The 68,937-nt window shown below is 36.6% G+C and overlaps 3 protein-coding genes across 6 annotated transcripts in view; 2 read left to right on the top strand and 1 right to left on the bottom strand.

Annotated features, from left to right (window-relative positions):
• The window catches only part of LOC306867148 (E3 ubiquitin-protein ligase RNF13-like), a 25,901-nt gene extending 1,926 nt beyond the window's left edge, over positions 1-23,975 (top strand). For both annotated transcript variants that reach the window (XM_079412699.1, XM_079412698.1), the window contains exons 3-11: positions 340-476; positions 574-654; positions 7,725-7,850; positions 12,850-12,937; positions 16,019-16,109; positions 16,421-16,526; positions 16,643-16,736; positions 22,145-22,225; positions 23,070-23,975. In XM_079412699.1, the coding sequence (XP_079268825.1) occupies positions 363-476; positions 574-654; positions 7,725-7,850; positions 12,850-12,937; positions 16,019-16,109; positions 16,421-16,526; positions 16,643-16,736; positions 22,145-22,225; positions 23,070-23,422 (1,134 nt within the window). In that variant the 5' untranslated portion in view covers positions 340-362 and the 3' untranslated portion in view covers positions 23,423-23,975. The remainder of the gene's footprint in view (positions 1-339; positions 477-573; positions 655-7,724; positions 7,851-12,849; positions 12,938-16,018; positions 16,110-16,420; positions 16,527-16,642; positions 16,737-22,144; positions 22,226-23,069) is intronic.
• Positions 23,976-25,230: 1,255 nt separating this feature from the next.
• On the bottom strand, positions 25,231-35,842 carry LOC306867149 (profilin-2-like). Of its 2 annotated transcripts, none has more exons than XM_079412700.1 (3): positions 35,557-35,842; positions 29,499-29,691; positions 25,231-26,545 (listed from the first exon to the last, which is right to left on the bottom strand). In XM_079412700.1, exons 1-3 carry the CDS (start codon positions 35,686-35,688, stop codon positions 26,448-26,450), a joined length of 423 nt encoding a protein of 140 aa, XP_079268826.1. In that variant the 5' UTR covers positions 35,689-35,842; the 3' UTR covers positions 25,231-26,447. The 2 variants fall into 2 exon arrangements, with proteins under 2 accessions (XP_079268826.1, XP_079268827.1); XM_079412701.1 differs by having other exon boundaries at positions 25,232-26,899.
• Positions 35,843-40,532: 4,690 nt separating this feature from the next.
• LOC306867570 (TSC22 domain family protein 2-like) lies at positions 40,533-68,178 on the top strand. 2 transcript variants are annotated; one of them, XM_079413314.1, is made up of 4 exons: positions 40,535-42,579; positions 50,651-50,713; positions 65,644-65,695; positions 66,483-68,177. In XM_079413314.1, exons 1-4 carry the CDS (start codon positions 41,084-41,086, stop codon positions 66,753-66,755), a joined length of 1,884 nt encoding a protein of 627 aa, XP_079269440.1. In that variant the 5' UTR covers positions 40,535-41,083; the 3' UTR covers positions 66,756-68,177. The 2 variants fall into 2 exon arrangements, with proteins under 2 accessions (XP_079269441.1, XP_079269440.1); XM_079413315.1 differs by lacking the exon at positions 50,651-50,713 and having other exon boundaries at positions 40,533-42,579; positions 66,483-68,178.
• Positions 68,179-68,937: the final 759 nt, after the last annotated feature.

Here is a 68,937-nt window from a genome sequence, read left to right as displayed (position 1 = left end):
ATGCAAAAATTTTCAAAAGAAATAAAGAAAAGGTTTTTAGTACATTGCTGTCTTGTAAATGAACTCACACCGTTGTTGAGCAAGACATTGATGAGGGTGAAGTTTTGGCTGGTTATCATGGTCCTCTTAGCATCATCATCAGGGCAAATAGCATCTGTTTGCGGTCAATTCTATTTTTGCATACTGTTTGCATTGTTATAACTCGTTTTTCACTAGTGCTCAGTTTTTGAGAAGCGTTCAGTATATCTGATCATCTGCTTCCTTTGAACGGACAAACAGGAAATGTTTTTTTGGGGACTTTCTGCTGATGCCTAACGTATCATTTCCTTTAATTTGCAGGTGTAATTGAAGCAGATCTTAAGATGCTGCTCTCTTTGGGGATGCTGATGCTCTCGGCCACACAGATTTACACCATTTTCACGGTTCAGATATTTGCCTTCCTCAGTCTGCTGCCCGTGGAGGCCGATATATCAGCTGTACGGTTCTGACACGTGTGCAGCAACAGTAAATTGATATGCAACATTTAAACACATGGTTGTCGGGCTGTAATTCATGGTTGCGTTTGTTTTTCAGTATTCTTTCGACAATAAAACAGAGAACTTTGATGACTTGCCAGCTCGATTTGGCTACAGGCTGCCCAGTGAAGGACTAAAGGTGAGTTAGCTATATGATATTGATGAAAGACACAGTATCTTAAAAATATATATATATACAGTTGAAGTCAAAACTTTACATACACCTTTCAGAATCTGCAAAATGTTCATTAATTTACCAAAATAAGAGGGATCATACAAAATGCATGTTATTGTTTATTTAGTACTGACCTGAATAAGATATTTCACATAAAAGATGTTTACATATAGTCCACAAGAGAAAATAATAGCTGAATTTATACAAATGACCCCGTTCAAAAGTTTACATACCCTTGATTCTTAATACTGTGTTGTTACCTGAACGATCCAAAGAAAAATCTTTCAGGTCCCACAAATTATTTGGGTTTCCAGTATATTTGTGTATTTGTACCCTTTCCAATAATGACTGTATGATTTTGAGATCCTCACACTGAGGGACTAATATGCAACTATTACAGAAGGTTTAAAAGCTCACTGATGCTCCAGAAGGAAAAGCCATGCATTAAGGGCGTGAAAACTTTTGAACAGAATGAAGAATGAAGTACATTTTTCTTGTTTTGCCTAAATATCATATTTTTTCATTTAGCACTGCCCTTCAGAAGCTACAGAAGATACTTACATGTTTTCCAGAAGACAAATTAAGTTAAATTGACCTTGATCTTCAAATTCAAAAAGTTTTCACACCCCGGTCTCTTAATGCTATGTTTATATTACATAGCCTAAATAATCATGAAGATTATATGAACTGCAATTATTTTTATAGTTTAAGTTTGTTACAAATGGTTGTCATCCAAAAAAGTATATTTGAATTAAATATAGAAATGCATGTTTCTCTTTTTTTCTTTATTTTAACATTTACATATTATAATGAAATATTCTAGCCCATCATTGGTCAGATCGCCTTGATAACAACAATAAATATTATTTTACTGTGTATAATACAATATTCAGGTTGGCTGGATTAAAAAATATCTGTGTTTATGTAAAGTATAAAAAAACAGATATAGAAAGGTTTTGATTACTTGGAAATATTTAAATAATTGTGCAATTTAAATAATAAATACAACTTATTTTACTTGCAAATATTAAATACATCTTTAAATATGTGTTTTTATGTACTGGTAATATATAATATATAAGTAATTCACTACAGCTTAAAAGTTTGTTAAATATGTTTTATTTATTTTCTTTTTTGAAAAATATTAATACTTTTATTTATCAAAGATAAATAATTATATTGCTCAAAAGTGACAGTAAGGGCATTTTATAATGTTGCAAAAAATGTCTAGTTCAAATAAATGCTGCTCTTTTGAACATTTTATTGATTAAAAAAAAAAATATTGCTGTTTACTGTAATTCTGATCAAATAAAAACAGCTCTGGTGAGCAGAAGAAACTTTCAGTTTAAAAAACATTAAAAACCGAGCCCAAACTTTTGAAGGGTAGTTTAAGTTACATTAAACTTAGTGTGCAATTACCAACAAAACAATTCTGTGAGTTTAAGGAGTGTTTCATATGAATGAATGACCTCTTGTGGTATAAATATGTTATTTTTACACTATTAGTGTTCATGACAGCTCTAGCCAGATGTGCATGTGAGGAGAGTTTATGCAAACATCAGCTGTTCGAGATTGTTTACCAGCACCCTGACGGTGTGAAAGGGGTTTGAAGTTAAAAATAGATGGTTTGACCCAACCCCCAGTCCTCAAACGTGGTGAATAAGTCTAGTTTAGTGAGTCTGGCACTGACCCTGTTCCATGTGACGAGTGGAGATGATTGACCCGAAACTGCTGCACTCACGCTCCACGTCTCCGCTAATGTGAGACCTTGCTCTCATCTGCAGAGCTCATGACCTCAAAGCAGAAACGTCATCAGAGAAGATGTGCAAAATCACAGATTTACACAATCAGCTGGCCGAACAACGGCTCGAGCTTAAGGAGACATTGTGTAATAAGTTGGTGTAGGATCCATCAGAAGCCAGTGAGATGTGTTTTTAACAGACGTTTGGATGATAACCAATGGCCTTTAATAGCGTAACTGGCTGATATTCAACTAAATATATGGGCGAAATGACTAAAATCCTTTAATGAAGCAATCTGTCTTAGTCCTCACTAAAAACATGAGCATTTGTTACAGCAGGTACAACATTGAATGTCCTGTAATTTATTGTCGAAGGTGGTGAGTTTGTTCCGGGTGTGACGTCTATAACAGTGCTGATTTAAAGGTGTTTAACTGCTGACAGTCTAAAGACCCTAAAAGGCAAGAGAAAGCTCTGACAGAGCATTTTACGAAGAGTAATGCGTAAGATGCTTTGGCGGGGCTGTGGAGGTATCCGACTCCGATTAAAATCAAGCAGGAATACACTGAATTGAATATCCAAAGGCACAATTGGTTGCTTAACAGGTGGCTGCAATGCAAGTTAACTAAGGCCGGTTTGGCCACACCCTCCCTTGGCAAAACGGGCCTTCCCTGGGACGGGCCCGTGGGGGTGTGACTTTCCGAGTTTTAAGGCAGCTCGTCTTCCATACTAACACACATATAGACGCTTGAGAGTCTCAAGCGCCTAAATGCTATGACTACAACTAAGTAGTATTTCAGGTCCGATACCTTTTCCGCACTATAGCGCCATCGATAGTATATTGCGCATGATGAGTGGCCAGCGTGGTGGCATCATCTCTCCCTTTTGAGGTGCCATCTGGTGAGCGGCGGGAATTTAATCACTACAAGTTCCTGCACCATCCTTTCCTGCCATCCTTCAAGGACGCCGGCCCTGGGTTGTTCCTAAACCCACCACAGCAACCTGCCTGAACTTATCGTTGGGGAACCGGGAACCGGGCGAGGCCAATCAGCTTAGGGGATCTTCGTATCTTCCAGGTCTTCTTTCTTGAACTTGGTTGTGGGAATTTCCGTCGTTGACTTCTTCCAATCAGACTGACTACAGCAGCCTTTCCATCGATATCTTGCTCCGATCGCCACAATCCATCAAAGCACATCCCAATCCAACCTTATATATATTGATCTTCACACCATCAGGTCCATCCCCCTCCAACCATGCCTTCAACAGCTGAGGACAGAGGCAGCAAAAAGCCGCATAAATAACAGCAAATAACCTTTAACAAGTTAAAGGTTTCTCTTTTGGTCACATGACAAAGCATTAATCTCGCAAAACCTTGCGTTTTCTATCTACATGCTAAATCTTTATGTCAAGAACATAACTATAACAATTGCTATATTAGCGTCCACACCAACGGACAATAACGTTCTTATTATAAGTGTGCACTGTGATTAAAGGGATGGTTCACGCAAAAATGAAAATCAACTCAAACCGTTGCAGTCTGGCAGTCATATAATGGCAGTCAATGGGACTCACGGCTTTGAGAGAAAAAAAACATACACAGACAAAACCAAATTAAACCCTGTGGCTCGTGATGATACATTGAGGTCTAAAGACACGAAACGATCGGTCTGTGCAAGAAACTGAACAGTATTTATATAGTTTTTTTTTTTTACCTCTCATCCATCGCACGGTCCAACTGTCCTGAGCACATTCACAACATCCGGCGCGTGGCGCGCCATCTATCTCTCAAATGGACCATTGACTCTATTTATAATCTCAATAAGGAGTGTCAATGGTCCACTTGAGAGATAGGTGGCGGTAATGCACTTATAAATCTACAATCTGCTGTAAAGCAAGAAAAAGATGCGTCACGCGCCGGATGTTGTGAACACGCTCAGGACAGTTGGACCATGCGGTGGATCAGAGGTAAACATTTATATAAATACTGTTCAGTTTCTCGCACAGACCCATCGTTTCGTGTCTTTAGACCTCAATGTATCACCACGAGCCACAGGGTTTAATTTGGTTTTGTCTGTGTGTGTTTTTTTTCTCTCAAAGCCGTGAGTCCCATTGACTGCCATTATATGACTGCAACGGTTTGAGTTAAAAAATTTATAATTGGATCTTTTATTGACTAGAAAACAATTGTTCAGAAAGTTATTCCAATGACATTGTTTCCTCAGTGTCGTTATCGTTACTTTTGCAGTGCAGACTGCGCTATTCTCCTAGAATTAGAACAGTTGTTAAAACTGTATAGTTACTGTTATAGTCATCGTCCTTGGTATGAATGTGATAAGTGAAATTTTGCAATTTTTTTTTTTTTTTGTTAACAACTGTTTATTGATTTTTTCCAGGAATAGTAGCCCAAAACAAAAAGCAGCTGTACAAATCCAGAATCCACCCCACCCCCCGGTAGACCCCCAAAATATAATAAAACAAATAAATAAGCAAAATAAACTAATAATAAAAATAAAAATTAATTAATATTAATAGATAAATAAATAACAATAAAATAATTTTAGAAAAGATGACACAACATCAAAAGCTGAATGCCACAAATCCACAGCCTTCACACTAGATGCATGAATACGAGAAGTAGAGAGCTCCATCAAGATAATGTCCAAACGATACACCGTCCAGGTTCATCTGTCCATCGTGTGAGGAGGACTCCAACGGTTGACTTTGCAGACGAATGTTATTAAATGCGACAATGAAATAAAGATCCAAAGCTATTCTGCAAATTAACCAACCCTAAATGACTGATTTCCGAACAGATATGTTACAGAAAACTCAAATGAGCACGTCACCCGTTGTGGATATTCAGTTTTGCTTTGTGGCTAAGTTACAAATCTCTGCCCACACCAACATTACTGCTTAACCAAGAGGCTTGTTATTAGTCAGTGCTGCGCATTTGAGTGTCAAAATTGACCAAATTTGAACCCAATGCGAAATTCGCATTTGGAAATTACTTCATCACCAGAAGTCCATTGGGTGAAATTCTTCATTGCGCCAATTGCCACGAAAACGACGGGACTGTGGATATTAATTTTTGTTTTGTTGGCTTGCTATTGGTCGGCACTGCAAATTTGAGTTTCAAAATTCACCAAATTGGAGCTCAAATCGAAATTTGCATTGGGAAATTTCTTCACCACTGAAAATTCATGCCAGTTCCCATTGAAATGACCAGTTTTCACTCGTAAAATTGCATAGAGCGACAATAAAAGATTTATGCTACTTTGATTTTAAGTGTGATATTATTTGGACAACAGAATTGAATAATAGTTCCTAAAATTAATTGGCTTTCCACAGCAGTTCTACATTGCACTAATTGTTATGCCCGAACCGTGCTGATTTTCTGATCCTGATTCACTGACCTAATCACACAAGCCTTATGACATGTTGGTGAAAACTGTGAAAATGACTTAACATCTGTGACTTCTCCATTTCACTTTGATTTCCCCTTCTTTGTCAGCTCAAACCAAAGTGATGTGTTTAGAGGTCATCCAACAAGTTTTTCATATTTTCTCTAAGCAACAGCGTTCACCTTTGTCCTGCTAAGATGGACACGACGTAATATGCTTATCGCCATCTATTTTTGCTAAATATTGTGTTGGGAGTTAATCCCTGCCGGAAAATCCAGCTTAATCTGCTCTCTGTTTTGGAGCATGGCGGCCGATCTAATCTAGTCATGAGCTGGTAAATCATCTTGGACCAGCAATCTACCTGCTGCGTTATGTCACCAAAGTGAAAATGTAAAGAACCGCAAGGGCTGAGGGCATCAGTCAGAACAGGAAGTAGCGTTAGACCACTTCCTGAAATGCAGGGTCTGTGGTTGCATTTGCTTTCTTGTGCCATTTTGAAAAAATATATATTCTCTCCGAACCCCGATGTTCAATAGTCCTGGTTACTAAAATTAAAATGAAAACTGAAAATACGAAAATAAAAGTTAATATTAACAATTATGGTATAGCTGATACCAGTAAATGTCTGATATTAAAGTTATATAATATTTTCTTCTAAATAAATTTCTTCTACTTAAAATTAAAATCTAAAACGAAAATAAAAAAAACTAAATTAAATCAAGTTTTAAACAAGTGCATTTAGGCTTCACAAGCCTGCTTTATTTAATCAGTCAGTATTTAATATAATCATTTAATAATAACAATGCAATTTTTTTTTTTTTTTTTTTTTCAATTTAAGTATTTAATATAATAATTTAATAGTAACAGTTATGCTATGGTATATTATACTGGCCTCACAACATTATAATGTAAAGTTTGTGAAATAGTACATTTTTAGTGAACATTTTTAATATATATTCATTTAATAATAACTTAGTTTATAGCTGCTTATATATTTTTCGTTTCTGAATAAACTAAAAACTACTATTAGTTGTTTTAAATGCCACAAGAGCATCACAACATTATAATAACGAAGAAATATAGATGTTAATTTTGACAGAATGTTTTATTGTGTTGTTTTTAACACATATTTTGAAGTCAGCGTTAGATAACAGGTGGCCTAAATGTAAAAACAGAGGAAGTTAGATCTAAAAGCTGACCTAATGTCATAACATGCATCTGTAACGCTCAGTAATGCAGTGCGTCTTGTGTTTGTGTGGCCTACTTTGACTCCTCCTCATGTGGTCATGTGCTGGCCTCATGCCTGCCTGCTTTCATGGCCCAAGAATAACCCATCCTTAAAAAACAGGAAGTGTCCCTCCTGATGAGGCGACACTCGCCTTCAAGCGTTTCTTCATTGTTCAACTGCCTTCTTGATGATTATGGGACAAAAATGAACCTCACAACATGTCTCAAAATAAAAGTGTCCGATTGGGGTTACATTAGCTGTGTTTCCATCCAAAGATTCGAATTTAATTTATGCGCAAAACTGGAATATCGCATGAAACATTTGTGAATAAAGCAGCGTTTCAGTGCACTAGGTGGAATTTGTTTCCATTGTAGTTTATGCACATTTTTTCTTATCGGATAAAAAGTTTAAGCGCATTTTTAGAATTTTTTCACATCTTGGCGTTTCCATCCAGCGTTTTATTTTTTTAATGCGATATTCCAAAATGCGCATAAAAATAGGTGGAAGGAAACACAGCTAGTGTTAAGAAGTGAAGATAAGAGCTGTCTTGTTCTTTTTCCTCTGGAGTTTCCCCAAGACTGTGTTGTTGTAGTTGTGTGTTCGGTCCAGCAGTAGGAGCTGTTGGGAGTCTTGTGCTCTGCTGATAATGTTTGTTCCTGTGCGCAGGGTTTCCTGATCGGCGCCCGGCCCGAGAACGCCTGCGTGCCGATTGACCCCCCTCCCCTGCAGGACAGCCTCAGCAGCGCCTTCATCCTGCTGATCAAGCGCTTCGACTGTAACTTTGACATCAAGGTAGATCTGACAGCAGACCCAGGGAAGTTTGTTTCCCGCACAGATTCCCGTTCTCCAGAGTGTCACAGAGAACGTGGCTTGTTTATACACGCAGCGTAACGGGTCAGAACGCCCTCCACGATACCTGACCCTGTGCCAACACATGAAATCATCAGGCAACTGACTGCATGTTTTCTGCAGCATCACACTGAAACTAGCAGTTTAACAAAGCCTACTGAATGCTGGTGGTGGAAATAACTGTGTTTCCATAGGATTATGTATGTATGAATATTTTAAATGAGTTTTTTTTTTCATTATTTTTCTTTAATTATATATTTCTATTTAGCTTTTAATTTATTGTAATATATTTAAATTATTTACTTTTTTCAGGCACCACTCCTCTTTTTTTTATTTCTTTTAGGTCATAGTTGTTCATCTAATATTTATATAATATTTTATTTAACCTTTATTTCAATTAATTACATTTTTTAATAGTTTTAATTTTAGTCAGGGTTATTAAAGTTAACTAAACTATAGTTATAGTTAATTATAATTGTTATAGTTAACTAAAACTGAACATTTGTATGAAAATGTTGTTAGTTCAAATAAGTGTTAATTTTAATTCAAATAAAAAACTTATTTTTATTAAACTTAAGCTTTTTTAAAACTCCTTTTATTTCAACATTTTTAATAATACTAATAAATAAAAAAATGAAAAAAATATATAGACAAAATAACATTAAAAACACAACAAAATTAAAACTTTACTGAAAGAGTAAAGAATAGAAAAATAAAATATAATTCTAAAATCTATATCAGTTATACTAAAATAACACTGATCTTAGAATCAAACTGATTTCATGATTTTATATATATAACAATAACAAGAATAAAAGCTACATTTTAAATAATCAAGTCATTTTTTTATCCAAATAAGAGGTACACTATTATTTTATGACATTCTAGTCTCCTAGCAATGCTCGATAAAGCACTTTGTCCCATCATGCTTTTGCTCAGGTTCATTGACTGTGTGTGTGTGTGTGTGTGTGTGTTTGGTCAAGAGTGTGTGTGTGTGTGTTTGGTCAAGAGTGTGTGTGTGTGTGTGTTTGGTCAAGAGTGTGTGTGTGTGTGTGTGTGTGTGTGTTTGGTCAAGAGTGTGTGTGTGTGTGTGTGTGTGTGTGTTTGGTCAAGAGTGTGTGTGTGTGTGTTTGTGTGTTTGGTCAAGAGTGTGTGTGTGTTTGGTCAAGAGTGTGTGTGTGTGTGTGTGTGTGTGTGTGTGGTCAAGAGTGTGTGTGTGTGTGTGTTTGGTCAGGAGTGTGTGTGTGTGTGTGTGTGTGTGTGGGTGGTCAAGAGTGTGTGTGTGTTTGGTCAAGAGTGTGTGTGTGTGTTTGGTCAAGAGTATGTGTGTGTGTGTGTGTGTGTGTGTGTGGGTGGTCAAGAGTGTGTGTGTGTTTGGTCAAGAGTGTGTGTGTGTGTTTGGTCAAGAGTGTGTGTGTGTGTGGTCAAGAGTGTGTGTGTGTGTGTGTGTGTGTGTGGTCAAGAGTGTGTGTGTGTGTGTGTTTGGTCAAGAGTGTGTGTGTGTGTGTGTGTGGGTGGTCAAGAGTGTGTGTGTGTTTGGTCAAGAGTGTGTGTGTGTGTTTGGTCAAGAGTGTGTGTGTGTGTGTGTGTGTGTGGTCAAGAGTGTGTGTGGTCAAGAGCGTGTGTGTGTGTGTGTGTGTGGTCATCCACTCACACCTGATGTTGCTCATCATCTCTTCAGTGCTTTCAGTGGGGCTCCAGAGTGCTCGATTTCTGTCTGTCTCCATTGTCCAGTGAGTTTTTTTTTTTTCTTTAAAAAAAATTTAAAGAAATTTATTCATTAATAATTCATGCTCTTTAAAATAAAAAATTATATACAATTTTACCTTGACAGATGTTTTTAAAAAACGTTTTTGAAAATAAAGATAATGTTTGTATAGTCACATGCATTCAAAATATACAAAAAATATGAACTTTTCAATGGTTGCACCACATGACATTTTATTTTTGACATTGAAAACTTTTTTTTTTTTTTTTTGTGGTTGTTTTTTGAAAATATCTCAAATCCATATGAAACGGACACATTTCTAATATTTCTAAATTAAAAAACTATATAAATTCATAAAACTTATTTTATAAAGGACACACTTAAATTATACAATGCATTTTTTTTAAACTGTTCTAATAATATATATATATATATATATATATATATATATATATATATATATATATATATATATATATATATATATATATATAAAATAACAATTCAATAATAATAATTATAATACCAATAATAAATAATTTTAAAATGTATTTGTACAAGTTGTATAAATTATTATTTTCCAAATATTACAAATTTATAATACAAAATAAATAATTATTGTTTTTTTAAAATGTTATAATTTGTTAGTTATATAGTTTCATTTTATCAATTAAAAACAATTTTTACAAATTTTTAAAAATATATTAAATTATATAATTCATAATACTTATAAAAAATATAAAATTTTAAAATGCTATAATGTTGGTTATAAATATATATATATATATATATATATATATATATATATATATATATATATATATATATATATATATATATATATATCTTTTATATATATATTAAATCCATAATTTATATTAAAAATGTCCTGCTATTACTCCTAAAACTACAAACACGGGTAACATAGAAACGCCTCCGTCCAAGTACGCAAATGCGCTCCTAAATGCAAAACCAGCCCCCGCTCTCCAAGATGCGCTTCACTGTGAACATGTTTAATGCTGTTGGCAAATAATATGCAAAAGACTTGAAGAGGTCTGCCTGCAGTGTCTGTTGACCTGCGGGACTTTGGATGACTTCCAAACACAGTCTCGTAACGCCTGTCGAACTGTTCGAAATATTTTTCCTATACCACAATAAACCGTTAATCTTCGACAGCGCTGTGGAATTTGTGCACCTTTGTAAGGTGTGTAGAGATAGAGTATGGTAATAAAACATAAGCTAAAAACAAAAGCATAGCAGTTTGGCGCATCTTTCGCAATATTTTCTAATGACGTGATGATATTATATCTACAGCTGATATTTTATCTGTGAGCTTCACGTGCCGTGAATGCGATTGATGTCTGAGGAATGTCTTGAATGTTTTTATCTCACTGCTTGCTCAAACATTCACTAATCACTAGGAATCTCACTCTAGACCACATTACCAAGAGCACACGTTAATATATACAACAATACAGCACTAGAATGTATTTAAAATAGTTTTATGTATCTTGGTTGTGTTGCATGTGATTCTCAGTTCTGTCATTAGTGGCCGCTGTTAAAAATGCAGGCTTTTAAAATGAATGATACCGAAAACAAGACAAAACTGAGCTGAAATGACAAATACTCAAGTTTTGTCCTCTCTACTGTGCACATGTCTTCACTGATCAAGTCTGAAAATTACTTATGATGTGAACATTCATTAAAGAAACCTTTATGGCTTAAAGGTTATATTTTTCAAGATTTTTATTCGTCACATACACAATTATACAGAGTATAACCAGCAGTGAAATGTAAGTCAGGTCCGCTCCAAGGACAGTGCAATTGTATAGAATACAAATATTAAGAAAAATAAAAGTAGAAAAAAATAAAATATAAAAAAATATAAATATAAATGGGCAGGTCAGTATGTTGTTGACTTAAATAGTAATAAGAGGAATGTGCAAAAAAGTTGTACAGGGTATTTAAATAGCAGCAATATGAGGTAGAAAAGATTATGAATAGCTATTGATATGGTGATATTTACATGGAGTCATGTGATGTTATGACACAGAGTTAGAGTTTAGGAGCCTGATGGCCTGGGGGAAGAAGCTCCTCCTAAGTCTCTCAGTTTTTGCCATCAGGCTACGGAAGCGCTTACCAGATGGAAGCAAAGTGAATAGACGGTTACCAGGGTGATTAGAGTCCTTGATAATTTTGACAGCTCTATTTTTGCAGCGTTTGAGGTAGATGTCCTGCAGAGAGGGGAGAGCAGACCCTGAGATGCGCTCAGCTTAAGCGCACAACTCTCTTGTGTCTCTTGCTGTCTCTTCCTAAAGTCCATGATCAGCTCTTTAGTTTTGCTCACATTCAGAGAGAGACAGTTGTCCTGGCACCATGATGTGAGTCTCTCTACCTCATCCAAGTATGCGGTCTCATCGTTGTTGGAGATGAGGCCCAGAACCACAGTATCATCAGTGAATTTGACAATAGATGTGGAGCTGTGAGAGGACACGCAGTCATGCGTGTAGAGAGAGTAGAGCAGGGGACTCAGGACACAGCCCTGTGGGGCTCCTACTTTTAAAATATATTTTTACTGGTTGATACACTGATAAATCAGCTAGGGATGTTAAATGATTAGCTTTATGTGTATTTATATATACATCATAAATATACACAGTATACACGCATATATTATGTAAACAAAAACTTTTATTTTGGATGCGATTAATCGCGAATAGTCATTTGACAGCACTAGTATGTATAAATACTTGACAGTATTTTTAACTCTCTAATTTATATATTTTTATTCTTAACAATTTGCTTTTATGCAGAATTTTACTTTAAGATGATTACATTCGTAACAATGATATTCTGTAAAGTACTCATTACCATGTGTTAAAATTTCTTACTTTTGAATATTAAATATATTTATACATTTTTATACGACAACTATTGTATATACATTTTAAAATAAAGCTTTATCCAAAATATTAATTTTATCAGATTTTTTTCCGTTACAGTAATGAAAATGATTAAGGTCACATTTAAAAAAGCAAATCTTTCTTATTTCTTTAGATTTCAAGGGGAACTCTGATCCAGACATGTTCTTGAACACACTAAACCTGTGTGTACATGTGAATAGACAATACTTGTGTCACACAAGACGTGTGTGTGGGGGTTGGAGGAGTGCACGTATGACGCCTGTGTTTATCTGAACACAATGCTTCTGTCTCTGTCCTCGTCCTTCTTCAGGTCCTCCATGCTCAGAAGGCTGGCTACAAGGCGGCGATTGTCCACAATGTGGACTCTGATGACTTAATCAGCATGGGATCCAATGATCGTAAGTTCCTGCACACGAATGCATAAAACATGCAGCGGAGACACACGCTCATGTGTTCTGCTGCGGGACAATGCTGTGATTCACAAACCTCTGCCCCTGTGCTGCTAATAACCAACGCTGTATTTATGAAGTCTGAGCCGTGATGTTGTTTGACTTGGGATGTCAGGATGAAGGCCAAAGTAGAGGAACCTACCCTTCAGCATTCTTAAGTCAAGTCAAGCTTTATGCAATGTGTTTGTGTGGTTTAAGGTTCAAAAAACTCATTATGTTCCACATACTGTACATTATTGTTGCTCCTTTATGCTCCGCCTTTCTGAAACGTGTTGATTTTTACAAAGCTCATCGTTCTGAGAAGCGAGGCGTGCTCTGATTGGCCAGCTATCCAGTGTGTTGTGATTGGCCGAATACCTCAAGCGTGAGACGGAAATGTTACACTCCTTACGGTATTGTGATGCTGTGTCCCGCCACGACGACACAAAAACAATAAAAGCCATTATAAATTAGGCATTTGTTGCATCCAGTGGGGACATAATTACTGATTATAATGACTCATACTGTCTTTTTACGCGGCGTGATGCAAAGCGACATTACTATGTCTGCATTTGTGATCGGAGAAATGCCAAACAAGCGCTACTCTACACAGCTCAAAACTCACGTTTGAATAGTCAGTGGCAAATTCTTTAAATAAGAAATCATACTTACAGGCTGTGAGTCAGAAGCACCAGACTGTTCTTGTAAAGTTGGAATTGCCCCATTTTATAGAAACAGCCTTTGTGCAGCCAGCATTGTAGACTGCTCTTCCAGGTTCAGGAAATAGTCCTCCGTAAAATGCGCTGCACACACTCTAATATTTGGGTTGAACTGTTCTGAAACAGTGTTGTAAATATAACTTAACCACTGATTTCTAGTTGTGTCCTCTTTTGGAAGCCCAAAGAAAGTAGTTTCGTGGCAGAGTCTTAACTTTTATAAAGAATATCTCTTTGGTTTTGAGACTTTAGTCTTTGCAACTTCAGGGATCTTATCTATGCATGAACAGCTTGTAACACTCCAAAGAGAAAGCAAAACTTGAAATCGCATCATATGACCCCTTTAAACTTAAATATAAACATACAACAGTAGAAGTAGGGGTGTGCGATATGACGATGTTTGATCGTGGATGATAAAAATGTCTCCACGATCTGCTTTTGAAGAAATATCGTAGTATCGTGCTACAGCGCACATTATATCAAATACAGTTCTGGTGCCTCCGTCTCTATATACTGTACAACAGGACATATAGCAGTAGAGTTACTCTGACAGGACACTGCACTTATTCGCGATCGCAAAAGTACATTATTTGCACACAAGCCTTGCTGGTTAAATGTTTAATTCGCGCGCTGCTCTGACGTGTGCTTTCCTGAAGCACGCACACTAAAAAGCCTGTCTAACAGCGCCTGATTACTCAACTAACTTATCTTTTGCGCTAATACTGTCAAAACACACAAGGTTTACATACAGACTGAGTTGGTTATCTCTAAAATGAAAGTAAATAGTTAAGAGAGAAACGGATGCGTGCCTGTATATTAGATGCGTGCAGCTCTTAAAGGGACAGGACACTAAACGTGCTGTTGACTGTCATTAAAGGGATAGTTCACCCTAAAATTTAATTTCTGTCATTATTTACTCACTCACATGTTGTCCCAAACCTCTATTAATTTCTTGTGCTGAACCCAAAATAAGATATTTTGAAGAATGAGGGTAACCAAACAGTTGCTGGTCCACATTGACTTTGATAGCAGGAAAGAACAATCCTATGGAAGTCACTGAGGACCAGCAACTGTTTGGTTTTCCACCTTCTTCAAAATAGCATTTATGTTCAGCAGAAGAAAGAAACTCATTCAGGTTTAAAACAACTTTTGAGTAAATGATGGTATAAAAATAAAACATTATGACAGAATTGACAGAATATTTATTTTTGGGGGAACTATTCATTTAACGTTAACAAAACGCAAAGAGAAAAATCACTCCCTATTCTTGACTGAAAAACTTTAATACAGTTGCTTTAGGAATCAGTCTATCTAGTGTTTTATTTTTATATTTGTTCATTCAATCTCATTGAATGCTCTGCTAAATACACCTATTGTACCTGGAAATAAAGCAGTTTGTTTTATTTGTATATTATGCGTATTTGTAATGTGTATCTTTGTTCTTATTTTTTAATAAGAAAGATAAAATGATGACAAAGATTTTTATCTTCGCCCACTTTGGCCTAAATATCTGCCATGTCTTTTTTTTTGTTCCCTTGAAAGGCTTTGTCTTTCTAGTTTGGCTGTAACGCTAAGACAACTTATAAAACCAACATAGTAAAACCAACATGACAAAAAATCGTGATAAAATCGTGAATTGTGATATTTCTAAAAGAAATTGTGATATGATATTTTTTCCATATCGCCCAGTAGAAAAACAATCATAGACCTATACAACAGTTAATCATCTGACTATACATATACCTTACATAGTTGACCATACATACACAAACCGAGACGGTACAAAAACTTTACGTAAATAATATACATGAAATTGGGCAAAAGAGATATTTTGAAAGGAATAGGTTACTCAAAAATGAAAGTTTTCTAAAAATTTACTCATCCTCAGGTCATCCGAGATGTAGATGAGTTTGTTTCTTCATCAGTTTGGAGAAATGTAGCATTACATCACTTGCTCAGCAATGGATGCTCTGCAGTGAATGGGTGCCGTCAGAATGAGAGTCCAAACAGCTGAGAAAAACATCACAATAATCCACAACATATTTCAATCAACTCTCATATAGATTTAACAGCATTTGACTATAATGGAGTGTAGGATTGATATTGAGTGATATAGACAGGTGGTGCTGGGGAGGGGGAGGGTTAAATTAAACTTTCAGTTTTCATTTGTTTATTTATTTGAAGTAAACTATTCCTTTAAAGTGGACAAAATAAATATTATTTAACATTTTAAAATACACTCGATTATTTAACATTCATTTGTTTGAGGAATCAAAGTGAATCGCAATCAAATCTGGTGGCATTTAGTGTCTTAATGTACGCATTTTGTTTGCAGTGGATATTCTGAAGCAGATAGACATTCCTTCAGTGTTTATTGGTGAAGAAGCGGCCAACTCTCTCAAAGAGGATTACATCTATGAGAAAGGGTGAGGGCTCTATTTCACTGCTGAATACTTCACTGTTCAAATGGTTACTTAACAGAAACATCTGATGAATTCAGCTTCGTTGGCTGTCCAAGAGTCATATGACACTGTAGAAAGTCTGCTGTTCACACAAAGCCTGAAAATGTGACCAGGTTTTCCACACCAAAATTACTGACTTGGTTCATATATTTAATAAAATATATATCTATTTAATACAAATATTACATTACATGCATAGACAATAATACGTACTGTTTATGAGACCTGTCGTAAAAAAGCAGTATCACACTCACAGTCTTGCTTTGTGTTTTCAGTGGTCATGTGATTCTCATGCCGGACTTCAGTCTGCCTCTGGAATATTATCTGATCCCATTCCTCATCATTGTTGGAATCTGCCTCATCCTCATTGTAGTTTTCATGGTGAGTCACGAGTGTGTGTCATTTAAAATAAGTAAATAAATACACTTATATAACATGCAAGTAAACAATCAAATATCATAGTCTTGACTGACATGTTTACATCTTTTCAATCTCAGATCACAAAGTTTGTTCAGGACAGACATAGAGCCAGGAGAAGTCGCTTGCGCAAGGACCAGCTGAAGAAACTCCCGATTCACAAGTATAAGAAAGGTAAAAATAAGAAAAAAAGAGATATCTGAAATAAATGCAGTTCTATTCAACAAATTATCCTGGAAAAATATCACAGTTTCCACAAAAATATGAAGTAGCTCAACTGTTTTCAACATTAATAATAATCAGCAATGTTTGTTGGGCAGTAAATCAGTATATTATTATGATTTCTGAAGATCATGTGACACTGAAGACTGCAGTAATGATGCTGAAAATACAGCTGCAGATCACAGAAATAAATTACAGTTTAACACATATTCACATAGAAAAGGTGTTTTAAAATTATAATAATCATAATATTGCTGATTTTTCTGTATTTATGATCAATTAAATGCAGCCTTGATGAGCAAAAGAGACTTCTTTCAAAAACATAAAAAGCCCTCCAGACTTTTGCCAGAAGTGTAAAATTATCACCAAGGTTTCTATTCGTTATGTGTTTGACCATTAAATTGTGTAAAGATTCGAATAGTTCTAGAATCTGATTCAAACGTCAGTTAAAAAGATGTAACATGTTTGATTCATGCCATCAAATCAGTTCTTTTAAACGGTTTAAATTCAGTTAAATACATAGTTCCTCTGGAAACTATAAAAAGCCATTTCAAAGCAAATACGTAAATACTGAAATATATATTATTTAAAAAAACAAATCAACTTTGTAAAAAACAAACAAAAAAGTTGTAAAGAGTTAACGTCAGTTGTAAAATGTTAATGTTTACTGAACTTAAGTTTCACTTAAAACGGCGGTCTAATTTGTGTTTGAGGGAAAATCCAGTGTTTTGTAGGCTCTTCCACTTATTACTTATTTCCTGTATGTACCAAAAATATTGCAGCACTTCTGTTGTAAGCAGAACACTGTATACTTTGGATATACACTCTATACTTCGTTAGAATGGGCTTTTAGCCTCTTTATTTTGATGTTGTGAAGCTGTCGTGTTGCTGGTTCATCAGTATTCGGTATTATCCGGACAGCACAACAGGATGTGGGAGAAATGTGGAATTCCCCTCCCGCGCCGTTTCCACCTCCTCAGTGAATCATCAAGCCATTTTACAACCAAATCAACACCGTGACCATTCACTGTGTGCTTGCAGGAATGAGCATCCTGTTCAGCTCGCTCATAGTGCATTAGAAATGCGTTTGCTTGTAAACATGAACGGAGACGTTCCTCCTGAAGGTGTCAGATGTCACTTTCACTGAGTATAAGGAAAGACTGCGGTCTGGTTACAGACACACCTGTCTTCACGTATCCTCTTTCAAACATTAAACAGATGAAAGGTGTGCGAGATTTCCTAAAGCCAGCGGGCCGGCGGCAGCAGAACGTCTCCGAGTCATCTCTTGTGCTTCAGATATTCAGAGCCAGATAGCACACGTACGTCTGCAAGATGTCTGTTAAAGATCTCTTGATCTGGAAAGCATCTGCTGTCTACAAACGTCTGGCAGACGTCAGTTTTACATGCATTCTAAATCATAAACATCTTAAAGACATCTAATAGACGTCTATTTGACATCTAAAAGGAAACGTCCTGTAGACGTCTTGCAGATGAGCAAACACCCTAAAATATACGTCTTGCAGACATCAAATAGACGTCTCGGAGATGTACGTGTGCTATCAGGGGAGCAAATGAGAGTCATATCAGCGTGAAGGTCATTTGTAATATTTACCAGGTGTCATGTGGATAATTTACCTGCAAGTGAATGCAACCAGGGCGCGTACTTAAAATTGGTTCAGAATTAAGCTTTATTTTCTTTATGCAAAACATATAGACATGGGTGAGGCAGCTTGCCTATTTGAATGATGTTTAAATGACTAGAGTGAAGAATAGGACTGTCACGAAACCAGATTTTCACTACAGAATGATCCTGGCCAGTAGAAGTCATGATAACTATATTATTGTGACCGCTATAGAAAAAACGGTTCAAAAACGTGTGAAAAAACAACAACCTGTTAATCTGTGCTAACTATAACTAGCTAACTATAATGAAAGGTATATTAGCATCTACACCAGCGGACGATAATGTTCTTGTTATAAGTGTGCGATGGATTTTTGTCGTCTGCTGCTTTAAAGCGCCATCCACACCAAAAACGATAACTGTTAAGATAAGCTTAATGACAACTATAATGTTATATTAGCATCCACACCAGCGGACGATAACTTATTTCTTATCTTAAGTGTGTGCTGCAGTTTTGTCTGCTGCTTCAAAGCCTCGTTCACATAAGAACGATAACTGTAAAGATAACGATAACTGTATTAGTGTCCACACCAATGCACCATTTATTAATTATAAGCATGCTCTACGTTTTTGACGTCTGCCACTTTAAATGCTTATGCTCTTTAAAGCAGGATGGATTCTGATTGGCTGTTTTAATTGGAAGAATCGCTCTGAAAGTGATTCCAACGATATTGTTCCACTGTATCGTTAATGTCTCACTTCTCATAGAATTAGAACAATTAAAAAAAATGTATAGCTATCATTATAGTTATTATCCTTGGTGTGAACAGACACCCTTCTTTTTTACGTCTCGCTTTCATGTTTTGAGATATTGCATCATCTTCTGTTTTCGTTATGACGGGTGGCATCAATAATAAATGTGCAGTAATTTGAGTGTCAACCAGACACTGGTGCTGGATTTTTTCTGAAATTATTGTGTGTAGTATCAACACAGCATCTGTATTTCATTTTTTATATATATATATACGGTTATCGTCAATACCTGTATATTGTGACACCTCTAGTGGATATTACGTTTTTGTCTTAATAGCATATTTTATTATTATCATTTACACAATATATAACATATTTATTAATTGTGCTAGTTGGAGACCTAGGGAAAGCTAAACCACAGAATGTTTTTAAGAGTTTAATAATATTTAGTTCGCTGCATAAGAAGTGATCATATTAATGAGATTTACATTTGAATACTAGCGGTTTACTAAATACTGTGCAGTGTACACTACATACTGCCTACTATTCTTCAGTATTCACTTTGCAATGATACATTTTTCAGTGGTTGTCACATGACCTTAACACTGAAGTGCATTGCATTGTGGGATACACTATTCTGTCTAAAAGGCTTTGTTGTATATTGCACATTTTCACAAATAAGCAGTTAGCCTACGTCCGAAATTGCATATTCACTTTAGAATAATTACTTTGTGACCGTTATATTCTATATAGTATGCCGTATTGAAAATAATCTAAACTTACATTATTCACATTTTCATACACCACCCAGAAAAATATTTATTATTGAGAATATGAACCATTTTTAGCATTTGGAGGAAAACATTTTTTTTTGAGATGGCACGACTTACCCTAAAGCATGTATATGATATTTAGTGATATATATATATATATATATATAGCATGTAAATGATATATGCGACCCTGGACCACAAAACCAGTCATAAGGGTCAATTTATTTAAATTGAGCTGAATAAATAAGCTTTCCATTGATGTCTGGTTTGTTAGGATAGGAAAATATTTGAAAATCTGGAATCGTGAGGGTGAAAAAAAATCGAAATATTGAGAAAATCGCTTTTTAAAGTTGTTCAAATGAAGTTCTTAGCAATGCATATTACTAATCAAAAATTAAGTTTTGACATATTTACGGTAGGAAATGTACAAAATATCTTCATGGAACACTATCTTTACTTAATATCCTAATGATTTTTGACGAAAAGAAGAAAAAGAAAAATGGATAATTTTGACCCATACAATGTATTTTTGGCTATTGCGACAAATATACCTGTGCTACTCATGACTGCTTTTGTGGTCCAGGGTCACATTTATAGAGTTCTTCCTAAATATATGATTACAAAAATAAATAGAAGTGCTAGATTAACTGACACATCTTACCCTATGTCATTTTTACACAAGCAGTTATTTCATCCGTATGGACATTACTGAGGCTTTTGAATCCCGTCACACAGATAAAGGCCTGCAAGCGTGTGTTTCACCCTGACGTTCACCTTCCTCTGGTTCCCACTCGTGGCGTCTCTGCTGACTCGTTGGTTTTCTTCATCCGGCCGCTGTGCTGATTCATCTCTTCTGCCAGCCGCTGCAGTCTGCCTCACTGAGAGAGCGAGCGGGTTTTTCCTGTCATATGACCGCACAGCTGGACCGTAGACCCAGAACACACAGCTGCTGTCATGGACGTTATTCGACACATAGCGGAAAACACACTGGCTTTACTGCAGGCTCTGTTAAACTCTTTAAAGTAAAAAGCAATGGTGATTTTATTTTCTAGTTCCAAAAAAGTGCCAATATTTGCAAAATCTAAACGTTTGCGACTCACTATTGCAAGTCTACTTGATGTGTTCTTTAGGAAAATTGTAAAAAAAAAATAAAAAAAAATTCTAATTTAAAAAAAAAATAAATAGTGCAAATATATCTTGAATATTGGAAAAGTCCACTGAATTTACTAAAATCATTGCGAAATTGCTATTTACTTTATCTTGAGGAAACAACAATGATTATAGTAAAGTCTCAATAAAAAAATGATACAACTTAATTTTTAATTATCTATTGCCAAACAAATCTGCGCAAATATATCAAATATACACACAACCTTTGTGAATCACTATGGCAAGTCTACTTGATGTGATCATGAATACAATTAATGGTGGGGAAGGAAAAATAAAAAAAACTTCAATTTTTTTATTCAATTTTGGTTCATTTTCTATTACCAAAAAATTACTGCAAATATATCATGAATATTGGATACTACTATCATCGCGAATCGCTGGTCTACTTGACGTGATCTCGAGGAAACTTGATCATGAGGGAAAAACGAAGATTGTAGTAAAATCTGAAGAAAAAAAAATAATCGAATATTGGATCTTGAAAGCACGAATATTGGCTCGCTGTTTGAACATGGTAATGGTAAACTATATTATGAAGTGCCTTTCAAACATGTAACCCAGTAGATGCAGGTTTTCCCTTAAACCATAAATCTTCATCAGTTCAGAACGAATGAAGAATCTCCACAAGGTCATTGGCTTCAGAAAGTGTCGAGTTATTTCTGTTGTAAACAGTGGATTGGTAACATCCAAATCTGCTGTCTCTGTGAACTCTTCAACCAACCGTCCTGCAGATACGAGCTTCTCCATATACGGTCACATGCAGCCATGGCAGTGTGTTCATTTAGCACTTATATAAACACTGTGCATCATTCATTTGTGCAAGGAAACCTGAAAAAAGCCAGAGGAATTTGAAGGAGGGCAGGACGAATTCCTGGACTTATTGAGCCTGGAATGTTTTCCTTGATCCACAAAACCCCGAATCTGAACGCAAACGCTGAACTTTTATCAATCATGTGCTGCAAGTGTGAAAATCAGAAGCCCTTCTATTAAAGATATCGATGTAATATATATATTAATTAAATAATCTGTTTCTTAATTCCTCGTAGGTGATTCGTATGACGTGTGTGCTATTTGTTTGGATGAGTATGAGGAGGGCGACAAGCTGCGGGTCCTTCCCTGCTCACATGGTGAGTTTCCAGCTCGTGATCAGCTAAAAATGCTAAATTTAGCTGTTAAATCACTTAAATATTTCAGATTCAAAACAAGTATTGTCAACAGCGTATGTGCTGCTTACAACTAAAAATAATGGAAAAAATCAAAACAATTAGTTTTAGTTTTTATGACCAATAGTATTATTCAATTATGAAATTAAGCATTTGTTGAAATGTTGTAACCACATGACAAAAATAAACGGCATTAGTTTAAATAGGTCAGTTAATGTAACAGTCCAAAATAAATAAACCAATTATAATTAGTTTATTTAGAAATTAAAAATAATTTAATGAATTAAATTTAAATGTAGTATATGTAAACATTTATGAGATAAATAAAGGCATGGCTTTTTCTTTCTTTTCATATGTAAAAATATATAAAAATAAAAGTACACAATAATCATTAAAATAATTTGTATTTTACATGTAATATCAATTTATGCGCAAAAATTACAATTTTATATGTATTAAAAAAAGTGTCAGTTTTAAGATTAATCTTTATTTATTTACTAATATTTTTTATAAATTAAGAAAAAACATATCATGGCATTAAAGTGCAGAATAATAATTAGAATCATTTATACATTAAATACAATTATCAGTAGATATTTGAATATAAATTTATTGCATGCAAAATGCACACATATACACACTTAATGTACAATGGATAGTCATGGGAGATCGTTTTAGTATTAATTTTTCATTACTTTTATTTAGTGGGAATTTTAAATGAACTGCTAATAAATGGAAAGGATTTGGATTGTAATAGATCAGCTTTGTAACGATGTGTGGCACTAATTCTCTCTGCACCAATCATCAGCCTATCACTGCAAGTGTGTCGACCCATGGCTGACCAAAACCAAGAAGACCTGCCCCGTGTGCAAGCAGAAGGTCGTGCCAGCTGACGGCGACTCCGACTCAGAGACCGAGTCGGGCGACAGCGGGGGCGAGGAGAACGAGGTGTCAGAAAACACGCCCCTGCTGCGATCTGTGGCCTCCACCAGCGCCCATTCTTTCGGCACCATGTCTGGCTCGCAGTCCCATCCCGACGCAGAGTCCTCGGACTACGACGAGCGCAGCGACACCACTGACAGCGAGGAGGAGGTTACGGTGGAGACAGTCGTCATACAGCTGCAGCAGGGCCTTCCCGACAACATGGAGGCCAGCGCTTGAGGCGTTAGCAGACGCCAACTCTCAATGAGATTCCAATACGATTCACCGTCACTTACAGTTTATCACCACACGTCTGTTTAACGTTCGGCAATACTATGCAGCAAAATTTTATAAATCATGATTTCCCCCCAAATGAAGTGTGCAATTGTGCCAATTTGGTGAAATGTCACCCTTGGGAATGTCATTAGCGCTTGCTGCCAAACTCATCTCAATCTGATCGCGACCAACTGCATGTTTTATACGACACAATAAGACTTTATTAGCGACACTAACGACACCGTTTTAGTTTGGATCATTAACAGCGGAGCAGTTCTAAACACCAGTCACTCAAGTGATCTTGGAAGAGTAGTTAGGTAATAACACATTTATATACTGTAAGTAGGAAGTAAGTTGGGTAAGTAAATTCAAAGTTTTTTTTTTGATAACACAACGTGAACTGTTACTGATGTCTGGTTGCCTTTTAATGTTGCTTTACTGTAAATATACCTTTCTGCTCACTCATTTCTAAGTAGTCTACATTCATTTCTCTTCATGAATAAAATACTACACCTTTTGCGGTTTGTGTGTCAATTTGTCATCTAGTTTTGAAGGTGCTGTATGTAACTTTTGACTGCATAAATGCATAAAACACTAGTAATGTTTAGGAAGCATGCTTAGTTCACATTTGTTTCTCCGAAAAACAAAGCTAGTGTTAGTTATTCTACTTTGAAATGTGTGTTCCTTGTCGGAATGTCTGTTTTTGTTTTGGTCTGTGACTCCACCCGCTGCCAGTTTACCCAATAGTATTTTGACACCCCAGGTTGCCAGGTGGTGGACAACACTGCGTACTGAAATCAGCAAACAAACTGGATCAGAGAGCCAAGAAGCCTCGGCTCTATGACCTGATACTGATTAAAACATGGATGAATCAGTTAATCGATTTAAAGTGTGCAAGGCTTGTTGTCTTCCATTGTCAATTGCGCTTGTTCCTATTGTGTCCTCAATCTGGCAACCCACATGAGCATTGAGTCTAATGAGAGGGAGAAACTACATTCTCCAGTATTTTGAATTTGGACTGCAGTACCCATTTCAACTGCTAGCTGTCAATACTGCATACTGCACCCCATACAGAAACATAAGTGGACCTAGAAGAAATGTGCACACAAATCTTTCATATTTTGACAAAGAAAAAGCCATATTTAGTTAGTTTACATTGTCCTGTTTATGTTTTTGGCATTGACATTCTAAATCCCAAATATGCAAGTCTTTAAATAACCATTTTACATTTTGTGTGTGCAACAAAAGGTCCTTAGAGAAATGTGGTTTTGTGCAATAAAAATAGGGTTGAAAATGGGTGGAAATTTTCTGAAAACTTACCAGAATCTTTTTTGGAAACTTTCCAGGATTTGTCTTCCATCTTTTTTCATGAACACTTTTCATTTTGTGCAATAAATGCTTATGAGCATTTATTATTTTTGTGCAATGAAGTAAAAGTATAGTTTATAAAACAAAACAAAAAATCCATATTTCATCAAGTTCTTTCAACAGATTCTGTGTTTCTCATTACCAGGTAATTGCCAGATCATTTTTGGTAACCGATGAAGGTCTGATATATTGTTTTAATGTGACATTCAGTTAAAGTTTTACTTCTCAATTTTTGTGTGCAAAACAGGAAAAATTTGCAATAAAACAAATTTGCCTACCATGAACAATTTCCAATTTTTGTGCAAACAGTCCATTATCTACTTTAAACTTTTTGGGGGAAAAACAGAAAAGATTCCCCATGAGATGAACCCTGAAACAACAACACAGCAAAGAAAACCAACAAGTAACTGGGTTGGAATAGATTTATTTAATTTGTCTGTAAACAAGGTGGTGAAATTAATTTATGGCATTTCTCAGATTTTGTGTGTATGAAATCAGACATATCAGACTGTATCCAAGATGTATGAAAAAGTACAGGGGGAAAAAAAGAAATGAACTTGAGTCACCTGTACAAATACCCACAAGGCCAGAACTTCAGCTGATACTAAAAACCCCTGAACAAAGAAGTGACAATCATTCGGGAAGCTGTTTGAATCAGCAACAACAGATTCTCTGCATTATGGCACAGGATACACATTATGATTTGAGTGTCGTATACTTCAACATTTGGACTTGATGAAACATCAAGTTTTGACAGACAGTTGTATCGCTGACGACTCAAAGGCAATTTATTCCACAGTCATAACAGTACGGGTTCAATTCGATTCAAGTGTTGAAGTCTGCGATCAGACGCTAGTGTTTTGTTGGTTAGCATTTATAGTAGCGTGTAATAACCCAAGCAGTGATGAAAATTGGTCTGACTGAAAAGAAACTCTAAACCGCTGATACCCACTGTCTGAAATGGCAGTCGTCTGAAAATTAATTAAAATATACATTACATAAGCTAGCAAAGTAAATGCGATGACGGAATGTCAATAAACATTCAATTGTAGGGTTGATGGGGGGGGGGGGGGGGGGGGGAGATGGGGGGTGCTACCTGCAGCTCAAAAATCATAGTAAAGCCAACTAAGCGAGGCCTCAACTTGAGAAAAATATATATAAATAGGTAGTGTCGCGTTTACAATTAGTGTTGATGTGCCAATGGCGACAAACTTCAGGTTGAGGAAAAATGACAAAACGGACGTTTGTTAGAGCAGACGCCATATTTAATTTGATGAAAACGCTAAATATGTCGTCCAGCCTAACTAGGGTTCATTCGGTAGGCTTGTAGATATGCATAGAGTCGACCGTTCCCAGATTGGATCTAGGAATGGGAATTGGAATTGAGCTCAAGCCCTTGGTTAATCAACCAAACTCCCAAAAAAGACTTGAAATTTACACACTAGCTTTTGGTCTGAAGCACACCATGGGTTCGTAGTGCCAAAATGGGACCGAACTCATTAAATGGACATTAATGGGAAAGAAATGGGGTTTGGGTAGCACAAAATGGAAGTTGAAAACCAATGGATGATGAAGCCATCTAAAAGGGTTAGCAGAATGAGCAGCTAGGATTGGAGGGGTCTTAATATCCAGATTTCCTCAGGTAATCAGCCATGTGATACGCTTTCTTGTTGAGCAGCCCTCCATGGGTGCCTTCCTTGCCCATGACTAAAACCAATGCTGGAGTACACAAGGGGAAAAAACAAGAACAAAAATCAACAAACTTGAGGTGGAAAGATAAAAGAAACGACTTTCCCAACTTAAAGCGATGCAATTGTTGACAAGATTCATTACCCTTCCTTGCTATTAAGATGTCCAAAAACTTTACATGTGTTTCAAGGGGGGGAAACAATCTTCACAGCTTATTTTTGGGAACGTGGGTGACTTGTTTTTTTTTCTCTCCCTAAATTTCACTACTTGATCAAAAAAAAAAAACCTAGAACCCTGAATCTCTCAAGTATTTTGCCATTGAAAATGCCTTCTTATTCAGGCCGCCGCCGTGGACCCCTTCTTTGCCCATTACAAGAACCAAGACTGAAAGAAAAACACAGAGAGAGGAAGTTAAGGGGACAGGAAAAATCCCAGCTCTGGAAAAAAGCCAAACCAAGATCAACGAGGCCAGATAGGACAGAATAAAAAGCAGAAAGAGATCGCGATAACATGCATGCAGAGGGAAAGACTGTAGCCTGGAGGAAATACCTTCATTTAGCTACTATTGGTAACACTTTAATAACTAATAATAATAATTCAACTTCGTTTTTAAGAGTTATGTGCTATTTTTGTGGTATCATCCATTTCAGATTTGCATACTCCTTAAAAAAAAAAAAAAAAAAAAAAGAAGTTTTTAAGACCATGAAGAGTTTATCTGACAAGAAAACAATAATAAATACAATTATGGTAATGTTAATTATAATGCACAATAATGGTTACAACAACCATTTTATATAAATATGTATTGAGTATATATTGACACTTAATATATATAAAATAACTAACTTAATATTTAAAATTATATAAATTACACAAGCTATTTTCAGTTATGAAACAATGTAAGATTTAAGTTAAGAATGGACTGTCATGATAACGTTGCATTGCAAAATAATATAAATAATTAGAATATTTCATATAGTACTATAGATATTTAACAATATTTGCAACTAAAGTTTTTGAAAAGTTATAAATTAAATATTATATTAAATATAGTTAATAGTACATAGTATTATACTATTTATATACATTACAATTCATATATTTTTAATATTATTATAATTTCATAAATTAATTTCCCATTTTTTGGCCAATATAAGCTACACACTGGATCAGGTGTTATGCAAATTAAAAATCTGCCTCTTAGGTAATGCTTAATTATATAATTACTCTTAATAAGTAATGGTTGACGACGGGCCGAATTAAAAATTAATTGAATTATTAAAAATGAATGCACATCTGAGGTGGTAATGCGGCACTAATTTATCATCCACTATCCCACTTACACCACGATTACCAAAGACTTCCAAGTTTTTCCTCTCAATACGTGACATTTTTTATCCTTACAACACTCAAATGTACTACTTTCTTGCACATCTTGCCTTTAGGGAGATATTTTTATTTTTCCTGGTTCATTTGCCGTTGCATGCCGTAGGGCTCTTGGAAATAGCTGAAATAATTTGGCAGTGAACAGGAACTGTAATGCAGTTAATCACAGTTCAACACCTTAAAATGTCTGTCAGCCAATCAGAATCAAGCATTCAACAGCGCCGTAGTATTGTGAACCTTATTATAATGTTACCATGTAAGTTTAGCAATGACCAAACAATTAGTATATTCATCTGGAGATATAGATTTGGATTTAATTTCCAGGAAGTGTTGATTAGCCTAAGTGTTAAAGAAAGATTGCAGCATGTGATTCATTTAATTCAAGCAGGAAAAGCAAGTTTAGTTCCTCTCCTCAATACATGCTATGACCTATAAGAAAGAGATTGATTCATAAAGGAACACTTTATTTCAGGAAACAGGAAATCCTCTCACATTTTACAGAGCGACAGACCCCAGATGTGTGTGAGAGCAGCAGAAACACACATGCATGTGAGAGGGAATGTACCTCAACAAGTCCCAGAAACTTCCTGATCACCTGAGCTCAAGTCTCGTGATCAACAGAGATGCTCTAAAATCACTAGCTGTATTTCTTTGCAAAACACGGTGTAGAAAACCCACATTGGTAAAGGCAAGATTCTCAAAGAAATTATTAGGTCATATTTCAGCCAAAATTAGCATTATTTTTCAGTTAATTAGGATTTTTGCATTACATTTTCCTCACTAGTAAAAAAATAATATATATATATATATATATATATATATATATATATATGAATGAAGAGTTAATTTGCAAAAACGTAACATTTTTATTTCATGCTTTTGTTTTGTGCATTCCAAGTAATGTCAATCAAGCTGCAGTTGGGTTGTTTTGATCAAGTAATAATAACTTAAATGCAGGTAACTAACAATTAAAGTCCATTGAAAGCATGTTTTTATATATATTGAAAGTTTGTTTTATAGTAAAAGCTAATGAATAAGATAACTCCACATTTCATGTTTCAGAGTTAAACAAAAGCACTCGTTTAATCTTTGTAATCTCCTCAGATGACAGTGGCCTTGTCACCTGACCTGAATACAGCGCGCTGATTCGCTAGAATGGACTTATCAGCTTCTGTTCACAAACAACAAGGGTGCTTGTCGGCTTCTGCAGTAAAACTTGAACTTGCAATGCCTTGAAAGTGGACAATACCAGCTTTTTTAATGCACGGCACTCAGTTAATTTTTTTTTATTGAACATTTACCGTTTTTTGCAAATAAACTCTTCATATTATCGAGATTCACCCACTTCCCAGCACCTAATTGTGAATAATTAATGGCTTTTTTCTCCCATTAAGTCATAAATCATTTTTTTAAACCAAGTCTGCTTCAGAAAATAAAATTTAAAATAATCAGGATACATAAATTTCATGTACACAAGTCTCCTGTGTTATACAGGAAAGATATTGAGGAAATAAAAAATCTACATTATTACTATTATTATCTACATTAAGTTTTACTAACAAAAGATATTTGTGATGAAATAAGAACGGACAAGTACCTTTGGCTGCTTTGCCGACAGAGACGTTGTACGTGGCCTCTCCTCCTTGACTCTTTGTCCTTATGTCCATTGTCCAATCACTGTCGACTAGGAGGCTGTCTCGGATAACTGAGCACTTCTTTGAACCTAAGGTCAGGCCGTTGGTGAAAAAACTTTCTCGGTCTTTTCCTACTAGGGCGTCGATTTCTGTGGGCTGGGGTTTAAAAAACAACAAAAAAAACAATTAAATGTGGAACTGTATCTTGTCGTCTTTTACATTTTAATATGGATTAATGAACAGCCAAATCCAATCAACAAAATGCAGGTAGGCAGTATGATAATTTATGGAGAGATTCATGCAGAGTCATTAAGAACACAACAAAAAGAGAAGTTAAATATAGTGGGCTAGTCAGTTCAAACTAGCCGTTTTATTTTTAGTGTGAAAAGACAAATTACCAGCTGTTGGAAACACCTGGCCTAGACACGACTTCAACCTATTTTTGTGATGAAATCTGCCTGACAACTCAGTTTTTGTTTTCATGTAGTGTTGTTAAAGCTGCGGTCACGTCAGTGAAATATTGGCAAAACTTCACAAACAAAAACATACTTTGCCAATAGTGACATTGTCATAGTGACGTACAAATTAACACTTTCTAACCTTTCTGTTGGTCAACATAGCAGATTCACGTGACCAATTTGAATCCAATAAAAAAATTGTGAGGGGAATCTTGCCCCTATTGAAATAACTGGATTTTGCCCACAAAATGTGTGAAAATTAGTACAATTTTGCAGTCAAAAAAGGTCTGTTTTCAATGTAGCAATTTTTGGATTCTTTCAAACCAATCAGCTTTTGGTTGATCAACGTGGTGAATTTGCATGACTAACTTCAACGCATTACAAAATCTGTGAGGGGAAATATTTAGGCTTTGCGCAGAATTCCCAATAGTGTATACTCCTATTAAAACGGCTGGATTTCACCCAGAAAATCTTGCTGAGCAACAATGAATGTCAAAGTGAAATTTTGCTTAAAATAAAAGGTCTACTGTTAATAGTGTTGCAATGTTTCAACATCTCGCACCAAAGTCACTTTTAAACCAATCAGCTTTCTGTTGGTCATTTGCAAGACCAACTTGAGCCCACTGTGAAATCTGTTGGGAAAATTACAGCAAAATTCCCAATCATGCAGACTCCTATTGAAGTCACCATCACAATTATGCTGAGCAACAATAATTGTCAAATTCGCTACATTTTGCATAAAATAAAGGTCCACTGTCTCACACCAATTACGGATCTTTCAGCTTTGCCCAAAATTCCCAAACGTGCAGATTGCTATTGAAATGATTGGATTTCGTCCACTAAAGTTCACTGAGCAATATTAAATGATAAATGTTGACCGCACCTTTACGTTGAGCAAATTTGCATTAACCAACTCTAATTTGATGCCAAGTTTGAACAAGGAAAACTTTAACCCTGAAGCCCAAAGTATACCTCAGGTTTTATGCAAAAGCAAGGTTTCATATACTGTGCGTGTGAAGCACACTTTGTCAAAAGAATAGTATGCACGACACCCAATTTTTGTATCCAGGTCACACGTGCATTAAATTGGTTTTGCACTAATTACTTGTTCCACAAGGTGGCAACACTGGCCAGGGCCATTGTTTAACAGTAGAAAACAAAAACAACAAAATAGTGGAGACTGACAACAACAGACACCACCGTTTTAAATGGGTAAAAAGCTATTTTGTTTTTTTAATCGGTCATAAATGGAGAAATATTAAGTTTCGTTTAAACAGGTGTCGACCGCCTGCGCATACTATCAAATGGATATGGAAACATGAGTGATTCTATAATTAGGGGTACATGTCATGTCCATGGACTCTTATCAATTTTACTAATTTTTCTTTAACTTTTCATTTAAAACAATGATCACTTTTATATCAGGGCACATTTCTAATTAATTTAATACAAAAATCCAACAGATATCCATCTTTTATCTTGCAAAAATGGCTTATTCTATACTGGAAGTTGCTGTTTTTGTGCTGTCCGATTTGGTAAATTGAGGTTTTGTTCTTCAGATTAGCTCTAAAATAAATTCTGTATATATTTCTTATTATTTGTGCAAAATAATCATTAAATTATGATAAAGGTGTTTTAAAAAATATTTTGCTCATGCATCTACATTAAATTACCCATTTTGTGTACGTCTGAGAAATCAGTGTCAACTGTGTTACTCACTGTAAAACCCCCTATAAATCAGCAATGGTTTGTTCCAAAGTCACATGTCCAACATCACTATGTATTTTCCTTTTTTGGAGGGAAGTTTGAAGACTGTGTGGAAAGTCATAACTTTTCCTCTTCAATATTTTATCTATATTATTGTCTGCACGTAGAGTAGATTAATTGACCGTCAACTGTGTTATCAACATGTTCTGGTGAACTTGTCACATGTTATATTTATAAATATGTAGAGAAAGAATATAAAAACATAAGTTAATCAAGGTCATGTACTTACTAGTCCAAGGTCAGCAGTTTGCACAAGGCCCTAAAATGGCCGAAATGTCAACCGTGTTACCCATCAGCTGTAACTCAGTTGACAAGGACTAACACGGTTGACATGGTTGGCAATTCAGGGTCAATTTATACACACTGAGGAAGGCCTTTGAGGCGAAACATATGTGTCCTTGTCCTATTGGTGATAAAATGTAGAATAAAACAAAAAGAAAAGACTATTTCATGCGAGTACGGATCATGGTTTTGTATAAAAAGTAATTTAATGGATCAACGCGAAAGCTCAAGCAACGAAAGAGTGCGGTGCAAACAACTTTTGTTGGCCAATTTATGCTCCCACTGAGTGCTGTTGATAAATATATATATATATATATATATATATATATATATTCACAAACTATTGTCATTACACAGAAATTACCTAGGAATTGCCTAAATACCATGATTTGCATTACAATGGATAAACTTAACTGATCTAATCATGGCCACACTTTCTATGAACTCAGTAGGCCTATCCATAATATTATATACACATTATATTATTGATTTGGCATATATCGGTTTCTGTAGGGTGGACATATATGCCATTTTTCCCGGACACATACTGGCCAGGATTTCTACATTGCCTAAAATATCTAGGTTTTGGCTTTGTTTGCGTGTGGTGTATGACTCTCGAGGTACTTTGAATCAAAGCAATTTAGAAATCCTGGCCAGGCCATGTCCGGGAAGAATGGCACGTATGGTCACCCTAATTTCCGCTAGTCATGACTGATGAAGTGTTATGATGTTATTAAACAAGTCCTTACAACTTGAAGTGTCATGATGCATTATAAAACTTCATTTAACTTTATAATAATGTAATATAGTCATTAATTTCATAATGCATGTTATTATAATGCGTGTTTAAATGGCTTTATGGATACTAAGTTCATACCTGTGTCTTGTGTGGTTTTTATGTTATAAATCTTTTAAATGTGAACTAAACCGTCAGACAAAAACATGGGGATATCTCTGGAGATGGATGTCTTTGGTAAGGATGGTGAATAAAGCTAACTTCAGCATATTTTGGATTTAAGTTGAAGAAAGTTTCATCCTTCATGATATCATCTCACAGAACGCCCTTATGATGCCCCAAAATTCATATTTTTAAATCAGTTAGACAGATAACATCAACAACTCTGGTGAATAGACTCAAAAACCTTCAAACAAAAACAGCATTTGTCTGTAAAACAGTTGACAAAATATTGAATCAAACGTTAATTTTGATTAACATATAAAAAGTCATTAGAGCTTAAGCTTGCCAAATAATTAATTTAGCACATTAAGGGGATATATTATTCAACCACTGACTTCTTGGCTGACCTGAAATGTACCCCTAAATATAGAATGACTCACATATGCGCCTAGTGTATACGTACAGAAACAAAGTATACTTTGGGCTTAAAGCAAAATTTTGAAATTACTTATTTTTTTACTTCAGAAATTTGCCAACTCCAGGAAATGCGAGCACACTTAGTCAGCTAGTCACTGGACAACGCAACAGCGAATCAATTCTGATTAACATTCTTCCAAAAACAATGAAAACTTCAAACTACATCGGACTGCAAATGCTCCAGTTTGATCATTAAACAGCAAATATGGATGTTTATTTTTAGAGTACTCAACAGTTTTCAAAGGATATTTCTGGAGCATGATAAAAAGTGATTTGTATCAGCAGGAGCTTCTACAACTCGACATATCTGGGAAGCATTCTGCCTAACCCTCAAACTGGAATGCTGTAATCATATTAAACAACGCTTTTGTGTGTCAAATGCCAGCACTGATCAAGCCTGAACGTGCAATTTTCTTACTCGTTTGATTGTCATTGGACTGTAGTTTTGTTTGTACTGGCCCACTATGATTCTTCCCCTAAGGCCAAACCGCATAAAACCAAAAGCAGCTACTCTCTGGTGAGAATCAGCAAGCCGATGCCATTTCCAGTGAGGTCTGGAGGCGCTTGCATGGCGATAGACACAGCCTTGAACTTCATGAAGCCTTTTTGAACTCATACTTGGGGCTCATTCCTTTCTCTATCAGTACAGGAAACTCCTACTGCTTTTACTGTCAGTCCAAACCCGTATGACTGACAGAGGCGGTCAAGCTTTAACACAAGGTCATGCGGGGTTGAAACAACAAGGGTTTTTTTGGACTATATAGCAACACCTGAACCAGAATCTGGTCCTTTTGATAAGATAATTCACATGACTTTTCCAGTCTTTTATGATCACTGGATAAGGATTTTTTTCACAATCTTACAGACATTATTCTTCTCACCAAAAGTACCAATTTCTAGCTGATGGAATATTTTAGAGCTGAATTCACAAAAGAAGTGCATGACTATGGTTAACGTTTGTTAATAACCAAAAACTTGATGGTAGCCATTGACTTCCATAGTATGGAGAAGAAGAGAAACTATTCGGTTACCGGCATTCTTCAAAATATCCTTTTTGTGTGTTCAACAACTTATACAAGCTTGGAACAACCTCAGTTTGAGTAAATTATGACACCATTTCATTTTTGTGTGAACTATCCCTTTAATTATGCAAGTTGTACATCTGTTGCTGTAGTTCACCAGAAATGAAAACTGTGTCATATATTCACTGATGTACTTCCTAACACATGTCCTGAAGAACACAAACATGATATTCTGAGAAATGTGTCAGTGTTTTTATTCATACAATAAATCACATCTCTGTATGAAAGGACGTGAAGGTGAGTAATGGAGTTAAAAGAATTGTGGGTGAACTATCCCTATAAACCTCTTAACAAACATGTTAAACTATGTTTAGTCTACATATCCCAGAAGTAAACTTACAACCGAAGGCAACACATTAACCTGGAGGAAATAAAGGTCAAATAGGGCTGTTTTATTAACACCCATTTATGGCGCGCCATCTTGGACAACGGGAAGAGGGCAGGTACTGTATTCTGGATTACGTTACGCACGTTCCGCGGCGGATGACGCGCGTCTTCTTCACGTACGTAACGCTATTCTCGTGATTTTCGAATCGGCCTGTTTACACTAACACCACCTCCCTGTTTATGACTGAAACCAAGTCTGTCCACCACCTCAACCTGCACTTTTAGTTTTACACATCACAATAATTATTGTTCGCCAATACAACCAGCAAACCTAAATGATCTAGTGATCATACTTAGCCAAAATAAATAAAGGCGCAAGAAATTGAAACACTCATTCTGGGTGAACAAAAATCTCTCCAAATTATGTTTTTGTTTCGTCAGCTAGCAGCTAGCATACGTTAGCTTTCATTCCCATTCAAGCGGATCGGGCCCTACAGTGGCAGACAGGCTGTGTCCTAACCCTCGGGAGTCTCCTACAAAGACAGCACTTGTTCTTTGTAAAATAAACATCGCTGAGTAACTTAAATGGCGCTTCATTTTTAGGCGCTAATTCCAAATTAAACGCGGTTTAAAGCCGCATTCGGACCAAACTAGTTATTGAAACACAGCCACAGTTTTCAGCCCTCCACTAAAGGCAGCATAAAGAGTGCCGTTAATAAGGCGTCTTTACCGTGATGTTTATGAACGTGCCCCCCTCCTGCGCTGCCCAAACGTATTTAGAGTCCGAGTTGCACCCAACAATGGCGGAGTCCTGGCAGCTGCCATCCGACATCAGGTTATCCACATAGCTCTGCCACGACATGTCTGCCTTCTGCTTCCAAACGCTCACAAGCTAGCCTTAAAAAGACGGGACTGACAGTTTCTCGCGGTTACCGTGTATTTGGATGTCCCGCACGCCCCCTTCTCTAATGAGAGTCTGAGCAGTAAAGAGTCCCGGCTGAATGCAGGCTCTGGGTGCAGATATCCCTCCGCGCTTAGGCTGCGGTCCATTAGAACAAAGCCGTGTGCGCGGATTAATACGAGCTCTGATTGGACGCTAGTGTGCACGAGCGTTTAGAAGCCACGTTTTGCATGACAAAGTTAGTTAAAGCGTGTATGTAATGTAGAACAAGTATGTAATGTATGCAAGAAACAATACATTTTACCCATGATGCTGGGACTGCTATTTCAATACTATTTCACTTTGCTTTCAGGACCAAAAGTCGTATTATTCACATCAAACGCAGTTTCAAAAGATCTGTCACATGGCAAAAAAACAAACTCCAGATGTGACCTAATGTTGGCCTTTCTCTGAAGCAGCTTCCTTTTTTCATTTAGATTTAGAACTTTTTTATTTTATTGTTTTTTACACAAACAGTTTTTATTAAAGGTCCTCGTGGCAGCAGTGATTCATGTTAGCTGCAAGACCTCATGAAGTTAGTGATATTTTGGGGTGAGATCAAATAGCCTAACATTTGATTAAATTTGAGTTGCAATGCAGTGGGGAAATAAGGTCAGGTCAGGTCGGATCACAGCCCTGATAGCACACGTACATCTCGGAGACGTCTAGTTGATGTCTGTATTTACATCTGCAAGATGTCTACAGGACGTTTCCTTTTAGATGTCAAATAGACGTCTATTAGATGTCTTTAAGATGTTTATGATTTAGACTGAATGTAAAACTGATGTCTGCCAGACGTTTGTAGACAGCAGATGCTTTCCAGATCAAGAGATCTTTAACAGACATCTTGCAGACGTGCTATCTGGGAGGTGGATTTTCGAAGAAATGGACAAACTGCTTTATGTAGCAATCTACATCAAATTATGTGTATCTGTGTATGCAACATCCACAACTGACTTAATGAAACCTGATAAAACACATTTGTCAGCTTGACTACATCAAATCGTTCGGATTTGTTGTTTATCACCACATAAATCATAGCCTCTTCCGACCTCTTGTGGACAAATCACGCAATGACATTACAAATTCATATTCATAAGGTGAATATTACACAGCCAAGTCTGTGCCAGCTCAAAATTCAGTGTCAAGACATAATGCTGCAGAAAAACTAGATTAGATGCCTGCTCTGCAGCCTCTAGTATAACAGTAGACAGCTGTAATTGCTGTGTAAATGCATTTATTCCACCTCTGAACAGCATTCATTTGTCTGCGTAAAGATCCTCTTCAGAAGCCAGAAAATAAATCATTTTATTTCTTGTTATATTTTCAAAAACAGTCGATAGATATACCTATTTTTGCACTTATTCATTCAGCAGACGTTTTATTAAAAGTGTCTCAATTTTATTTTTGCATATTATTGGCTGGCACAAAAACAGCAGTGTCCATGTTATTGTTAGTAGTGCAGAGAGAAACAACTAAAGCAGCATTCAAGAGCTTTCTAGTACAACTCTTGAGCACGCTAAATATTTTAGACGGAACATTTACAAAAGTGACAGCAGGAAAAATGAAGTCATTTCCCAGAAGCTTGAACACATGTAGTGGAAATATTAACTAGGCTAGTTTACATTTTTCGGATTTGTGTATTAACAGGCCTCTTTAGAAGAAAGCAGAACGTTTTACTTGTTTAATGGAGATTAACAAGTTACATAAAACATGCTTGAATGATCACATAGCCTAGTGTTAAACAAGTTCTGAAGCACAAAATTACACCCTATTGTATCTATTCTGCGTTAGCAACCTCTTGTGGATTAGGTTTGTATTGATATAAATAAAGATTAGTGCTATTTTCGATTATGTTAGAAGCCCAAAATAGTTCACTAAAGAGCAAAACATGTTACATGAAGTAATAAAGTAGCATCTAAACAATTTGAGAATTTCAAACATTAGCTAAAATATTAATCGTAACATTAAAACTCATACTTGCCCAACCTAGACTTTTATTGTGTTTACATGTTTACCCAACAGCTATCACAAAAATATGATATTGTCATATTAAAAGCAAAAATTCACATACTGAGATTTAGTTTTCGTGAATGTAAAAAAATAAGTCATGTTTACTCATAAGGAGTCTTACATAGTCTTAATTGTGCAATAAAGGCAGTGAAGGCCAATATAAATAACTTGAGAAGACGTGCATAGCTAATGCATCAGCTGAGAGGAGAAAAATAAAACCAATGTCAATAACTACAACAACAACCTAATTTAATAAATCACTCTCTTTTTCACGGATGGAATTTCTCCTCACATGTCAGTTCAGTGAACCTTTCTAAACATACATAGGTATGACTTACAAATGTTACGCTTTTATTATAATTTGATGTTTACTCTGACACCGTTTTTGTGTCAATCTATGAAACTTGACTTAGGAAATGAACAAGGAAAGCCCTAGAAATCGTATGTTTTTAAAACTAACATAAAGCAAAATTATCATCAGAAGGCATTTGAGTGTTGGCTTGGCCTGGAACGGCATGACATTTGACTTGGACTTCTTCTCAAAAACATGTTTTCAGCACATGTACGGGATGTTTACAACCAGTGTTGGGAAAAGTTACTTTTAAAAGTAATGCATTACAATATTGCGCTATAAGCAAATAAAAAAGGAACGTGCAATACTAATTTGAAAAAGTAATGTTTTACTTTTCTATTTACCTACTTTGACTGCTCCAAGCCAGAATGAACCTGACTCACAAACTCTCTCTCAAAAAAGCAACTTCCCGTTTAGATTTTAAATTTAGAGAAATTCCCTCAAACCTTTTTTTAATATCTCGGAAAAGCTGTATGAACTGGACGAAACCGCAGAGTGTGTTCACATAGCGTCCAGCCCATGAAAACAAAGAACGTCTCTATGTCTGGACATGACAAATAGCACCTGTCTTCAGACGATTGATTCAAAGCCTCAAAGTATTTTAAAGTGCAAACTGACTTTAGTGCTTGGACACATAAATGCAGCTAAAATAGCAAGCATGTCCCATTCACTACGGGACCAAGGCAAATACAATAAACAATCATATGTTGTGTAACTTCTGAGTGACACTCTGAATTCCTGATATTTTGAGGTTTTATAAACAACTGTAGGCCTAATAATCACTTTCAGGATCTACTATTACTAAATCTGCATGAGAGTTTTCTAATGTAAAAAGCTTGGCAAGTATTTTTGAGTACTGCTGTTTGGATCGGGCTGCAGAGAGGATGGCAAACTCAATAGCAAAGCAAGCAAACAAATACAGCCTCCCTTACTTATTGGAATAGATGCCTAAAATAATAACCTAAACTAATAAACAAACTCCTGCAAAGATGTTTCTGTCTACACTAGCTGCATTCCTTCTCGCCCCCTGCGTGAACTTTTTCCGAAAGGCTAAACAAAGAAGAAACTGTGTTTTGTAACATGATTTTGCTAGAAGCACTTGAAGCTTGACTAGGCAAGAATGAACAAAATAAATCAATTATATATATCATATTAGACAGAACAACTTCAGTAAAACATTTGCTTATATATGTCCTGCATTGTATAATATTCTGTTAAAGGTGGCGTAGCAAGCCTGTTCAATATTATAAAATCATTTTTCTTTCCACCATAACTAACAAACAAACCTACTTGGTTGTGTCCAGTCCGGTTTTGAACATTTACATAAAACCACTTGAAAAATCTATAAATAACTACAAATGTAAATGACCCCTTTGACAGGAAAATATAATATAATTGCAGTGCATAATATCATTGGTGTGGAAAATAAAACTTCTGTTTTTATGAATTCATTATTACATTTAGTCATTTAGCAGATGCTTTTGTCCAAAGCCACTTACAAATGAGGACAATAGACGTAATCAAAACCAACACAAGAGCAATGATACCCAAGTGCTAGAACAAGTCTCAGTTAGCGTAACACAGCACATGTAGCAAGTTTTTTTTTTTTATTATATAATAAATAAATAAAAAGAAAACAGACAGAATATAAAAATAATAGAGCAAGCAAGTGTCAGAGCCCTTTTTTGCTTAATGTCAATAATGTAAAATGACAAGATTAAACATTCAGTTAAAGGCATTTCATTATTGAATTCAGTGCTGCATCGTCCAGCTCAGGTCAGTTTAAATAGTGTCCGTGCAATCAGGTCGATGACAGAATGGAGAAAACCCCTTGGGAGAAACCAGGCTCAGTTCTCCTCTGACCAGACGAACCAGCAGTTCAGTTACAGCTGCTGTCAGACTGTAAGCGCTCATCTGGTCCCAGTGGTGTTTTGGGGGTCTTCACTGGGGGTCAGTCTCTGGGGTCATCTAGGTGTCCTGGCTGTAGAGGTCATCTCTAGGTGCCGATCCACCATCTGGATACGGTCTGGATCTGGGTGGATACGGTGACCTCGGAATAAGAGAGAAACAGACTAATATTAAAGTAGTTATTAATAATATAAATTATTAGTAAATGAATACAAGTCTAAAAGGAGCAAGTTTTTTAAAGAATATAATTAGTAGAGGGTCAAATAAAGATGGAAATATTGATTAAAATCATGAATAACATTATCAGAGAGAGGCTACAATAAGAAAAAGAGTAATACAAACATTTATAAACATGTCTTTATGTCGTCTGAATTTGTTTCCCTTGGCACTTGTTTAAAAAAACACCACCACGAATAATGCGTAGTGGTTGGTATTCCCGACGGAGTTACGTACGCTCGTGCGCAGTCCATCTATAGAGCAGCGTGCGCGTTACGTAGCCATCTTGTGTAGAGCAAAGGAAGCGGAGCCGTTAGCTCGAGGTCTGCAGTGACAGCCGACAGACTGACAAACAAACCGTCATTCTGCTCTCGACAGACTGCGTTAACGTCAGAAACGGAGAGCAAACATGCGTTACGCCGTGTCAAGATGTCTATCCGATGTGTTTCGCGGAGGATATGTGCTTTTGAAGACGGCAGAGCGCTAAAAACCGACGGCGAGTCCAGCGACTGGAGAGTTTGAACTGCGAGGGCGGCCTGAGGAAACTCTCACTCCGGGACATGGCCTTCGTTTAGGCCACGGAGAATAAACACACGGGCCTGGAAGGATTAAACGCAACTGGAATAAAGCTGTCGTTGTGTTTGGAGCTTCAGGAGTTTCAGTTTAAAGGATTTAAAGGACTAAAATGGCGCGATGAGTTCGGAGCTCTGTTAGTGTGACGCTAACTGAAAATTACATGACATATTTTCACATACATTGCGTTGCTACGCTTACATTGGAGCTGTGCGCTTCACTCTGACGTGTTGAGACACACTTAAAGCTGTCAAAATGTCTAAAATGCCATCGAAAAAGAAGAGCTGTTTTCAGATCACCAGCGTAACGCAGGCTGCACAGGTGGCGGCTAACAGCAACACGGACGACACAGAGAGTTTAGACGACCCTGACGAGCCCAGGACTGAGGACATGTCCTCATCCGAGATATACGACATGTCCAAAGCTGGAGATTTTGAGCCGGAGACGTGTGACATCAGTTTATCAGATGAATCGCTACATAACGAGGCCGAAACATCTGGGGCGAGCGCCCAAGATGCTCCCATAACGAACATACCTGGTTCTCGCAACGCGAGTGCGGCTCATATAAACCCACCTGTCCGTTCAGTCAGTGGGTCTGTATCTTCCCAGTCTTCGGTTGCATCTAATGCACCGTCCAGCATCCAGACTTCATCAGTTAGCAGTTCTGCCACAGTAAGTAGCTGCAGCTCCCGTTTCAGGGTCATCAAATTAGACCATGGCACAGGTGAACCCTTCAAAAGAGGTAGGTGGACTTGCAACGAGTTTTACGAGCGAGATACGGATGCTTCCTCATCCTGCCGGACTATGGATAGTGTTAAGCACACAAGCGCCGCGGATCATAGCGTGGAAAAGGAAGGACTAGGAGTCGCCGGAGGTTCGGTGGCTTTGCATGTTGGGTCTTCAACATCTGCAGCAGAACCTCATTCAGATAGTGACTACTTATCTGCACCATCGAACCCGCCTGCGGAGCTTCAGCAGCAAATCCTAGGCATCTCGCAGCAGGGATTAGGGCTTGCAGCCCAGAATGCCCATATCAAATCTCCAAGCATGCCTTTGGCAACTCAACCACAGCCGTTTTTCCCAGGTAAACAGGTGCAGAAACCTGGGCAGATTCTTCAGAGTGTTATTCCATCGAATCAAGCCCAAACGGTCTCGGTGGCTTCGCTTCCGCTCTTGACCCCGTTAAACCAGGGTCCGTCACCTGTCATGACTCCTCCAGCGCCGGGAAGCGCCGCTCACGTGCTCGGATTAGTTCCCCAGCCCGTGGACGGCAGAGGGCTTCCCATCAGCCAGTCGGAGCATGTTCAGGGGCTTTTACAGCAGTTAGGCTTTAGCACGGCTCAAGGGACTGTGTCAGCCGCAGTTGTACAGCAGGCACCAGTGCCGGCAGAAACCGTGTCTGTCAGCCCCCTTGCTGGGGTCCCTGGTGTGCAAAATGTGCCTGCTGTTGTGTCCAGTGCCTCTAATGCCACCCAGAGCATGCCAAAGCAGACGCAGCACAATCCGCCTCAGGGAGTCCACGGCGGGTTGCTAGGAGGACTGGGTGCGCAGATGACCCTTGCTAACTTTAACCAGCTTCCCACCGGTGTCGCCGAAGAGAACCAGAGGAAGCCCGACGGGCTGCTCCAGAACTCTGTATTCATAGGAAAAGATGCCATCAAGCCCCTGAATCCCGAGGGCTTGCAGCTTCCCACACCTGCTGTCAGCAGCCTGTTTGGAATAGCTATTCCCATTGATGGGGATGAGGACAGGTAAACCTTAATTCTTGATGTTGCTCACTTCGATTAAAATAGTTCAAGTAATTAATCAAATATGTGTCGGGTAAAGCATTTTATCACATCTTTTGCAGGAGTTGCAAATATTTACTTTTGAAAGCGTGTTACCTTGAAAATGTGAGTCAATTTTTTTGCATAGGTGTCAATGTGCGTGTTGACTCGTATGTTGTCCTTTCCTGTGTTTATTTTTTTATTTTTAAGTGGGTAGTTTTTCCACTAAACTTTAGGTCCCCTAAATGATCCTTTTTTTTTTACAGACTGTGGTGACGCATTTCCATGTTTATTAAAATCGTAAATCGGGGACATCCAAACCTGTCCCTGAAAGGCCACTGACCTGCAGAGGTCCAGAGCTAATTAAACACACCTGAACCAGCTAATCAAGGTCTTCAGGATTACTAGAATCTTCCAGGGAGGTGTGTTAACAGGATTGGACACCCCTGCCATAAATTCACCTACATTGTTGTCCATTTTTAATAATTTATGTACATTATAACACTGTACTTTGTGTTATATTACTTTGGCATTAATTCGATTCAATCAGAAATCTAGTTAATGCTGTTGTGTGGGTGTTTCTAAAATAATCTCTCTATTTTATTTATTTTTGAGCAAGGCATAGAAACACTATTGTAGATTTTTGGATTCTTGGCTCACGATGAGTCAAATGCATACCAAAATGTACACTCTTACAGGTGAAGATATTTTAACATTTTGAATTATCCGAAAACGTTGTTTCTTTCGCTAATGCAAAAGTCACTACAATAGAAGTTTACCAAACTATGACAGCTTCTGAGAACCCAGTAAATGTGAAAAAGGTCTGTTCCACATTTTGAATGTCACCTTGACTTTACACATCTGATTAAAGTCACCAGATCTTAAATATTGTATTGACATCTAAAATAAGAAGGGGGTCTCCTGGTCAGGAAACCTATTTGTGATCTTAATAAGTGAAACTTAATTTGTAACAATGTATTGATTAATTCTTCAAATCATGTTATACCAGATGTTTTGAACTAATTACTACAAACCTATTTTACATAGTAAGAACAGTTTTAATATGCTAGGTATTAGAAGTAATCCTTGTCACTTTGGTTCAGGTGTGTTTGATTAGGTTTGGAGCTAAACTCTGCTGTACTGTAGTTCTCCAGGAGCAGGATTGGCTGCTTGACTTCAAAGGATTTTACTCAAAACATGTAAAAGTCCGTCAGCCTTTATTCACCTACATGTCATTCACACACTTTTCTGTCATCTGCAGAAGGCAAAAGAAGATTTTATATATTTTAATTTATTATTTTACTTTTTTTTTTTTTTTAGTCTATGCAGTTTAAGTCAGTGGGGTTTAAAACAAAGGTGCTGCTTTTAAAATGTCTTCTGTTGTGTTTTACAGAATAGAAAAGAAAGACACTTTTTTTTTTCTTTTTTTTTTCTCTCGAGCTTCAGTAGGACAAGTTCATATTTAATGTATGGTTACTTTACTGTGAACTTAAGAGGAACAGATGTCATAAAATCAACCTTGACTAGCGGTTTTAAAAGTCAGTGCACACATAGCTCAGAAAGGTGTAGATCTGATAAAGCACCTAGCATCATTTTTTTTGTTTTTGTTACATGTAGTTATTTCCCCTGTCCTGCAAGCCACTTCACACTTGTTTTAAAAAAGCCAGCCGTATGAGCATTTCATTGGTAAAGCCTTTGGAAAGTTTGACACACTCAAGTGATCTCGTTTTGTGTTTGTGGAAAACATTTACACCAAATTTACCCAGCGCACTATCCAGTTCCTAAAGATTTGTTATGGTGCCACTGTTTCCTCCTCATGCTATTTGCCAGACGTTGAGCTGTTTATTTAGACTGATTAGGTGATGTTAGCGTGTGTTTCCTATCTTGTGACGTGCAGAAGCTGCTCTCCGCTCTATGCACTAACACTGATAAGGCCTTAGAACATGTGTAACATCTGCATGATGTCATGCTGCATATGGATGTTGTTTACTGTCAGCAGTTGGTAGGAATCCAAGAAAAATCTGTACATTCTGTGCTGATTACATGCGGTCACCATTCTTGGCAGGCTTTTGAGAAGTTCAGAGATGGACCTGTAACCTATACCATAAAAGAAAACGAAGGCTGTTTTAAGTCCATTTATGATTTTTCTTTTTATTCTAATACTGTTTTAATGACAAGCAATTTAAACAAAATTATTTAGTCTATTTTTAGAATTATAGTTCCCTTGATATTTGTTGCATTAGATGCTGGTTTTAATGAAACAAAATTACTAGTACTACTATTATATTACAGTGCAAATGGGTTTTCTTTTGTATTACGTAGACTGAGTGACATTCAGCCAACTGAAACATTGGCTGAATGTCACTTCACTTCACTAGACTTTAACTTTGGTGCACAGATTAGGGAACGAAGATGCAGAAAGAACTGAAGGATGTTTGATTTGCAAATTTTTTTTGAGAATGCTTGGAAATATTGCAACATGGGTGGCAAATGTTATCAAGGTTAAAGGAAAGAGAGCAAAGAGTGAGTTTTCAAAATAGTTTTTTACTGTCACTGATGGTAGTTGATATGCTTTTCATCTGTTTATTTTGTTGGCATAAATGCATGCACACTCATATCTGAGCAGTGAGATTTACCAAAAGATTGGAAAATAGACAAGGCAAGAGGTCAGATTTATTTTGGCTTGATATTAAAACATGCTCACCCTCAGGCCATCTAAGATGTAGATGAGTTTCTTCATCAGATTTGGAGAAATATATCATTTCATCACTTGCTCAGCAATGGATGCTCTGCAGTGAATGGGTGCCGTCAGAATGAGAGTCCAAACAGCTGATAAAAACACCACAATAATCCACACCACTCCAGTCCATCAGTTAATGTCTTGTGAACCGAACAGTTGTGTGTTTGTAAGAAACAAATGCATCAAGATATTTTTACTTCAAAGTGTTGCTTCCAGTCGTCGTCAGGAGAGAATCTTCAGTCTAACTCAGGAGAGAAATCTGCACAGATCGAGCACTGTTTATAAGCTGTAACAGTCCAAAACAGTTTTAAATAAATATTGTGATGTTTTTATCAGCTGTTTGGACTCTCATTCTGACGGCACCCATTCACTGCAGAGCATCCATTGCTGAGCAAGTCATGCAATGCTACAAATCTGCTCCCGTGCAAAAACAAACTCATCTACATCTTGGATGATTTAAGTATGAGGACATTCAAAAATGTAATTTTTGTGAGAACTACTCCTTTTAGTCTGCTGTTGAAAGAAGGTGAGTTTGTCCCAAACCAAAGACATCTTTTCTCTCACCTTTTAGACTGAGATATGCACATCAGTGTTTGAGTAGCTAATCTATTTATACTGAAGACCATTGCATTAACTGAAGATCCTCCTTCACTAAATATCCAGGAAATGGCCCTTGATAATTTTGACTTTCACTCATCACTTTCTGTTCCCCTATAAATACCATATGAAAGAGGATGTGACCTTTTAACAGATATGAAGATACGAATAACTTTGACTTAAATGGCATCACGGTTGAAGCAATGGTGAACGCCTCAGGATTTGTAGAGAATGCGTTACAGGGTTCAGAACAGCTTAACTTGGAATATGTTTGGACAGTTACAGAGTTTTGTTTCTCACCTATGCAATGAAGCTCTGCTTTTAAAAGAAAGTTTGTTGTTTTAATCATCTGTTGTTGTAGTTGTTATCTTCCAAGGGCTGTGCAACTACACCTACTTGACTATTGGCGTCTTTATATTTTCAAAAGTATTTGTTGATAGATTATAAAAAATGAGTATAGTCTGTCTTTACATGTTTTGCTTTGCACCTGTTTGAGAAATAGCAGTAGCTGAAGTTTGTTTGTTTGAAGAGCAGGTGTGGTGCTGATGTCTTATTCCTCACAGTAATGGTGCAGGTGAGTCAGTCCTCTCACGGCGCTCTGACAGTTAGGCATTTGTATATATTATGCCATCATGCTTTCATGTTTTGGAAGACGTGCCCTTTTACATGAAAGCATTGACCCTACAGCTGAGTCTGTAACTGACTCCTATGAATCGGAAACGTTAGAATGTGTGCTCACTTTTTTAACAGACTAATGACATTTCTGTCATCTGAGTCTTAGGACTTAGTCTTATTTATAACAGATTCTTCCAGATATGAGGAAGTGTTGTTACTGATAAAATGTATTTTAAATGAGTCAAACACTTCCTTCATTTGTGTGTTTCAATCGAATTTAAAGTGATAGTTCTCCCAAAATGAAAATTCTGTCATTAATTACTCGCATGTCGATCCAATCCCGTAAGACCAAAAATAAAAGATATTTTTGATGAAATCTGAGAGCTTTCTGACTCTCCATAGACAGCAATGCCACTGAAATGTTCCCAGGCCCAGAAATGTAGCAAGGACATCGGTGGTTCAATCAATTTGGTATTCGTGCGCTGTCTGAAACATGTATCTATACTTGTGCGCTTTGGCAGTGTGCGAGAACAGCGCTGAGTAAACAAAGTTCTTTTTCATTTCTTCTTGTGCTTTAAAATTGTGTACAAATCATGGATCAACTGCGCTTCGTTAAACCCCTAATATACGACAGATCAGAGCAATCTTTCATTTACTAATTTAACATGAAATCCTCAAATTTCATATCAATCACATACAATTAAAATACAGTATAATTAGAACAATTATTACGTGCACTAAATAAGTGTCTATCTATACTAGTGCTGTCAAACGATTAATCGCGATTAATCACATCCAAAATAAAAGTTTGTTTACATAATATATATGTGTGTGAATACTGTGTATATTTATTAAGCATATATAAATACACACACGCATGTATAGATTTAAGAAAAATGTTACGTTTATATATTAAATATATTTATATATATAATATAGATTTATGAATATAAATATATACGTATATACAGTATGTAAATAGTTTGTAAATATATACTCTATGTGCATGTATTTATATATACATAATAAATGTACACACACACACATTATGTAAACAAAAACTTTTATTTTGGATGCGATTAATCACAATTAATCGTTTGACAGCACTAATCTATACACATTTTTCCCAGAACGTTCTTGCGACCCGGTAGCAAGTCTTCCACGGCCCGGTAGATTTTCAGAGCAATCAATCATTTTAGAGCTTTGTGAGACAGAATTTCACAAACAGTGTGAGTGATTGGGATTCTCTCAGCCGAAGCGCGCACAGTCGACTCTCAACAGCTCGCAACCCTCCAGTGTCAGATATAGTGTTATGTATTTGATTAAAATCATTTCCTTATTGTCCGGCTATTCAATTTTATTTATCAATGGCACATGAATTAAAAAAAAAAAAAATATATATATATATATATATATATATATGTAGCCTAATCTTGTCCAATGACTTGTTTGCATTATTTAGGCTTTATTTTATTTGAATTTTACATTTTTTTTGGTAACATTTTTACAAAGCAACCATTTTTAAGTCTCATTTGTTAATGCATTATTTAGCATAAACTAACAAAGCTATTATTATTGTTATTATTATATAATGGTGCCATGCCATAAACCCTACCCAAAACGAGCTGAACCGTGGCATGGCTACTCATGGAACGTAAAAACTTGTTTTTTTGCGGTATATGGGAGTTTTTGAGAAATTGGTGTTAACAATGGGTGAATTTTCAATTCGCAATTTCACTTTACGCAATTTGAAGGGTAATGGAAATGCAGCTACAGATCTCATCCAAAATGATCTATAATTGCTTGTAGAATTACATTGTGTTTTTGTTTGAATATTTTTCACTAATAATGCTAAATACAAATGCTGAACCTTGAGAAACTAGCAGTTTCTGAACATAATACACGCATTTAGCATCGCCTACTTTGCACCTGGGCCACCTCGAGTACTGTTGTCGATTCAGAACAGATACTGAATGACAACAGAAACTATGCTTTGAGGACAAAAATATAATCTGTTCGGTATAGCGACAATAACTGACCCTCACTGTAGGAAATGTGTATTTCTAGATATCAGTACAGTTGTATTTGTCCTACATGTTGGTGAACTGCCAGTGTTTGCAAATTATGTGGCTAAAGATTAACCATGAATTATTAAACAAAACATGTTCCCGAAGTGGGCGGGGTTAAATGTGTCAGATGCTATGCCAACTAATGGTGTGTTAGGTGTGGTAAGCTATGCTATTTAACGGGGATAGTGAGCTTATTTTGCCAAATGATTCAACTCGCCGCCTGACATGACACAGTTTAGCATTTTTTTTGAGACTCTGTTTCGGTGTCCCTGAGTTATAGACAATTTGTTTTAATTTCAGTTGATTGCAGACATCCTGAAATATAAATAAGAGTATTTGTTATACCCTCTTCTTTGAATGCTCTGTTTCTAGAGATCCTTTGTTATTAGAGTTATACAGCTCTGTGTACAGAAACCTGTTTCTGGGTAATCCTCTGCCAGCTTCACGTCCCCAGGGTAATTCCATTTGTCAGTCGTCATCTTTTGGTGGAAACATTAAATTATATTTCCACAAGTGTTTGTTTTGCGCACCATTTGAATGAATTTGACTAATTATCCGTTTCGGGTTCTCTCTGTATTTGTTTCCGTTTTGTCTTCTTGACTGAATTTACACAACCATTTGTTCAAGAATTACCAAGCCCACACGGAAACGTTTCACAACGAGTTTTGTAGAAAGCTTTGCAGATTTCAGCAGAATTTAAGCACAAATCTATGGATTCCTTCATTTTCTTTTGTAAACATTGTGTGCCTGCACTTTTTTTAATTGTACCCCTTTTTTGGACCTCACTTTTACAAGCTCTACTTATTTAAAAAAAGAAATGATTAAATATTTTGCCTTAATTGCTAAATTGATCCAAATTGCCTTACATTGCCATGTACCAAATAGAGTGTAGCACTCTTAGCTCCATTTAACACATTGTGCTTCATAATGAATTTATTCCACAGATTCTCCCCCCAAATGACCTTTTTTTGTAACTAGAAGGTGTTATGTTAATTATGAGTGTTTTCTAAACAAATTACGGTTTCGATCACAACTATTTAGTTAGTGACAGCTATTTTGTAGCTATAAATGTTAAATTATTCAGTATTGTATGTATTCAGAAAAGACCACATTTAAACATTTGAAGTTGTTTTTTTTTATTTTTATTTTTTAGATGCTTTAAATTGATAATTTGCCAAATGATTTTTTTTAAATTTTATTATTATTATTATTATTATTATTATTATAGAAACAAGAGGTTAAGGCAATTTCTATGGAAGCCCATTTCTGCCACTGAATAATAAAAAAAAAGAGGATAATTGCAACTTCTCACAATTCAGACTTTTTTTCTCGCAATTGCGACTTTCTATATTGCAATTCTGACTTTTTTCTCTGGGAATTATGACATATACTCTTGCAATTGGGAGCTATAAATTCAGAATTGTGGGATAGAATCTTGCAGTTGTGTGTTATGAAGTTAGAACTGCAACATATAAACTCACAATTCTGATTCTGACTTCTTTCAGCAGAATTGCCTGATTTGAACCCGGAATTCTGAAGAAATAAATCCAAATGGCAAACTGTCAGTAACTGTTTTTATTTTTTGTCCAGCGGCAGAAATGAGCTTGCATACAATTCCAGTGAAGCCAGGTTTAAAATAAATAATAACATGTGGGTCTAGTCATTGCTGGTCAAAGGATAATGGTCACTTTGTAACATTCACTGTGGTACATGATCGACCAAAGAAAATCTCCTTTTAGTGAAGCTGTATAAACTTGGCTGTAAATCAATGTGATCATTTGTGGTTCTGTGTCTCGCACTCAATGGCTGTTCTGACTTTTCCTGTTTGGCATATATTCACTCTGAATACTTCAGGCCTGTACTCAGACGCCAGAGCTGTTTCACACCCTGAGCCTTTTCGCTCTTAGGCATGAATGGCCATTCATCTTTGTCTTGAAAGGCATCACGGCAGATTTGTTTTGGTCTTTCCTTCCAAAGCTTTGACATTATATTACCTTATTCATATCTCTCTCTCTCTCTTTCTTTTATCTGCAAGGAATCCCTCCACGGCTTTCTATCAGGCCTTCCCAAACGGCAGGTCAAAGGCCATCAGTGATGGGTATGATCACTGTGTGTATCACATTGCACTCTTGGCAGCCGTGAGTGTGCATGGAGTGAGCATGGCATTTGTGGAAGTGTTTCAGGTCTAAGTGTCTAACATCCATAACTCCTACATATGGACCCTGATGATGCATTCACAGAGTTATTCGCATTGTAAATCGTTTGTAAAATCATGGAATCACGGTTGTGCTCTTTTTTTTTTTTTTCACAAATATAGTCTCCTATTCACCACTGTAGAAGTTTACTCAGCTATGACTACTACTTCTGAGAACTCTGGAAATGTGAAAAGGGTCCATTGTTGACACTTTTGGCTTGGGCATCTTTAAGGCCACTCATACACATGAGAAAGCGCTGACTGAGAAGATGTGTTTGAAGGGTGTAGATAGACTTGGGTCAGTTAGACTGGAGTTACTTCATAGGTCAATGGATGCCTTGGTCAGAGTGTTGCAGCAGCAAATGTTTACTCAATTATTGGATGCATGATGGTACATCCACAGTAGTGTTGCTAAAATACTGCTTTTTATCGATACTGAGATATCTAAAACGGTTTCAAAAATTACATTGTTAGAGCCCAATGAAATGTTTTATTTTCTCACATTCAGTTTTATTATCAAATTCTGTTTAAGCATGTCTAATTATTTTAATGCGTAAAAACAATTTATTAAAATTGATTTTTACAATAGCCCTATAAAGTTGTATATATTTTTTTTTTTTCACAGGAATTCTGTGGTGTATTTTAATTTGTATGGTTATCAAATACAGGCATAACACATTAACTTATCTTTTAATCAAACGAAAGTTAAACACTTTATTTTTTGACAAACAAGGGGGTTAATTATTAAAATTAAAACATGGAAGAAATAGCCCATTGAAAAAAATAAAAGTTGGACTAATTTGAGTAGTTGTAGTATTACGTACATTATACTGCACAACAATAATACATTTGTGATACTTTCAAGTTATATTGAACTTATATTTTGATGTGTTGCCATGAGGACCTTTTAAGTTTCTGTGTAAATGATAAGATGATAGTTTTACTCAAATTAAACAGTAAAATGCAAATCGACTCTCAGTTCTATAAGTTCTAAGAGCAGTTCTATAGTTATATTTACATTTATTTATATTATGGCGGTTTTTCCCTGTGGTGTCGAAAATGGTATTGAATATTCATATTTTTCAAGGTATCGTATCAAAGTTATAAATTGCAGTATTGTGACAACACTTATCCACAGACCAATATCTCAATATCAGAGTGCATCATTCCTGGTTCTGCAGAGCCACTTTCTTGTCCGTTAAGCCTCTGAATATAATATGAGAAATAAGAAATATTTGAGAAATTACTCATGTCATGTATAACCTCAGATTTCAAACTTTTTTTGATATTTTGAGGTGGTTTTACAACACATTTAATTTGTCACATGTCTGCCAGGGCTGGGCCATATGTTTCTGTGTGAGTTTATTGTGATCTTTAAAGTCAGGAAGTGTATTCCAGCCTTAAGTTAACATGGAAACAAATGTGTAATCGCCTCTAAGAATTCTTGCTAAGTTGTCTCATTAAAATGTGTAAATTGTAGAACTATTTCTCTATAAACAAAATGTCCATTAGAGGTGTTTTTATTATGGTTTTGCATTGGTTTTGCACAAATTGACATTTGATTATGATTGAAAATTTGGTAGTTCTTGAACAAAGGGAGTGTTGTACTGACAGTGAGCCAGAAGGATTTGACATTACTGTGTGACTCATAACTGGTGGGAAGGATGATATTCATGTCAAGAGCAGATTTCTGATATTTGCTACATGTTCGCTCCTGTCCCCACTGAAGAACAATGTTTGACAGCCATCAAACCATTGCCTTGAAAGGGCCTTTTTTTGTGACCATATGCGTTTGTAAGCAAGTCTTGAGACTGATTTCTTGTGCTGTGACTCACAATCGAATGCCTGTGGATTTTGATAATGTGATCTAATTGAAATGATGAACTGTAGTAAGTTTCAAATTAACTCTTTATATTCAGAAGCATAAAACAATTTGACAGCAATTTTGCATGAGAATGATTGTCATAGATCATTAGGACAGTTGCAAGTTTAATGCTTATTCATAGTCTGAACCTCTCTGAGAGTATTTATGGGACAGGCATCAGTGCAGATAAGGAAACTTGTGCTTCTTATTTGACTATTTATCCCACTCTTTCATCTCCATCTGAAGGCTTTTAGCTACAGGCAGATTTCCATGGAAATACTTTAGTTTGAGAATATTTGCCTGGCTTTTTTTCCCTGTTGGTCTGTATTAAGTGCAAATGCATTGGCTTTTTTGTAGAATTAGTTATTCAATGGATTTATTGGATTTTGGGGGGAAATTATCAGTTTTTGTAATAAATCTTTGAAAATCTAAATCTGGATTTGAATTTTTAATGTTATTATAACCTAAAGATGCTATGTGAAAGTTTTCATCTTGCCACTTTCTTGGTAAAGAAAACACATTTTTACTCAAATTAATCAAAATGGATATATAGCGTTTTGGAACCAAACTCTTCAAATATACACACTGGGACTGCTTTACTCTGTGCTCGTGCTTCAGATGTGTGCGCTGCATGCAAACAGTGCTCAAGTTCTTTCCCTTCCTGCGCGTAAATTGTTTAAAATCACATTAAAATGCGAACGCAGGAATTAAGTGGAATCGAAATGCACTTGTCTTATGGAGTACCCGGTTCATGGAAATTTGGAATACCTCCATACCCAACCCTACTCATTGGAAATATGTGCTTGTGGTGACATTTCTGCAACATCCACATTATGCATTTTACTGCACGTTTCACGGCAGTTTCAGAGAGAAATGTCCACTGAGTGCTACTAAATTGTGTGTTCAATTCTTGACTGTGGCCATGTTGTTAATACATAGGTACAGGCATGTATTGCCGCATTTTTGCATGTTGCTTCAGAAAAAAAGAAAATAAAAAAAAAAGTTAATGCTCTATTGTGTTGGAAAATAACAAACGCCCTACACCAAACCCAGCCCCAAACCTACGTCTAACCGTAATTTCACGGGATTTGAACCGGAGCGCTTCACCTCGCAAGTGCAACGGTGTATCGGGTGAGCTACCGAGCAAACCTGCATTTGAAAACCCATACATATGAAGCTGTATACAGTCATGGCCAAAAATATCGGCACCCTTGGTAAATATGATCAAAGAAGGCTGTGAAAATGAATCTGCATTGTTAATCTTTTTGATCTTTTATTTAAAAAATTCAAAAAAATCTAACCTTTCATTGGATAATAAGAATTTAAAATGGGGGGGAAATATTATGAAATGTTTTTCTCAAATACACGTTTATTGGCACCCCTAGAAATTCTTATGAGTAAATTATCTCTGAAGTATATTCCCATTCATATTCATAATTTTGAGCACTCCAGGGTGATTATGAATATGAAATTATCCAGCCATGGCTTCCTGTTTCACAATAAATATAAATAGGAAGGAAAACAAAGCCCAAATTCCCTTAATCATCCATCACAATGAGAAAAAACAAAAGAATATATTTCTGATGTGCAGCAAAAGATAACTGAGCTTCACAAATTAGTGAAGTGGCTTTAAGAAAAGAGCTAGAGCAGTGAAAATTCCCATTTCCACCATCAGGGCAATAATTAAGAATTTCCAATCAACAGAAAATGGATGGAATAGGACGTGTGTCTATATCGTCCTAATACACTGTGAGGAGGAGAGTTTGAGTGGCTAAAGACTCTCCAAGGACCACAGCTGGAGAATTGCAGAAAATAGTCTCAGGTCAGAAAACCTTAAAAAAAAAGTCAAACAGCACCCACATCACCACATGGTGTTTGGGAGGGTTTCAAGAAAAATTCTCCTAGCTCATCCAAAAACAAACTCCAGCATATTCAGTTATCAGACACGACTGGAACTTCAAATGGGACTGGCTTCTATGGTCAGATGAAACTAAAAAATTAGCTTTTTAGCAGCAAACACTCAAGATGGGTTTGGTGAACACAGGGATAAAAAGTACCCCATGTGTACAATGAAATATAGTGCTGTATTTTTTATGTTTGTGGGTCTATATTTCTGCTGGAGGTCCTGGACATCTTGTTTAGACACATGGCATCATGGATTCTATCAAATACCAACAGATAAAAAATCAATAAGTGACTGATTCTATTAGAAATCTTATAATGGGCCATGTTTGGATCTTCCAACCGTACAATAATCCAAACACAAACCTCAAAAACAACACACAAATGGGTCACTGAGCACAAACCCAAGCTTCTGCCGGCCATTCCAGTCCTCTGACCTGAACCCTGTAGAAAATGAGTGAGGTGAACTGAAGAGAAGAAGCACCGTCATGGAGCTGTGAATCTGAAGGATCTGGAGTGATTCTGGATGAAGGAATGGTCTCTGATCTCTTGTCAGGTGTTCTCTAACCTCATCAGGCATTATAGGAGAACATTTAGAGCTGTTAAACTGACAAATGGAGGTTTCAAAAAGTATTGAATAAAAGGGTGCCGTTAATTGTGGCCAATGTGTATTAGAGAAAGACATTTATTACATAATGAAATAAAATATTAATATTAATAAAATAATAATTAAATAAAAGATCAAAATGATTTACAATGCAGATTGATTTTCACAGCCTTCTTTGATCATATTTACCAAGGGTGCTGATATTTTTGGCCATGACTGTATGTGACGCTAATCAGTTTTCAAATCTCGCAGCATGTGAAAATCATTTTGAAGTCATAATATAACACAGTGGTAGGAATTGTGTGAAAGTTAGCCTCTTAATCAAAACTCTGGACCTGTAAATCATATTTTGTGTGGAAAGGGATACAAGTTGTTAAAGTTTTACTGCCTCTAGTGTTAATTTCAACTGGAAACTGCTGTGATTCGTACGGATTTTTTAATCCCTTTTTGGGTTTTGCAGAAATGGAGATAGAGTCAAATATTTCCAATGAACATGCATAGAAAAAGCCATACTTGTCTGGAACAATATGAGTAAATGACAGTATTTTCATTATTGAGCAAGCCTGCTTGTTTTTGTAAAGATGTCCTCACAAATTCAATTACAAAATCAATAGGCTTTCATGATTAATTGAATTTGGTTAACTTTTTTCTTCACAAATGTTCTAGAAAACTGCACTAACTGGCTAAATCAATTATAATGTTAAGCACTTGGAAATCAGAGTTCAAATAGAGGTTGTGTAATGGATTCCTTTGTTTTGGATTAGAATTTAGAATGAAGAAAGCAGCAGAGCAAAGATTGTCATTGATTCTAGGCCAACTAGTTCACAGTAGATCACAATCTGCTTATCCGACACTTAAAGTTCAATTGTGTGGTTACATCTACAAATAGACTTTAACCAGCTTTATGTAGTGAAAATTAAAAATATATTCTGCAAATATCTGCCGATAGCTCACATTAATTCATCTTGGATGAATGTTTTGAATGATTTTACTTGAGATATTTTCATATAATTTTAGATGTCTAGCTTTAGGACCAAAGTCAAATCAGTGTTTTTAGAAGTTGGTTTGACCGAGAAATTACTTAAGAGCCCCTCCTATGGGTGCCATGTTCATGACACTGGGCATTTACTACTTGACTTTTGCAGTGTTGACTGGCTAAGTGTGCGGGTTGTTGGAAAATGATTCAATATTAGATTGATTCATTAAAGTGTTTTCAAAGTGTAGACTGAAACTCAGCATTTCCATCCTCATGTTCTCTGTAAAACAATGAATGCTTGCAGATTTAAATAAACCTTTTGACTAAGGTACAGCATGCACTCTGCTAAACAGCAGGAGGCGCCTGTTGGAGTGCGTGTGGACGGAGGTGGTAACACCGGGTGATCCGCATGAATCACAGGGGCCCACATGACTCCCACCAGCGGTAGGAGGTCACTGATTCTAGGCCAGCTGTGTGCAGACCAAAAACATTATGCAACAGCTCAACGAATCAATTAACAGCATCTCTCAAGACTCTGGACTTGTTTACAACAAATGAGTGTTGAAGATGAATGACTCATGACTCTGATTTCGAGCCAAAGGAACTACATGAACTTTACCTGATTTAAAGGGCATCTGAGGGAAGATGCCCTCTGAAAGTCATTTTAAACCCGTTCTCACAGAACAAGTTTTTGCATTTCACTGTGCTGCTTTTTTTCTTATGTAATTGTGCTCTAAATCAAATTGCTTGACCGTTGCAGCATCTCACGCATGATGTGTCATTCTGAGAATGCTACTCAGTTTTTAGTAGTGATGCACCAACATTTCGGCAGCTGAAAACAACATTTGGATGAAAATTCATTTTTGGTTTCAGACGAAAACTTTGCCTGAAACAGCTAAACATGCCAGCTGTGTGGAGCGTAGAGCTGGTTGATATGGATTTTTCTCTTTTTTTCTTTTAACTATTCATTTTGATGAACGGAGATCTAGGGCTGCACGATTCTTGCTAAAATGTGAATCCCGATTCTCTTACACGATTCTCATTTTTTTCAACCAAAATGTATTGCACTCAAGTACAAAAAAAACCCCCACAGGACATTCAGTATAATAAAGTGCTGGAGTAACAAAAAATAGTCTCTTTCCTTTATTTTAGACCCCTTAAAGTGAATAATTTTAAAGCTTTAAGTTGTTGAACATAAGAGAACATTAACAATAATAAATAAAAATATTCACATTCACGTCGGTGTCAACGCCTCTCGTTTACTTTGAATGGAGTGACGTCAAGCGTTGCCGAACTGAACTGTGGGTCCCTCGCGTCGCTTCACTGGCGTTGCACGCGGCAGAAGTTGAAAACTTTTCAAGCGCCAACGCTGGCGTCAGCCATTCAGATCGCCTTATGCAAATACCCTAGCGCAGACGCTAGCCAATCCCGTTCATCCAGCACCAGAAAAGTATGTGATTGGCTGTTATCACTATGACGGCGCGTCAGCACCAAGCTTCAGACACGCCCTCCGTCAAGCATTGATGCTGACGCCCCGTTGAAGCAGCGCTGCACAGAATGATCACCGTATGACCGCAAGAGCGATTTGAATGCATAGGATCCGACTGCTCTCTTATCGCTCTCGTGGTACTTTGATGTCATACGGTGATCATTCTGCGAACGCGCCTATTGACTCCGTTTGGGTCTGCCGCCTTGTTACACGTCACGTGAGTGACAGCGGAACGAGACCAATGAGGGAGAGGAGAAAAGTGATCAGATTTATGATGGATTGGTGAATGAATAGTGTTTTGTTATTGTGTGAGTGACCAATAACACGTGAATGCAGCATGATCTGAATTCAGGGAAATACACGGAAGTGAATCGCTGTCATTTAGAAACGAGATCGCATTTATGTATGAATCGAGATGGTGATTTTTTTTTTTTTTTTTTTTTTTCGATTAATCGTGCAGCCCTACTGAGATCTTTTATTCTGTGCTTTTTTCAGTTGATGCACGAACAAAACTAAGCGTGTTTTGTAACTCACCTACCATTCAGTAATCGCAATAAGCTTCATGCATTGTTACTTGTGGTATGAAACAAAGGCTTTCAAATTCAAACAAATGTCAAAATTCAAACAAATGTTATTTCAATTGCTGAAATGGATCAGCGCAGTGCTTTTGTCTTCATTTATTTAATGCATGTTTGAATGAATCTGAATACATTTTTTTTCAAATCAAATTTAACTTTTATTTTGGTGCATCACAGTCTTGAATTTTTTGTTTGCTGTGTCTGTGTGAATAGGGCTTAAGGCTTTTTCATAATGTAAATCATTAGATTAGAACAGCAATTAAATTACCTGTACAATAAGCTGTTTAAAACGTGCATTCTCTCGTTCTATTTTGAGCATCCAGATGGTATAATCAGACATGTCTTATGGAGCACTTTCAGAGTATGCATTTATTTGTCATGTTAACTGTTTGGAAACAGAGCGCGAATGTAGACTTCAAATATCTCTTACTGTGTTGCGCCCTCTATAGGACCAGCGACTAGTCGGTGTCAAGCTTAAACCGTCACGGCAGAGCATTAAAGTCAACTAGTTAATTAGTCGGTGCAACCTAGGGCTGGGAAAATAAATCGATGCATCGCAAATCGAGAAATGATTCAGCATCGATTCTGAGATTTTCAGAATGTATCGCGATTCTTTCTTGAGTCGATTCTGAGCTTAGTTTTGAACAGCAGATGGCGCTGCATGCTTTAGAAACAGCCGTACTCTGCTTGTTTCCAAATTCTTACACACTCTTGAGCCTAAAATAATCATTCATAAAATTCAAAAAGGTGGAAGCGAATTACAAGGGTGTTCACACCGGGCTGTGTTTACATTAATCTCACGTCATAAAAGATTCTGAGCCGAGGTGAAATGACAGACAAGCACTCTTCTGCATGAGCATTTGAGTGTGCGGATAAAAACTAGAGAATCCTGAGAGAATCGTGATGCATTCGGAAGATCTCAGAAGCGTTTTATCGTCGCAGCCCTAGTGCAACCCCTAATGTCTTGAAGAATGTAAATGAAGTTCCAAAATGACAAAAAGTAATACATAAAACTATCATACAAGTAGAACTAGTGCACCATGAATTCTCATAGCTTTATTAGACCAAAAGTCGGCATTATTCACTGAAATTATTGACTTTCATCTTGGTTTTCTTTGGCATGTTCATGAGATTAGTAGATAGGTCCCGATTTGTGAACAAATCATTGTTTTTTTGTTAACAACTGTTTGAGTTTTTTGTGGAACAGTAGCACAAAACAAAAAGCAGCTGTATAAATTTAAAACCCACCCCAACCCATCCCATCCCTGGGTAGACTTAAAAAACAAATAAATAATAATAAACATTAATATTAATAGATAAATAAAAATACAATAATTTTTACAAAGATTGTAGAAAAGACAACATTAAAAGCTGAATGCCATGAATGAACAGTTTTCACGTTAGATCCATGAATACGAGAAGTAGAGAGTACCATCGAGATAATGTCCAACAGATACACCGTCCAGGTTCATCTGTCCTTCGTGTGAGGAGGATTCCAGCGGTTGACTAGCAATTTTTTTGCTGCTGTGAGAGCAGCTAACAGTAAAGATCTTTGTTGGACGGACAAGGTGAAGTCCCAAAAATCATTCATGAAAATCAAACATATCTCAGTACTCAACAAATATGATAGAGCCTGTGTGAGCTGAGTCCAAAAAGATGAGAGAGAGGGGCACTCACAAAAAAAATGCAAAAACGTGCCTAAAACTCCTTGGTAACAGAGATTACACTTAGAAGAAGACGACAGATTCATATAAAAACGTTTCATTGGAGTCGAGTAAACCCTATGCAGCAATTTGTTTTAGGGTTTTTAGAAGACAATTTAAACAGACCCCATACCTGATCAGAAAATAAAACATGCACATCCTCATTAAGATCCTTAGCCAAAACAGTTGTGATAGATAAAGGTTTGTATGAATGCTCAAGAAGAAAGAGATAGATGACTGAAGCAGAGGAGGGAGATTCCTCAGAAGGAAGGGTTAGTTTGTGTAAAGGATGAACAGGCAGCTGAGAGTCAAGGCACCCCATACACCCATAGAGCCGATCTAATGCGCAAATACATACAGAAGGAGGTGCCTGGCAGATTATATTGAGTTTTAAGATTCTGGAAGGATTTTCATAGATATCTCCCAGAGTGTTTACTTTATTATGAGTCCATTGTGGACAATGAAATGGAGTACTGCCTGACAAAAGGTTATTATTGTGGAAAATAGGCAAATGCCTATGCCATATTGTAACTAGTTGTGAACGTCTTTCAACATCCCTCCATGTGGAGAGGAGGTGGGTTACAATGGGACCAAACCGAGATTTACACTGCCTAAGCAGAACTCCCGAAAAAACAAGATGCTTCAATTTATACGGATAAACGATAGATTCCTCAATTGCTCTCCAAGACACAGAAGCGTCAGGATCAAAACTGATAAAGGGCAGAGGGAAAAGGCTTGAGCATACAGTCTACAATTAGGGAAAGAAAGACCTCCATGTAATCTACATCGTTGTAAGGTAGTCAGTTTAATACGAGGACGTTTCCCATCCCATATATACCGTGAAACACATGCATCTAGTTTGTTCCAGTAGCCAACCGGTGGAGCGAGAGGAATCATGGAAGAAAAGACATTAATACATGGGAGAACATTCATTTTAATCACCGATATACAGGCCTGAAAAGAAGGAAGGCGAGACCAATTTTCCAAATCTGAGGATACTTTGGCTAGAATACCATTATAGTTTTTTGAGACGATTTCCTGCAGGGAAGGAGAAACATCTATCCCCAAATACTTAAAGTTTTGAACCATTGGAATACATATAGAAAGGGACATGGAATCGATTTTAGAATTGAGGGGAAGTAAACATGACTTACTCCAATTAATTTTAAACCCAGAGAGAGATCCAAAATGGGCAAATAAATACAGCACATGAGGAATAGAATATGACTGCTTCTCCAACAACAATAAGATATCATCAGCAAACAAAGAAATATGATGATGAGTATTCCGTATATTTATGGGAGAAATAGCTTCAGATTGTCGGACCCCTTGAGCTAAGGGTTCCAAGGATAGGGCAAATAACAGAGGAGACAGCGGCTACCCTGACGAGTACCTCGATGTATAAAGAATGGGTTAGAGCGAGCAGCACCTGTGAGATCAGTGGCTGCTGGGTTAACATACAGAACTTTATCATATTTATGAAACTCGATCCCAGACCCAGATGCTGTAGAACCGCCCATAAATGGTTCCATTCTAGCTGGTCAAAATCTTTCATCGCATCTAGAGATAATGCTGCTCAAGGAGAGGATAAACTATTATTTGAATTAATAATATGATATAACCTGCGTAAATTATCCTGAAGCTGAGCGAGAGTTAATGAATCCTGTTTGGCCATAATGAAGTAGCATATTCATCAACTTCTCTAGACGACGAGAGTACTTTAGCATATAATTTAACATCAGAAACTAGAAAGAAAGACAGCGTTGCTCCGTTGAGTTCAGTGACTTGGATTTCTTCTTAATCGGAGAAGCCGACGGAGACAACTCCTGCTGTTTACGACTGCATGCCATCAGGCAAAGCACCACCAATGAATAAAGCTTAAAACAGAATGAAAAAAATCAGCAAAAAGAGGCCAAACGTACAGAGCTCTACTCAAGTGCGACTAGGTTCATTAGCACGTCACGTGACTCGCCAACAAATCATTGTTTTGAGCCAAATCTTTTGGTGATTCAGTTGGTCTAGTTAGCAAAAGGTGTCCCGAGTTCGAATCCTGACTCGAGGACCTTTCCTGATCTTGCCCCCCTATCTCTCTCCCACTTCACTTCCTGTCATCTCAGATCTGTCCTATCATAATAAAGGCACAATAAGCCAAAAATAAATAAATAAAGGATAGTCAGTCATGCATGTTTAAAGCGACAGAGACCAGTATCTCTTCATTTGTAAATTTATTACCCTGCAAAGAGAACCTTTGAGAACAGTAATGAGTTGTTATCCAAGGTTTTTTCAAATTTGCGGTTTTATAGTGTTTTACAGTGTTACTCGCCATGAAAATGGCCAAGGCATGGTTTTAAAACACCAATCAACTTAATCATGCGGAAACAATTGAAAAAACTTGTTTGCACTTCAGATGGAAATATCACGTATAGCCTATATATCCTGAGAGTTCAAAATAATTGTGTACGTGTTACACAATACCACAATAAATTTGACTAATACCAGGTTCTCTTCTTAAGAACTGAGTTTCCCCCTCTTTGGGCATTTATACTCGAGGAAATTTCACTAGAATTGAAGTGTGTGTGTGTTTTGTTAGTCACGATGCAACATGCAGATAGATTTGACATCATGCGCATAAACCATACTGTGTGAAACAGGTTGTTGAGAATGGGGCGATAAGATTGTCATGTCAACTGATATTAACAAAACTGGCAAGAACTACATGATTCATTCATAAGCTCATCAGTACTAATCCTCCAGTATATGACTGTTTAATGAATTCAGCATTTTGATTTAACAAAAACTTAACTTTTAAAAAAGATTTCATTAAAACTAAAAAACTATTAATAAATAAAGTTGCATTTATGCATTCATACATATACGTATGTGACCCTAGACCAGTAGCACAGGTATATTTGTAGCCAACAATACATTGTATGGGTCAAAATTATCCATTTTTCTTTTATGCCAAAAATCATTAGGATATTAAGTAAAGATCATGTTCCATGAAGATATTTTGTAAATTTCCTACCATAAATATATAAAAACTTCATTTTTGATTAGTAATATGCATTGCTAAGGACTTCATTTGAACAACTTTAAAGGTGATTTTCTCAATATTTAGATTTTTTTGCACCCTCAGATTCCAGATTTTCTAATAGTTGCATCTCAGACAAATATTATTCTAGCCTATGCTAACAAAGCTCATTTATTCCGCTTTCAGATGATGTATAATTCACCCATATGACTGGTTTTGTGGTCCATGGTCACATTTTTATTTTTTCATGGCACACTCTTGTTGATATTCACTTTATTGAAGGATAAGAATCTTATTTCCAAATGAAGGAACTGCCTTTTCTGCCAAGAGATAGCAGGATATCAGTGAATTTCACTGAATTTCGATCAAGATATATATATTTTTAAATGGTTTCCTCAAATTCTGGATTCTATGGAAATGGTGCCCCAAGAATCCTAGAAAATGTAGGAAGTGTTAAAGGTCATATTTAGGTAAACAGCTTTGAGTTCAGCAGTCAGTTGGTGTATATATAGACTAACAATCTGATGCAACTACTTAACAACACAAGCAGGTGTTGACACCAGTTCAGAGCAGATGCAGCGGACACTATAGGGATGACTTGATCCATTTGGGGGTAATTGCAGCTTTCACACCTTTTTGTCTAATTTAAGAGACATCTGAGAGGAGTGCAGAAGTGACTGCTTTTTTATGCTAATAAATATAGTTTTACACATGAATGCATCTGATTGCCAGCCGTTTAATGGAAGATTCTTGTAGTCTAGGATACGTTTGTTTATTTTGACAGCACTTTTTCTTTTCAGATTTTGTTTAGCGCCTGAAGGAATGCGTTAGTTGCGCAGGTTGTGAAATTTAAGGGCACTTGATGCGGTTTGGGAGACACCTATAATCTGTGGTGGCATGTGTCGGTTTGCATGTACACGTCTGTTTGACGTGACTGCAGTCCCGTTCACAATCTGCCTGACAGAGAATGAGATCTAGAAAGCACATGTATCCCATAAAGTCTTAAGCTTGTTTTTGTGACCACTGAGTACACAAAATTAAATTGGAGGCTGGTGACTTCCTTGAATGCAATACATAATGCATTTCTTTTGAAAAACACTCCATTAATGTGTGTGTGTGTTGAATTCATTTTTGTATTCATTTAGGGACTAATTCTAATATAAAGAGTTTAAAATTTAGAGATATAGTAAAACCGTAATACTGTGAAATATTATCACGATTTAAAATAACTCTTTTTCTATTTAAATATTTCTTAAAAAGTCATTTCCAGCCTCATTAGTGTCACATAAGCCTTCAGAAATCACTAAAATAATGTATTTTCTAAATCTTCCTGACTTCCTTTCTTAAAATGTTTGGTTTGAATGCGTTAAAAAGTTGTCTGTATGATTTATGTGCAATATAAACTTTAATAAGACAACTCTCAATCCCAGACACGAGTAGGATAGAGAGGCTTGCTGAATATGCCACGCCCCCCGAGAGAGTGCAGTTTATAGGCCACGCCCCCTGAGAGCCCAGATTCCTTAAATCCTGAAGAGCGCCTTTACTTCTAACACTAACACGCTTCTGTGTCTGAGTCTAAACGATTACCAACATGCGCTGCAAAATGAGTTATTGCCTGCCGTGCTCTCCTGGATCCTCTCCTACATATTCTGGGAAGCTATTATCATACAGAGCACGATGCAGGTAAACGTTATAAATTCATAACAGGATTGAAACGCGATGCTTTTTATTATTCTCCTGAGATAAACTCTTGAGTGCATTCATTGTCGCTTGATGTGCTTTGAGTGACGCTATATTCTGGAAAGACGCTTAATTTCTTATTTTTTATTAGTTATGTAGCCTATCTTTGTTGCAAAACGTTGTTAAATGTGGGTTTATTATGTGATATGATTGTTTTGTGAATGTTGGGTTGAGTCTAAGCACGTATGTCACGTACGCAGCGTTTCACTTCATTAATATGAATGCATGTAAAAACTTGCCGTGAAAGGTTGTTTATACTGAAACCCTTCAGCATGCGAGGTGTTTAAGCCAAGTGTGATTTATTTATTATCAGTTTACGTTAAAGCCTCGCTTGTTTTAATGGTAGCCGTTCACGGCGCGTTATTGCGCAACCCAATGACGAACGCAGAGGAGTAAAACTAAACGAGTCTCGAGGGGCATTAACAAAAGATTTACTGTTTTTAGCTGCTCATAAAACACCGATCCGACGGCCTGACGCGCGTTTGCATTGATGGGAAGCAAGAACGGCCACTAACAGGGTTGAACAACGGCTTTATTTTTTTGGGTAATAATTGCTATTTTATTTGATATTTAGTCTGTTGGTAGTTTTGTTGCAAATGTTTGTGTTTTGCAATAGTTGTACCTTCATAACTTGTTTATGCACATTGTGGCTATATTTCCATATGTGTAATGGAATATAATGTTGACAGGTTGTTTTGGATGTGGAGTATGTGCATGCCTGATTTCTATCTTATCTCGCAGCAACACGTGTATGATTTTATATGATACGTGCTGATAAGCTCATGAAGGAAATGTCATCTAAATGTACTGTTCTGAATTATTGTGCACGTATAGTTGGCAGTTAGTTAGTTGGAAGTGTGATTTAACCGATATGATGTAATCGACAGAAATATTCCTTGGAAGAGATCCCAATGTAAACTCGTTTTCTTTTTTCCCTTCTGCAGTGCCTCTGGCGCCAGTGTTGTGGCCATTGATAACAAAATAGAGCAAGCTATGGTGAGTATTTTAATAGTTTTTTTTCTTAAATACCTTAATGCATTTATCAGTGAATTAAAAATGACTGATGTTTTACTTGGGGATAAAGGAAAGAAATGTTAAGTTTACACAACTGTCATGATTTAATTATGAATAAAACAATTTAGAAAAGAAAACCTCAAGGCATGATCTTGGATATATTATATATATATATATATATATATATATATATATATATATATATATATATATGAATAAATAATTTGACCTTTTATAACAAGACAAGGTTAATATGGTGCAATTAATAATTGATGATGTTTGTAAACAATACTTTCTGCCTTTTGAAAATGATTAGGATCTGTACAACTTTTTTATTTTTATTGACTTTTTTTTTTTTTTTTTTTTTTTTTACTCGATTGTTATACCACATGGCATTTTTGGAGTCGTTAAATTTAAACTTTTCTTGACAAGGTTTTCAAATCCATATGAAACTAGAATAAATATCAATAGTAAATTTATAACAACTTGCATTTATCATGAACAGACTCACATTGTTTGGAGAAAAAGTTCTTCCCTTCAAGGAGTTGAAAAAAACAAAACACTTTATCCCTAAAACATGTTATATTACACAAGTGCTGGTAAATTAAACCATATATAATTTGAGTTTTAAGCAAAAATTGATTGAATTTATTTTAAATTTCTTGCCAAAAAAAGAAAAAAGCCACAAGATGGCATGACACACACACACAAAATCTAAGAACTTGCATCTGAAACATTTCATTGACCATCGCTGTGCTCTTCTCCTCAGGATCTTGTGAAAAGCCATTTAATGTACGCCGTGCGTGAGGAAGTGGAGGTCTTGAAGGAGCATATCAAGGAGCTCTATGAGAGGAACTCACTTCTGGAGAGGGAAAACGCAGTATTAAAATCTCTGGCCAACACTGAGCAACTGACCCAGCTCACCTCTCAGTTCAACAACCTTGGCAGCACTTCGCCCCAGCAGACAGCGACCAACGCCATCCTACAGGAGGGAAGCAAACTTGTGGCCTTGCCCTCGCAGCCCAACGTGTCCACAACGTGAAGACCTGCCTTCGCCAGATTCACTAGACTTGCATAAAAAAACAAAAAAAAATCCAATCAGCAAAGGAGATTTTGGTTTCCAGTCGTGTTTGCCACTTGCGGAGAGCCGTGCTTTATTATATACGTGCTGCTTGGCTTTCCCTGTATTAGACAATCATTTTGGGAGAAGCAAATTTGGCTCCACGATGAGCTTTCCTGGGCTGCTGAAAGAGTTCAGTAGAGATTTAGCAGGAAACTAAATGGGGATTTAGATCTGGAAACGGAGAGCAACTGCCTTGGAAAGCTTGGGAGAGCCTAGAGCATGAGTTCCTTCTGTTTGCATATATTTATTAGAGGGCTGCTATTTTCATAATGTAAATGAACAATGTAACAGAGATCTATTATATATATATGTATAAAGAAACGTTCTCTTGGTTTCTGAAATGTAAGATACTTGTTTAACAAGGCAATAATGTCCCCATGGCACAGTTCCAACACTAAAAGTGATTCAACAGCATTGCTGATACAGTCCTGTATAGTTGAGTTGGTTCGGGGTTGAATGTACATGTGTATAGATTGTAAAGTATTAAAGTATAGCCAGCTGTACAGGTGAGCAGCAGTTATCAAGTATTTTTCTTTCTGATTTTATTAAGTATACTGGCTATACTTTCCCTAAGTACTTAAATTCTGGCTTTTCAGTTGGGGATGGGGAAGAAGCTGTGAATTAGTTCGTACAATGTATTTGTAACCAAAGAAGAAAAGCGGAGTGCATTTGTTTTGTAACGCACATTTTCTTGTTTGCGCTTTTTATTTGTTTAACTTCGTCACCTTTTGTTTCTGATTAGCATGTGCTGCATGATCTATCAGACTATTTTCTTCATGTTTTTTTATTGATCATAATTTAAGCAGTCTGTGAACGATAGTTGATTATGGATGGTGAAGGGTGATTTTTGGAGGAAAAAACAGTTATGTAAAAAAAAAAAAACATTTTTCAATTGCATGTTGTTGTCATTGCAGAAAATGTACAAAAATAAATGCCGATTTCTATTTCCGGGTGTAGTTTACACTGATAACCTTCAACGAACGATACAAGAATCATGGTAATGAAATCAAAGTGTTCACAGATGTCGTTTATGTGTAGGGCATGTCTGTTTTTAATGTCTTTTGTGCCTCTTTTACTATGGATGCAGCGATCTGGTTGATTTTTTTGCCCGGTTTGAGCCAAACAGAAATATTGTACAATCACTGTACAAACTGAACTTTTTAGGTTTGCTTGTTTTTCTTTTTTTGTTGAAGGAAATGTAGTATACAAGCAAAATGTATTGTACTTGATCACTGAGCCTTTGAGAATATCTTAAAAAATACCCTTGTAATGTGCTGTTTTTGAAAAGTTTAGTTTTCTGTCAGAAATAAATGACTGTTCCATTGAGAACTAAACCATTTTAAACTGCTGTTTTCTTGTGCAGAACTCGCACGACAAACATTATCGGACATGAATTGCTAACTTTTTAAAGTTGGGTTTCACACACATTTAGCTTATTAAAAATGGACATACCATAAACTTAATTAAAGGTTAATTAAAATGTATACAGACCAAGGATGATAACGATAAAGATAGTATTAAAAATCATTCTAAATTGAACAATCCACAGCACAACTGTAAGTATAATGACACAGAGTAATATAATTGGAATCACATGTAGCTGTTTAAAAATAAAACCCCCCATCGTCGAGTTTGTAAATGCAAAAAAATGTTTGCATTGTACCGCTCCATTATTTTCTACGTAAACACACGGGAGATGGATGTATGGAAGCTTGTCCAGAATAAAATCGTCAGGTACGATGGCATGCTGGCAGCTGCTGAAGTACGGAGATTGAATCATGCAATGCTAAATGATCCCCCTGACCAAAGCCCCCCCTCCCTCCTAAACGTATACGTCACTATGACGTCAGCCAATCAGGTAACATCTCTGTTTTGGCCACGCCCACCAACCTGGTAACTCCCATTACTTTCCTGCTTGAAAGCACGAGGAACCTGCCGATCACGGCACCCAATCAGAAAGTGGCAGAAGTGGCTGCAACCAATCAGATGGCAAGCTAGCGACAGCAGCGTGTAAATAAATAAATACCACATTAGAACTCATACTCATATGAACTGACATTTATGATCGGGAGTAAAGTTTGGCATTCAGTCTCCGTAGGTT

This window comes from Barbus barbus, assembly GCF_936440315.1.
Source record: "Barbus barbus genome assembly, chromosome: 49".
Lineage (NCBI taxonomy): Eukaryota > Metazoa > Chordata > Actinopteri > Cypriniformes > Cyprinidae > Barbus > Barbus barbus.
Note: the sequence above shows the minus strand (reverse complement) of the source record. Positions and strands in the feature narration are given on the sequence as shown.

Coding starts and splice junctions, on each gene's coding strand:
- LOC306867149 (XM_079412700.1), bottom strand. CDS start 35,688: ATGTCGTGGCAGAGCTATGTGGATAACCTGATGTCGGATGGCAGCTGC. Junction 29,692..35,556: donor GCACGTTCATAAACATCACG/GTAAAGACGCCT, acceptor TTTAAACCCCAG/CCCACAGAAATCGACGCCCT. Junction 26,546..29,498: donor TGTCGGCAAAGCAGCCAAAG/GTACTTGTCCGT, acceptor TGTGTACTCCAG/CATTGGTTTTAGTCATGGGC.
- LOC306867570 (XM_079413314.1), top strand. CDS start 41,084: ATGTCTAAAATGCCATCGAAAAAGAAGAGCTGTTTTCAGATCACCAGC. Junction 42,580..50,650: donor ATTGATGGGGATGAGGACAG/GTAAACCTTAAT, acceptor TTTATCTGCAAG/GAATCCCTCCACGGCTTTCT. Junction 50,714..65,643: donor TCAAAGGCCATCAGTGATGG/GTATGATCACTG, acceptor TCCCTTCTGCAG/TGCCTCTGGCGCCAGTGTTG.